A 72,089-nucleotide genomic window follows, 5' to 3' on the forward strand; every position below is an offset into this window, starting at 1 on the left:
ATTAGATGTATATATTGCATTTTCCCAGCAACAAGTAACAGAAAACTCAACCAAGGTGCCTTAAGTGATAAGGACATTTATTCTTTATATAACAATAAATTTGGTGGTAGACTTATTGTAATCAGTGAAAAAATATCTTGCCCGGAAGCTAGGTACCTAATTTCTCCTGGAAGCTCATTGGCCAGAAGTAGATCACGTGATCACCTCTAACCACAAATGTGACTTGGAAAGAGCATATCTGGCTTATTAAGTCTCTAGAGTTTGAGGCAGGCAAGGGAGCAGGAGTAGTAATGGTTGTTGGGTCTGCAAGACTGAGCTTAGATTAGTAGAGGAGACAGGAATGACTACTTAATCCACTTATATTAGTGGAAGTTCAAAAAATATGACCTGTATAGATTTGGTGTTTGTATTTAAACTGCTTTCTCTATGAAGAAAAGATGGAAATTTTCTCTTATCCCACCTTGAATATCTTCTCTCTTCATTACATAGTCAAATCTTACTTTCATATAAATACTTACTGTTCACTCATTCATGCATGTGTGTAGGTATTCATCTGTTTATTAATTCACTTAATAGTATCAATTGAATACTTACCATGTTCAAAGAATCATGCATAGTTCCTCTGTCTTAGATATCTAAAGGAAGCAGCTACCTGGTAGGAGCTGAATACAGACAACTCTAAGAACTCACCAAATTAGCATGTGTAGTTTCATAATCCTGAAGATTCGTCAGAGGTAAAACTTGCAATCCTGCTGAGATATGATTTCAAACCACCTGCTCTGTCCTGCTGGTGTTTGCAGTGAGTCACTTTCCTAGTAAGCAAATTTAGCTAAGCTCCCAGTATTTGCATCTCAGTGTGCCTTTGTTGAATATCATTTTATAGGGAAATTGAATGTTACAGTGAAATTCCATGATTTGGGATTGGAAAAATTTTCAGAAATGTCACTCAATAACATAAAAAGTCTAACCCATGTTTTCTAAAAGTCAGTCATAATTTTTGCAAAATTTAGATGCTACCTATAATATTTACTTAATATTTAAAAAGCTTTTAAAAATGAACTAAATCTAACCCTACCTTAAGAAAAAATATTCCTAAATCCATGGATTTAATGTTAAACAGTTGTAATTTTAATGCATATTAAAAGAAACATATAACTACTAAATTAAACTTGTTAACTTTTGTTTCCCTAAAATTCTGTTGTCCACACTAGCATTTACCAATTTGCCAGTCCTCAGAGAGCTGCTTAATGGAAGGTGTCAGAAATCCATTAAGCAGCTCTCTGAGGATTGGCAAATGGCTGTGATTGGTAAGTGGTGACTGGAATGAAGAAGAAAAAGGTGAATCTAAGGTAGACTTGGAACAGGATATCGCATACAGATCTGAGTGACCAATAGGAGGAGCAAGCCTGGAGGAAATGCTGTCCAGACACAAAGGTGCTGAAACGACGCTGTGCCGCAGGCAGCAAGTTGTAAGTAATTTTGTCCGAACACGTCTCTGCTTCCTAAGGATCATATCTCAGGCACACCTCCTCTTCTCCACCTTTCTCACAGTCTGTCACCTGAACCTTTCACCTACATCCACCTTTCTCATTCAAACCTCCACATGCCACTCCATGTTCTCTTCCAGCTATCTGATTGTTGACCTTCCTGTAAATAATGCTCACTACTGCCAGCACTTGCTTCATTCCTAGGTTGGTGCTGAGTGTGGGAAGTAGCTGAAATGAGCCTTTAAGGGTTGATGATTACAAAACACTTTCTCTCTCAGTCATAAATAGTCCCCAGTGTTAATGTGGCTGAATTATAGCCTCAAGAATTGAAGATACTGGGGATGACAGTTTTCAGAAACATGGTTATAGCTGCCTCTTATTCTGTGCTAAACTGTTCATCTTTATCTCCCATGTCTCTCAGCATGGACTGCCCCAGTGGCCCATCCAGTCTGACCTTTGCATGTAATGTCCTGCTCTAATTTCCATCTTCTTGTTGTTCTTCAAGCTTAAGATGTCTTTCTTTCTTCCCCAATCAAGATTTATCTTTCCCATACTTAAATGTCCAATTTAAACTTACCCTCTGCCAGACAACCCTAACTGAAAGTAATATTCTTTTCTTCTGAAATCCTACAGCATTTTCACCTTGGACATGCCACTTAGTCATTAGCTGTAAACTACCTTAAGTTCATTTTACCAATTACTAAACTTCTGGCAGTTTTGCCTCTAGAGCCAAACTATCGGCACTTTGGAGGGCAGGGACCAAAGTGTGTCATGTTCTGTATTCCATACAGCTCCATACAGGATACACAGTGGTACTCAATAAATATTTATTGTTTGAATAATAGAAGGAAATGACATTGAGGAAAAAGAAAGGAACAGAAAAGTCAACTGAAAATTGATCAATACCATCTCAGGAAGGGCACAGGACCAGAGAATCTCATAGGTTGTTGCTTTCCCCTCTGATTAGGCCAAAAAGGATGATTGGGGATTGGACGTGGGAGGAATTGAGGCAGAGCGGGCTACAATGGGATTTGCAAATGCAGACTCAGGTGTGTCTAAGCCTAAAATTTGAGGGTTTCAGGGAATTCAATTCAACCTAATCTGGTTAAATTGTCATAGAAATGTAGAATCACAGATTTGGAAGAGACATCAGGGGTCACTTCAAAAGGCATTGGCTGATTCTTGATTCATGTTTTCAACATCTTATCCAAGTGGGCTCCAAACCTCTGCTCAGACCCCTCTAGGACTGGGAACTTTATTTGATGGAATAGAATTCAATTCAGCTCAGCTCAACAGTTAAAATATCTGAGAACCTAACATATACCTAGCATTGTGGTATGTGCTCCTGTAAGGAAGGAACAGATGACCTATAGCTCTGCATTTCTGTGGATCCTACGGAGTTGTGGGGAGTTTTCTACAATCTTTTGCCAGGTTCATCACTATTTTTTTGCCTTTTCCTATCCTTTCCTCTATGGTTAATTCTTTCCCACAATTTCCTTTTCCTATACTCTCCTTTTTCTCCCAAGTATTCACCAGGATTTAGGCTTTCTAAGAGCATTCAAATCCTGGGGCAGATTCCTTGGAAATACTGATGGCAAAGGAAAGTATTACTCTCTGTGCTAAGAATATAAGTAGAAGATAGAAGAATCCTTAAAGATTATTTATCCAGCTAAGGGCCAGAGTGGAAAAATGTTTCACCCCTGATCATGTGATCAAACAGATAGTGAGGATGGGTGAAATTAGCAGTCAATAATTTCACATACTAGATGCCAGGAGAATATTTCCAGTGAATGAAACTCAAGTATATAAAATTAAAGGACTGTAAAAATTTGAGCTGAGATGAATGTCACATTTACATATAATTTTCATACACCCACATCAACCCCCTGCAATCTCTTCTCAGTTATTTCTCAAGTGAGAATGTATCATTGCTTCCCTTGTTTGTCATTTTTAGTTTTTCATTTCTCTATTCCTTTTCACCCACTCACAGTCTTTGGTCGACATCCTCTGCAGCATGCAAGGGGAAAAAGTATTCACAAAACATTAAAATTAAGCTTCAGACAACTGTATTTATCTGATCATCTGGTCTCTTCTAGAACAGCCGCTTCTCAAAGTCAGGGGTGCTTGGCCAGGGGCTTCTGGCCATTCAGTTCCCAGAAAACGGGGATGCTCAGTAAGTAAGGCCCAGGTTGGAGAGGCTGATGGTTACAGGCAGAACCAGCCAGAGATAGTTTGGATATGTAGTCTGACAATGATTTTAATACCAGACTGTATGTTCCTTGAGGGTAATGACTTATTCATCACACCATCTCTAGCACTTAGTACAGCATGGGATACTTAGTAGACCATACATATTTGTTGATGCATGAATGTATGAAGTTAGATGAACAGTTTTATACCCTTATATAAGGGTATAAAAGACAAATATCAGTTAGTTATCCACTGAATGTATCACCTCTAGAGAAAATAATAACATTTCATGCTTTTGAAATGTCACAGCCGTTCTCTTATTTGATCTCTATAGTTGGTTTCTGAAGTAATCTGCTACGAAAGTGCCTTGTAAAGTCCTAAGAGCTATATCAGCATAATGTGTTGTTATTTCTGACATAATTAATTGGTTAATCAACTTTGTGGACAAATATTTTCAGCCCTAGACCGGGTTCTGGGGAGGCAGAATGACAAAATTTATCCTCAAGAACTTACTAGAGAAGAATGACACATAAATAGACTCTTAATAAAGACATTTGAATGCAGAACCAAGGAATCCAATTTGAGTTAGCTTAAACAGAAGAGGGGAATTTACCATCTGATTACAGAGGGATCTCATAGACCTGGTGACGGTATTGAAACATCTCCACAAATTCTCTGATAACCCTCCTTTCAAAAGGCGGTGCTTAATTCCCTCCCCTGGAACATAGGCTGGACCTAGTGACTCCCCTCTAACAAATGGAATGTGGAAGAAGTGATGATGTGTCACTTCTGAGACTTGGCCATTGCATTAGATTTCTAGAGCTGCTGTAACAAAGTACCACAAACTGGGTTACTTAAACAACAGACATCTATTGTCTCATAGTTCTGGAGACTAGATGTGTGAGATTAAGATGTCAGAAGGGTTGTTTTTTCTGAGGCATGGGCCTCCCATGCCTCTTGATTAACTTCTGGTGGTTTGCTGGAAATCTTTAGGTGTTCACTCTGATCTCTGCCTTCATTGTTGCACAGCATTTTCCCTGTATACATGTCTGTCTTTGTGTCCAAAGTTCCCCTTTTAATACGGAAGTCAGTTTCATTGGATTAAGGCCCACCCTAATGACTTCATTTAGCTTGATTATCTCTGTAAAGACTTTATCTCCAAATAAGGTCACATTCTCAGGGACTAAGTGTCGGTGTCGCAATCCAATGTACACATCAGGATAGATGCAGAGAGGGCTGATGGCCACTCTGAGTTTATTATAACCAGCGTTTCAATATATACATAGCTTACAGCTGTTGAATATATACAGGTGTTCTGGATGAAGTAATTAGCGAATGCCAAGAATTCTTAGTGATTTCTCAAGGAGCCCTCCCTTGGCCTCTGTTTTGATATTATCATGTTATTGCTGTGCTCTTATATTTTATCTTGGAGCATGCAAGCCCTCCTAGGCAACAGCCCCTCCTGCTCCCGATATCGTGTCTCCATCTGTGCCCCCGGACGACCGATGCCTGTCTTAGGTTGCCTCCCCCTGGAGGTCTTACCTGTCATTGGCTAACCGGCCTTCTCACCTCTGGGTCACAGTTTGTTGGCAAGCTTTTCCAGTGATTATTAACCCTTCCTGCGTCAGGGGCAGCTACACCAAGGGTTAGGAGTTCAACATACGAACTTTGAGAAGGACGCAATTCAACCCATAGCAATCAGAAAAGACCTGTGTCTTCCTCCCTGCTCACTCTCTTGGATTATTGACTCTGTGGGAATCCACCTGCTGTGTGGGTTCCCTATGCAAAGTCCACTCGGCAGGGAACTGAGGCCTCCTGAGAACAAGCCCAAGAATGAGCCGCATTGAAAACAGCTCTTGTAGAACCCAGTCAAACCTTGAGATGACTGCAGCTCTCATTGACATTTTTGCCCCCCAAGCTTTATTGAAGTATAATTGACAACTAAAAATTGATAAGTTTAAGTTGTACAACTTGATGATTTGATATACACTGTCAAATAATCACCACAACCAAGCTAATTAACAAAATCATCACCACACATAGTTACCGTATATATATGGTATATGTATATATATATTCCTGGCTCTTCCTTCCCTCTCTAAATTCTGGGGAACTTGATTAATTTTCCATGATCTTTACATACTCTTTCTCACCCACTTCCCTCAAAGAAGCAGCAGTAAATGTGATTAGGGCCTGGGGGGTCATCTTTAGGAATTACTAGGAAGAGATAGGTGAAGGAGAGGAGATTAGGAATGTTGAGATCCCACTCTATGTTTTGCATGAAGCAGGGATGTAGAGCCAGCAAGCCCTCCAAGTCCTGTGGATTTGGAATCGCGTAGATTCCTCTCTACCCCCAGGGGACATTTGGCAATGTCTGGAGACATCTTTAGTTGTCTCAACCCAGAAAGAGGTAGATGCTACTGGCATTTTAGGTAGAGGTCGGGGATGCTGTTAAACATTCTATAATAAACAGGACAGTCCCATTCCTCCCCACAACAAAGAATTACCCAGCCCCAAATGTTAACAGTGTGAAGGTTGAGAGACCCTGACCTGAGCTTAGGAAGGGCCTTGGACACAGGTCAGGAGTGAGCCTGTGGCCTCTGACACAGCAGAGGCGTCTGCTCCACCCTCTCCCATTCCCTGGCTCTTTCCTGATCATCAGTGACTCATGGCCCTTCCCCTGCAGTCCTGAGCCTGCCTGAACTCATCCTGGTGGAGACAGAAGGAGCTCTCCTTTCCAGGTGTGACTTACAGGCCCCATGTCCAAGGTGGAGACCACTGCCTGCTGGAGATAAGCCCTCTAGGAGAGAGGTCTAGAGAGAGGATTGGTCCAGAGGGGTCATGCTAGTTGCCCACTCTCTTCCCCTTGCCTTATCCATTTTTTTCTCCTGTTCCCATTCCCTCTGCAGCTGCCCTAGAGCTCCAGAAGCTCCTTGTCAAACCTGACTCTACCAGAATTGTTTGGGAGGGGTCAGCCCATGAAGAGGAAGCTGGCAGAAGCTGATAGGGTTTATCAGAGGAAATAAAACTGTGAGCTTGCCTCTGAATTTCTTGCAGGAACCCAGGTCTCCAGGGTCTTCAGCTGGGGAGCAGAGCTGTTGGGATTTGGACAGGTCTATTTTGTAACTTTCCAATCAGATTTCATTGAGCCCTGATTCCAAACCCCCAGGTCTGTTAGGCACACTCCCCACCCTTAGGGAGTTCACGGTCTAGCTGGGAACACAAAGCCTGCACACAAAATTATTATAAACAGCCTTAAAGAGGACTTGTGGTAGCAGAGTCTTTAAAGGAGCAGAGAGACAGGTTTCAGAGTGATAACAAGGTTTCCCAGAGCTGAGGTAAGAGCCTGTGCTCTGGACCCCACAGGCTAACCCAAAGTTTCCCATCTGCATGGTGACCTTCTCTGCAAAATGAAGGCAAAAATAAAACCTAGGGCAAAATGAGACTCTGAACTACCCCCTGCTCCCACTCGTCCCACACAGTTGGGTAGATCCCATCTCAAGGATAACTGCTGGTTGTTTCCAGGTTGCTGTCTCCGTGGGAAAATGGCTCACATGTGCAGCTTGCTGATTTGGAGGAGAGGGGTAGCAACTCCTTATGGGAAAGATGCAGCCCTGTAACTCGGCAGGGGTTGTGTTGAGATTTAGCTAGAGGCATCCCTCCCTGTTCTTGGGAAAAATATTCCACCTATAATTTGGCCTCACATTTTCTTCTGACATGAACTATAATTTGCTGGGCATCTACTATGTGTCGGGTACTATGCTAGGCACTTTGCTGTATTATCTCATTTAAGTCAAAGAACAATCAATAGTTGAACATTCTCTCAGTATCCAACACTGGGCCAGGGGCTGGGTGACTGGGACATAAGATTAAAAAAAGACAATATATTCCAGGCACTCATGTCTAATGGAGAAGAAAAACAAATTGGCATTTACAGTGCAGTGTGTGAGTGCTGGTGTTGAGGTAAGCAATCAGCCTTGACTTGGTCTCTTAGTCTGCAAGTGAGTACCCTGCTACCTGGGTGACTCCTTCTGATTTGGGAACCTCATGCACGTTCAGAGGCAGCTTGACACCACAGCCAGACTTGGACCAGGTACCATGTGTTCACAGATGACCACCTCCAACCAAGCCAAATATTCTCCAATTAAAACTCAGGGGTTGGCAGCCAATCAGTAACACCCAGGGACTTTGCTTTCCTAATATGGGAAAGAACAGTTCATGGTCTTCTGACTTTAGAAAACTACCCCATTTCTCCTTCCACATCTTCAAATATGAAGTTTTCCCATACTGTGTAGGATTGGACTTCCTGCTTGAAAGTAAATTTTTCCTTTTTTTCACTCAGCACTCAATCTTTGGATTCTGATAGTTTTAAACTTTTTTCTGTAACAGAGGTAAACCAGAGCACAGAGAAGGAATGATGAATTCTATCTGTAGGAGTTGAGAAGTTCCCCAGAAGAAGTTACATTTTGGCTGGGACTAGGATGATAACGAATAGATTTGTCAGGCTGACAAAGGGATGAAGAAACACATTCAAGGCACTGGGGAGCAAAGTAAGAGCTATGTGCAAATACATGCCCTGTTCAGGCCAGGCCAGGTCATTGGGTGCATGCTAGGCTAGGTGTTTGGTGGGAACTCTAGGGTGCTCCCTGGAAAGTTAAGTTGGGACAGGCTTGTAAGATAATACTAAAGAGTCAAGAATTCTCCCTGTGGGCCAAGGGTTGCAAACTCAAATGCCTTAAAGGGCCATTCAGATATCTTCAATGAATGAAGAAGATAGGTCTTATTCTATCTACATGGATACACCATTTTTTTGCTTTTTTGGGGTGAGCTAATATTATACCTATAGGGATATTCTTCACATCCAAAAAATATGTATCATCTTCATTCATTCAAAGAGTACTGATTGAGCATCTTCTGTGTGTTAGGAATTGTTCCAGGCACTGGCTATTTGTCTTGAAACATGTAGACTTCTAGGTCCATGTTTCTCTTCTCACTTTTGCTAGAGATGGGAATACCTTACATTTTCTCTGCTATTGGGAAAAAACCAGGCATGATAGAAAGTCAGTAGACACTCTAAAAATAGTGGTGGGGAAATGTGAGGGTGGGGGAGAATTGGAGAATCTGTGTCCTGTTTAAAGCAGCATCTTTGGCTCAGCACTAGATGATTATGGCTGTGCTGGGAATAAGGCTGTTGGAGTGATCTATTTCAGTTTTTCTTCCCAGAAAAATTGAGTTTTAAAACATAATCTCATCAAATTTTTTATGTTGGCTAAAAAATTTAAATTTATTATGCTGTCCACACACCTACTGGCTGGGTGCAACAGGGCTGTGGGTGAGACTTCAGTTCTCTGCCATCCTCTGCTCTAGGCAGTAGGCAGTAAGGAAGGTGTGGCCAAGACTGCCAGATACCTATCCAGCATTCATTCTCCCCTTCATCCTTAAACACAGGATCCCAAGATATCCAGGTGGCAATGTGTCCAGCTAATAACTATATTTCCCAGCCTCCCTTGCAGACACATGACTCTCATGTGACTAAGTTCTGGCCAATGATAGGGAAATGGTTGTGATTGGCTGTTATTAGAAAGACCACCAAAAAAAAGGATAAACAGTTGGCAATTTTTCCTCATTCCTCCAGCTTTCTTTTTAAAAAATTGAATTGATGGCTAGAGCCTCAGCAGCCATGTTAGGCTAAGAGGCAGTCTTGAATATAGAAGCTTCTTGGGCTTTCAGTGTTAGTATGCTTGAACTGACATGACAAAATACCATACACTGGGTGACAAACAACAGAAATTAACTTTCTCATGATTCTGGAGGCTTAAAGTACAAGATCGCTGTGTCAGTAAGTTTGGTTTCTTCTGAGAGCTCTCTCCTTTGGAAATGACCACCTTCTTACTGTGTCCTCACATGGTCTTTCCTTGGTATGTGTGCATCCGTGGTTTCTCTTTGCGTGTCCAAATTCCTCTTCTTATAAAGACATCAGTCAGATTGTTTTAGGGCTCAGCCTAACAGCCTCATTTTAATTTAATCATCTCTTTAAAGGCCCTGTCTCCAAATACAGTCACATTCCAAGGCCCTGGGGGTTAAGTCTTCAACATATCAATTTTAGGGGGCACACAATTCAGCCCATGACAGAAGATATATGCTAAAGATGCTGGAGCAGAAAGACAGAAGACACCTGGATCTCCATTGCCTTCATGGAGTCTCCATACCAGTCTGAACTATTTCCAGCCTTTTGCTAAGCATGATTCCATCACAATTTAGAACACACGTGGACAACTTCTCCATGATTCCTTTGTCAGGTTGAAAATCTTTATTATCACTCTAAGTCCATCTTAAACGTAACCTCTTCTGGGAAACTTCTTTGACTCTTACAGGCAGAATTCATCAGAAGACCTTAGGAGTTCAGACTGTCATAGTCCACTCTCTGTTGTTGACAGTGGAAGACAATACCTAGCAGATTCAAGAGGCTTCCTGGAAGAGGAGGGATTCATCCCACTGCCTGTTTTCCAGGGGTTTGAGACAGAGGATGGGCATTTGGGTTCAAGGGAGACCCTATGAGAAGTTAAATGGGAAAACCCAGCAAGGAAAACTCCTGTAGCCAAAAAGATCCAGAACTTTCATGTTTTCTGAAATGAAAGTGAGAAATGTGTTCAGGGGTTTCCATCAAGATACAGGACACCTGGGTTCTCTACTCTTAGCTATTTTATTGCTGCCCAGTGAGACTTAGAGCTGGTCAGTTCAACTTCTCTGATTTATTATTATTATTATTTTGTTTTATCTGTAGTAATCCCTGGCTTACCTATATTACAGTGTTTGATGAAGATCAAATAAAAGAACAAATGTGCAAATGCTTTGAAATATATGAATTATCTATATCCATCTTTCTAAAGTAATTTGTTTACCTTCTTTGTGATTTTTTTCCTTCTGCATCACCTGTATTGTGATTTTTCAAGAAACTGTACTGTTTTAAATAATTGTTTATTAAGAAAACACTTTTTATCAGAACCATAATAAAAAGTGACATATTGATAAACAAAAATGAAAGCAAAATAACGTTATTAAATTGTAGCCAATTACTGTTAAGTGCTAAGGCTTGTTCTCTCTGTTAAAGAGCGAGATTGGATTAAGGAAGATTTAAAGTCAGACTAGTATCAAATGGAGACTTTAACCTTGACTTCAGAAGAGCTGAAAAAAGAGAACTGGGAAATGAAGAACTTTCCCATGATTTAATTAAATGTCATTTAATATCATAGCTACACAATATGATCTCACTCTTTTTTTTTTTTAAAGATTTTATTTTTTTTCCTTTTTCTCCCCAAGGCCCCCCGGTACATAGTTGCATATTCTTTGTTGTGGGTCCTTCTAGTTGTGGCATGTGGGACGCTGCCTCAGTGTGGCTTGATGAGCGGTGCCATGCCCGCACCCAGCATTCGAACCAACGAAACACTGGGCTGCCTGCAGTGGAGCGCGCGAACTTAACCACTTGGCCACGGGGCCAGCCCCTATGATCTCACTCTTAAGAGACATTGACGTATAAGAATATTTGGTTGTATGAAGAGGTTTCCCCATAGAATATAAAAAACCAACAGCTTGTGAATAATTGTTTGTGGCATACCCTGTGTGAGCCCCTTTACTCTCATGGGACCCTTACAATAACCAGTTGAGATGTATGTGAATGCCCATTTTCATTTGGGAAAACTGAATCAGGGGGCTGTGTACCTTGATTTAATCACATAGGTGCCAAGGAAAGGAGTCACTCAGAGGCAGTGTGAATTCAGATGTGCTGGCTCCAAAGCCCATGGTTCCTCTCATACCACTTTCTAATTCCATGGTCCAGTCCCTCCTTAAGATATATTGAATTTAAGGAAAACAGTGCCCATTGTCCACTTGTGAGATGCAGTCATCAGAAAGAGGGAATAAGTGTTTGTTGAGAATAAGATTTCTGGAGCCAGACTGCCTGGATTTAAATTCTGCAATGCCTTTTATTATTGGTGTGAACTTGGGCCAGTTACAGCCTCTCTGTGCCTCAGATTCCTGGGAGATAATAATAGTGTCAATTTCATATGGTTGTTCTGAAGAGAAAATGAGTTGATGTGTGTAAAGCCTTTAAAATGGTGCTGGCACATAGTTCACTCTATCTAAGTGCTAATACCATCCATGTTAATGTTGTGGCTAGCATGCTATGGTTTGGGATAGAATGCTCCACACTTGGTTACACAGACAGCTTGCCAACGCATCTCCTCTTTAAAGCAGTCTTCACATCTTTATTCCTCAGGCTGTAAATCAGAGGGTTCAGCATGGGGATGACCACAGTGTAGAAGACAGACACAACTTTGTTCCGCTCCATGGAAGTGCGAGAGCTTGGCTGAGCATACATGAAGGTGATGGTGCCATAGAAGAGGCAGATGATGGTGAGGTGGGAGGCACAGGTGGAGAGTGCTTTGCTCTGAGCCTCCAGGGAACGTATCCTGCTGATAGTCACAAAGATGTAGGCATAGGACATCAGGATAATGGTGATGGTAAAGAGGATAATCAGGGCACAAGTTGAGAAGATGATGTTTTCAACAGCAGAAGTGTCCACACAGGCAAGTTGAAGCATAGGGGGGATGTCACAGAAATAGTGGTTAATGACGTTGGGGCCACAGTAGGGCAGCTTGAAGATGTACCAAGTCAGTAAACCTGAAATGGCAACAGAAGCCACGTAGGTGACCACTACCAGCTGGACACAGAGATGTTGAGACATGATGGTGTGGTAGAGGAGAGGGTGGCAGATGGCAACAAATCGGTCATAGGCCATGATGGCCAGGAGCAGACACTCAGCAGTACCATGGAGAGTCATGAGGGCCATCTGCACCACACAGCCTTTGAAGGAGATGGACTGGACTGAGGTGAGGAAGCTCTCCAGCAACCTGGGGGTGTTTATCGTGGAGAAAGAGGAGTCTATGAAGGCAAGGACGCTCAGAAAGAAGTACATGGGTGTGTGGAGCTGTGGATCTGTGTGGATCAGGGTGATTATGCCCAGGTTGCCCATGAGGGTGACTGAATAGATGAATAAGAAGAACACAAAGAGGGTGCCCTTTGGCCCCTCCTGCTCTGTGAGCCCCAGCAGGAGGAACCAGGTGACTTGGGTGCAATTCTTCCCCATGGTGCAAACGTCACTGAAAAGACCCAATAAGACATATTTATACACTCGAGGAAGACCTAGGGTCAGTGTCTGAAGCCCTTTTAATGTCCCCAGAGCATGCAGTGTGAGGGTAACTGGGGAGAGGACACTGGCATGAATTGAACACCTACTATGAGTCATGTGTTAACTGATTTCCTAGACACAGCTATTGAAACTTCATAATACCTTCTCATTTAAATATTGTGTCCATTTATATTGACTGAGATTATCAACTTCCCCATGGTAGGAGTTAGTACATGAAGAAAGTGGGATTAGAACTCAGTCCATTCTAATTATTGTATTCTTATTATATAGTTATAATCACTTTTTGTTCCCAAGTTTCCTGTCTCATGGGGAACTGGCATCTTTAGTGGGGTCTGGAGGCCTGGTGTGTTGGCTCAGAGAAGAAATAAATGAAAGAAGCAATTTGGACTATATCTGGATCCAAAGGCTCTAACAGTGCTGGATCCAGGGCAAGGGACTCAGGAAATCAGGCCTAACATCATGAGAATGTAAAGTGACTCAGTACAGCAGTCATTTCTCCAAGTGTTGTGGGTTGAATTGTATCGCCCCAAAAGATACATTGAAGTCCTAACCCCTGCTACCTGTGCATGTGACCTTATTTAGAAACAGGGTCTTTGTAGAAGTAATCTAGTTAAGCTGCAGTTATACTGTATTAGGGTGGGCCCTTCATCCAATATGACTGATTTCCCTATAAGAAGATAGAATGAGGAGACAGGGAGAAGAATTCCATGAATATACAGACTCAGAAGGAAGGTGGCCATGTGAAGACAGAGGCAGAGATTAGAGTCATGCTGCCACAAGCCAAGGAATGCCTGGGGCTTCCAGAGCTAGAAGAAGCAAGGACTGATCTTCCACAAGAGGACTTATAGGGAGTGTGGCCCTGCCAACATCTTGGTTTTGAACTTCTAACCTCCATAACCATGAGGGAATAAATTTCTCTTATTTAAAGTCACATAGTTTGTTGAACTTTGTTACAGCATCCTGAGGACTCTTATACACCTAGTTTGGGTTACTCCTGGCTATTGAGGCTGCTGTGCTTTCACAGAAGTCTCCTGATTTGTCAGGAGATTGGACTTTCCTGATCTCTCTCTATTGACAAAGCTAATAATCTATGGAAAGAAAGTAAAAAAAGAAATAAGTTAAAACAAAGTCTATGTTATTCACTAGTAACTGTGAAAAATATTGTTTGGGAGAACAGGCAGCTATAGTAAATACGGATGCTTCAGCTTGATAAAACCATAACCAAGAGCCAAGGTCTTGTGTTTTAGCTAGAAACAACTTAAGGCAGTAGGAAGTGACAAATTTGTGGCATTGGGCTCCAGCATAGGGCACAAGTCTTAAGGCAGAATTGGAGGTGAGATCTCTAACCAGAAAGCACAGGGCAGAGAGTCCACAAACCTACTTTCTTAAGCTCCCTAGAGGGGACTGTCATATTTATACAAATTCTCTCTGCTGTTGTCATGCTCCCCCAAATTTTCCTCTCAGGATCCTCACTATCTAGGTTTTCAAACAACCAAGGCTGCTATTCTGAGCGGACATTCTTACATGAGATACCGGCCAGGGTCTGCTCTGATAGGTCGGACATCTCTTCTGATTGGTCGAGCATTGGTTCTGATTGTTTGGGTGTCTGTTCTGATTGGTCGGTGGCGGTGGCATACTCGTTATTAAATGTTTGGAATTCTGTATGATCTTAATGAGGCTGGGAACAAAGGAGGAATAAGGCAAGGCCTCTTTTAGAGCATCCCAGGATAGCTAGAAATAGGTGGCCTCTAATCAAATCCAGTAATATGGCTTTGTGCTTTCAGCATCTATTGACAATTCTGGGTCTCTTGAAACGTAAACACTATGTGTAGATTTTATCTGTGGAGAGGACTGGTGGGGATGTTTCTTTTCTACTCATGATGATTCCTTCCCTATGAAGGGATATCCATTGAGTAACACTCCTGTTCCCTCTTCTCCTGGAGGAGGGATGCCTTCTGTGATCAGTGAATTTTGGATAAGTCATGGCGTGTGTGTAGTTCTGCTCCGCCCTCTTCTTTGCCTATTGCACAGGTTCTGCTCTACTCCTCCCTAATGTAGATCTTAAAACTAAGTCATTAAGTCTGTCTAGTTCTTGGGTTCAGTTTGAAGAAGATCATTTACCTTCAAGCATGAATCATGCTCTGCCGTACCCAGTTCTATCAGTGATGTGGGTGGTATTTTGCTATATGCCTTGCTCCTACCTCTTCTCTCTTAATTGGTTCAGAATTTGCATGGAGAAGAGTGATGCTGTTCATTATGGTCCTTAAAAGCCTGAGCGATGCTATTCGTTATGGTCCTTAAAAGCTTCAGCAGAGAGAAAGCAAGAAGGAAGCTAGCAGGGGCAGTCTGCTTGGCCTTTCTCTTCAGTAATTCCTTCATATGGGCTCACAGGTCCATAGCAAACTAATATGGTTGAGTTGAGTGGGGGATTGGCTATAACACTGTGTGTTATGGAAATTGGGGGAACTTGAATTCACAGTAGTGATTCCTGGTTGAGAGAGCAGGAGGACAGCTTCCTCCAGTGCCCCTGCTGAGACTTTGGTAAGGGGATGCTGTGGATGAAAATGCATTTGGACAGAATGTTGAAGTGTCCTGACATGAAAAAAGAGAGGGGGCTTATGAAGGTGGAGGTCATCTCAAGATGGGAGAGTCCCTGAGAATTTCTGAAGATCTATTCCCATGGATATCTTACAGAGCTGTGGGTGGGTTCCTGTTCTCTCTCTGACAGCTCTGCTCTTTCCTTGGGCACAGCAAGAGAATTTGCCACTTTTGGCAATAACGTCTATTCCTTGATGTTTGGGTGTAAAATACAGTGATTAGTAGTTTGTAGTCTCAGCTGTTTTCATAAATTATTTTCCTTTTGATAGACAGAGTTTTAACAAATGTGTGAAAAAACTGGAGTTTCAGACCTGGGTAGTCCAGGCATTATTTCTTCCTTACTTTTATGAGATTAACATTTATTAGCCACTACTGCTCATTGTTAACCAGGAGGTATGCTGCCCAGCTTCTGGAGGATGGCTTTCAGAGCAGAGTCCTATAAGTGGGGAGCAGTTGAAGTATTTTAAGCAGGATGGTGACATGGTCAGACTAAGCTGGAAAAATGACTTTAAAGAAAGAGAGGAGGCAGGGAGCTACATTAGGTAACTGATCATAGTTGTCTTGGCTAAGGTACTGTTATTTTATTGACTCACAAATAGATAAGTTTTGTTATTAATACTGGAGACACACTGGTGATCAACATAGACGAGATCTTTGCCCTCAGAGAGTTTAAGAACTGGAAACATTAGATAAATATTTAGGAGATGGATTTATTAGTACTTACACATTAATTGGTTGTATAGGGTGAAGAAGGGTCAGGGATGACATCCAGGTTCCCAGTTTGGGTGACAGGGTGAATAGTTGTGTCATTCTCTCCAACGGTAACAGGTTTAAGGATGGACATGGTAGTTTGGGAGAGTCAAGTACACAGGTCCAGGAGGTAGGTAGGTATGCTGTTTTGAAGCTTAGGAGGGAGTTCTGTGTAGGAGATGGAGGTTTGAGAGTCATTGGATGTTTTCAGTTGTTCAGAATATGTTTATTGTATATCGACTGTGTGCCAGGCAGTGTTCCAAACACCTTTAATTGCATTTGATCCTCTCAACAGCCTTATGAGATGTACTTTTGAAATCTTCATTTTTCTTAAGAGATAACCAAGGCACAAAGAAGTTAAGGAACTTGCTGAAAGACTCAGCTAGTATGTAACAGAGCTGGGGCTTGAATTCAGATCATCAGGGTCTAGAGCTTACATGATTATCCAGTACTCTAGACCACGTTAAGGAATTTGTCTTCTGTGAGATGCAATTAAAGAGTTTTCACTAGGAGGATGAAGTAGTCATATTTGCTTTTTGACAATATCACTCTGAATGTAGTTGTGGAGAAATTATTGGAAGAGGGTCAACGGATGGGGAAGATTTGTTGGGAGGCTATTGAAATCATACAGGGGGGATTCACAGCTTAAACTAGAGTAGGGGTAGTAGAGACAGACAGTGGTAAATGGATTTGAGAGATGTTTGGATTAAATATGTCTGGAATTGACAATGGACTGAAGATGCCAGCGTGAAGAGGAGAGCAATTATCAGGGTGAACTCCAAGGTCTCTGGTATACAATGTAAAGCTAGTAGGACAAGAGGCCCCAGGGAAGAACCCTATGGAAATTAATTTCAAATTTACTGCACACTGCTTGAGAGTTCTCCTTTTTTTTCCTATTTACCTAAATTCTGGGGATGATGATCAGATTTGAACAGTTTGAGCATGGTTTATGGGGAAGGGAGCGTAAAGGAGTCTAAGCCCTTACTGGTAAGAGGATTCTGCCCCTCAGCCCACTTACCTATGGTTGAGCAGAGACCATCCATCCATGAGCCTTGTTGTTGGAGACCTCTTGGGATGTTTCTCTCCCTTTACATTGATTGTCTTTGATCAGCTTCTTAAGAGAATCTCTCAGTGTAACAAAGCTTTGAAATTCTTTGTTGCTGGGAAGGCTCCTGTCTTAAGATTCATCTGGCTTTTTTCATCCTGACCCCTAGAGTCAGTGAGAATTTGTGACTAGTTCTCCCAAGAGCAGACCTGGAACTGGAGTTTGTCTCTAAGGGATGCTAGAGAGATCTTGGTGAGGGTTGTCTGGGAACCCCTGAGGAGCAGGGAGTCTCCATCAAATGTTAGGACAGACCTTCTTTATTTATAGTGTTTGTGCCTTGCAGACCTCTCTTTTCAGGTTGTTGAGACTCAAAAGTCTCTCAAGGCCAAGTTGTACACTGGGGAACATGTCAACATAATCCTTAGGTCTCACAGGAAGTGACTGAAAGTGCTAATAATAGCAACATACGCTTGGCCTTGGAGGGTCTAGATGTGATTTCCCCAATTCTTATTTCCTTTTGTCATCAGAATATCCCTGGGAAGCATGCTTGATTGTATTTTTTTGAGATATATATACACACAGACACACAATACTAGAATTATATCATAATTGTTTTATTCATTTAACAATACTGAAAACACATCTCTCCACCTCAAAAAAACATAATTCTTTTCTTCTCCAAAATAGCTTTATTGTCTTTGAAAAAAATAACACATACTAAACATTGTAAAAAATTTAACCAACACAGAAAAGAACCAAGAAGAAAGTATAATCTGAAATCCCACCATCGCAGAAGATGCGAGTTGGTGAGTCTTCTATAATTTTCCATAAACAGAATCATACTATGTAAGCTATGCTGTTATTTACTTTCCCACTCAGCAAGATGCCGTGGACATTTTTCCGAATCAATCAATAAATAATAGCCTACATCCTTGTATTTAATGGCTGCATGTTATTTTGCTGTGTATGTGTACCATTATTTACTTAACTATTTCCCATTGGTTAACAATAAGGAATTTTCAACTCTTCACTCTTATAATTAACTCTCTAACAGACACCTCAAGGTAGAGGGTAGAGAACCAAGCCCAATGAGAACAGGGTGTAGAGAGACTTTTTCCAGGCTGGGAAGGAAGAAATTGGCTTTCTCCTTGGGGAGCCTGGCACTTTGGGTTTCATAATCTCGGGGGACATCACCATGCAAAGTTAAGGGCCTTGTGAGGCAAATGACTTGTTTGTGTGAAAGAAATTCAGTCCCTAGACTACTGATCAGGGAGAGAGCCTCAGCAGATGAGAGACTGGATTGCTCAGGTTTCCTGCAGGTGAGAGGGGGTTTATTCACTTGGGAGAGACCTGATGAATCTCACTGGTAGAAGTGAAACAAGGCTGTGTCCTCTGACCTTCCCCACTGAGTTCCAACCTGCACAAGTAGTCTGACACATCTTTCTCACAATTTCCCCCTTCATTGTGCCAATTCCCTACTTATGAACGTGCAATAGCCCCCTTCAGCCTCTTTGTGGTAGATTTTATTATGATGTCAATGCTCCTCCATGTGACTCTCAGATAAGAATTCTTATCCATTCTCTTTTCTCATATAAATGAAGCTTAGCCACATGACTGGGTTTGGCCCTGAGAGTATGAATGGAAGTGGTTTGTGCCATTCTAAGCATAGAAATCTAGAAGCCACCTCATGGTCCCCTACCTCCCCTGTTTCCCACCTGCTGGGTCACCAGTCATGTTCAAGATACAGGGCTTTCTCTTACATCAGCCTGTCTTGGACTGAAAAGGAGCAGACTCACCACTGAGTCACAATGGATGTAAACATGAGTGAGAAATAAACTGATTGCTCTTGCAAAACAATGAGATTTGCATGTTGTTTGTTAATACAGCAGTTTTAACTGCTTGACATATTCATCAAGGGCAAACTTCTTTTCTTGGATATGGCCCCCGTACTATTTCATCTATCCTAACTCAGTTCATCCATGCCTTGCAGATAGGGCTCCTTCCTGTCTCCTCTGAGGAATGGCTTCTTCTTACTTACTGAGCCTGTGTCTAACTTACTGACCTAAGGCCTTCATTTTATTTACTTTTAATATGAGAAGGTTCTAGTTGTTAGTGGCAGGTTCTGTAACCTTCTTCTTGCAAACCTGATTCACAGGTGATGTGTTGCAATGAAAGAAAGTCTTGGACCAAAAACTTCCAAACTTACAAGTTCTGCCAAACTAACTTACTTGTTAGTAAGCAAGCACAACCAGTAAGGAAACCTGCTGTTACCTGGGAGCAGTCTCTTTCTCTCTCCTTAGGTACACTGATCAGCAATTCTTTCATGAAAAGCTCACTCAGAAGTGAAATATTGATTTCTTTTTTTTTGAAGCAGAAGAAGATTAGCTCTGAGCTAACTGCTGCCAATCCTCCTCTTGTTGCTGAGGAAGACTGGCCCTGAGCTAACATCCATGCCTATCTTCCTCTACCTTATATGTGGGATGCCTACCACAGCATGGCGTGCCAAGCAGTGCCACACCTGCACCCAGGATCCCAACCAGCGAACCCTGGGACGCTAAAGCAGAACGTGTGAACTTAACTGCTGTGCCACTGGGCTGGCCCCCGAAATATTGATTTCTTATATACCAGTTGTGACAGCTGGCAGGATCCTCCAGGAAGTGGAGAGACACAGAACCAAAAATCTATGCTTTCTTGTTACTTGATGGTAAATGGGAAAGACAATAACCTGCTATGAGCCTTTATACTTGCTTGTATATGATATCATGGTAGTTCTGTTCTGAGTATTGTATGTCCGTGGTCTTAGATGATATGCTTTTGAAGAAAATCCCAACAGGGAAACCTGTGTAAGGGCTACACAAGCAGCCAAATGGATGCCCTTTATTGTCTTCACATCTTTTTTTTTTTTTTTAAGATTTTATTTTTCCTTTTTCTCCCCAAAGACCCCCTGGTACATAGTTGTATATTTCTAGTTGTGGGTCCTTCTAGTTGTGCATGTGGGATGCTGCCTCAGCATGGCTTGATGAGTGGTGCCATGTCCGTGCCCAGGATCCAAACTGGCGGAAGCCTCGGCCACTTAAGCGAAGTGTGGGAACTTAACCACTCAGCCATGGAGCTGGCCCCATTCACATATTTTTTTGATCAAAGGTAGATATACATAAGAAGGGCCAAGTGAAAAAATCTCAGAAAGCTGGAGTTGAAAGGATCCTCGGGGAACATCTATTTCAAGATGTTTGGGAGTGGGAAAAGTGGTCCAGAGAGGGAAAGTGCTTGCCAAGAGTTAGATACAGCCAGTGAAATCTGGGGCTGGAGACTTGGTCATTCTAAATAAAAAATATTTCTTTAAATTACCCAGTACTGCCATACTACTGTACTGCTGTTCTTTTGGATGAAAGTTGATGATTCATTAACCATCCAGGGCACAGATAGACTATCTACATGTGGCAATGAGCTCTTCTCCAGCTGAAACTATTTCCCTGCTAACTGCGTCTGCTCACTCTGTGGGGCAGGGCGGGAGAAATATGCAGCATCATAGCCCAAGTAGAATGTCATTGGAGGGAGGAAGTAAAGTAAAGTTCTGTTTCCATGGGAATAGAATAGTATCTCATACTGGTTTTTTAAAATAGTAAGTTGAACTTGAGAAGGGCAATCATCTATACCCACATGGCTTAACTATAGGGACTGAGAACGGAGACTACCCGTGGTAACATGACAACTAATTGTTCCAGGAAATTCAGGCCTAGGAAGATGTGACTGTAAACCAATAAATAACTTCACTCATTGCTTCATGAAATTCTTGCAAGTCAATTTCTTTGAACAAATAGCTTGCTCCTCTGGCCAAACAACTCCCCTATCAGGACAATAGATTATTCACCTGGGCAAACCATTTTCTCAACAAACAATAGTTTACTTATCAAAGTTTGTTTTCAGGTCCTTCCCTATCTACATCTGCCAATCCCAAACCAAAATGACCTAAATTTTGTCCCATCCTGATCTGCATCTTGGCTTGAAAGATCCACCTTAAACAGCTTGAGTCCAGACCCCCAAACTCGGTAAATATCTTCCATTGATTTCCTCTTTTTGAGACACTACTAAGATTCTGTATTCTTTCTTATTACAGTATTACGGTAGGTCTAGTAAAGTTAGCTTTGGTTGAGCAACAGGATTTCTGGTGGTCTTTTGAAGAGTTATTGGCTGACAATCTATTCTTTCCCCAGGGTTATTTGAGGACATTTTGCTTCCTGTTTTTTCTTTTTTTTTTTTTTTTGAAGACATTTTGATTTTTACTTTGGCCATTTTTATTTCTCTAATGATGATAATCAAGAAGAAAAGCACGCTAAGGGAGTTTCTCTCATCAGTATATCTTTTATCAGTATATAGGCTCACTCGTACTGCCAAGAGGGTTCAGAGTTCATGTGAACGTCAGGACTGGAAGATACCTTATATAGATCACCTTTTCTAAATATCTCCTTTTTCACCAGGAAAAATTGAGATTCTGGGACAATAGACCCTTTTTTATTTTGGTGAGAGGTGCTAAAGTTGGGCTACTTTAAGAAACATCACTTCTTCTCCAAGCCTCAAGTTTTTTATTCAACCAAACTGAATGACTGCTTGTCCTCTTGAAACCAGCCTGGACTTGCCTAAGAAGACAAAGTGGTTTCATTATTTGCTGTGACTCACAAAGAAAACTACATGCTAGCATTAAGATGGAACACAGGAAAGGATGGAGGAAAAGGTAACTGTTTTAGCTAGTTGGGGCCTTTCTTTTCTGGCAAGAGGGGAAGGGCCAAGGCAGAGGCACCAAGGGCCTTTCATTTCCTAATTCTCTCTGACCCTTCCATCCCATTTTATTTGTCCTTTTCCAAGCTTCTCTTCACATGCTCTGAAGAAACTGAAAACTCCTGGTAGAAATCAAGACTCTGAGGGGTTAATAGAAGCTGGGCCCTGGTAGAAATCATGGGAGCAGCTCTTTGTCATTCTTGGAAATAATAGAAATGTAAACTTGTTGCATCATTTTCTACAAAAACCCTAGGGGTTTTAAGCACTAGAGTAGAGCATAGGCTTTGGAATGAGCTGGACCTGGCTCTACCAATTATGACCTGTAGATGACCTTAGACTCTTAGTTTCCTCATATATGGCATATGAGGAAAAGGCATAACCTAATCATAGAGCTCTTATGAGGATTAAATGAAATAGTGTGTATGATGTGCCTGCCAAAATGCCTGGCACATAATGTATGTTCAATAAATATTAGCTATTCAGGGAGCAGTAGTGTTTCATTAAAGTCCTGAACCTTATAGTGTAACAACAACTGATATTCTTTTTATCATCTGCTGCCTAAAATCCAAAGAAGAAGAGGTGAAATATATATAAATAAATATGCCTTAACCTCTGATTAAGTACCAAGCACTGTGCTAGATTCAGTGGGGGGTGAAATGAAGAATGAGGTTTGGTTCCTGTTTCTGGCCTGCAGTTTATGTGAGGAGGCAAGATACACAGTCAGATAACAATGGTGAGCAGAGTCTGTAGGAATGTAACTCTGTATGAATAATTCAGCACTGCCCCAGTGACAAATGTTCTTGTGTCTGCATGCTGTTCCTGGGAGTGGAGAGCTCATGGAAAAACAAGGACTGGTGAGGAAACAGGTGTTGGAAAAGAGTATACTTCACTGCAGGCTATGAAGTTCTCTTTGGCCATTGTCTTTTATCCACGGCAATAGAGATGTAGAAGAGAGGTCCATGTCAGGCACCAGGATACAAGAGGAGGGGTCTTCAAAGATGTTTAACTCTAAACAAATTTGTGTATAATTAGGAGGCTGGAGGGATCTGGAAAGACCCCTTCACTCTTGAGTCTGGCTCTTCATGAACCAGTTTTGACTTCCAGGGGCCTCAAGGACAGGAATCCAATGTTTCTCTTGCCCCCAAGGGCATCACCTGTCATCTAACTTCATGTCTGACCCTGAATTCATTCATGATGATGCTTTCCTTATTTTTTAAAAATTATTTTATTGAGGTCACATTGGTTTATAACATTGTGTAAATTTCAAGTGTACATCATTATATGTATGGTGACAGATGGAAACTAGACTTTTGGTGTTAAACATGATGCAATAAATACAGAAGCCCAAATATAATGCCTTTCTTACCTAGACCAAGGTTTTGAAATCAAAGCTTTCTTCTTCTGGTCTTTGGCCCTCGGCTCGTCCTTTTTTAGAGTCACCACTCTACTCTCCAGGGTCTGATAACTCATCCTAGCTCTACCCTCCTACAGGACTGCAGAGTTTGGTCCATCACGTTGAGACTGTGAGAGCTTGGCTGAACATATATGAACACAATGGTAGACGAGGGAGATGATGGTCAGATGAAAGGCATAGATGGGAAGAGCTTTCCTTTGATCTTTCAGGGAATGCATCCTTCTAAAGGTGACCAAGCTGACAGTGATGGTGAAGAGGGTAATCAGACAGATTAGGCTATTTCAAAATGGTATGGCCATGGTGAAGAGGATAATCAGAACAAAGGAAAAGGATGGCCTTAACCTTGGCAATGTCAGCACAGGTAAGTTGGAGCTTGGGCAGAGGAGCAGAGGTCATAGAAATAGTGATTAATCATGCTGGGGCAACAGAAGGGAAAGATGATATCATTCTGCATGATTGCATCACCGATACCAGCAGCCAACGCCCTTTTAATGCCCAGAATGACTCAAGCTAGAAGAAGTGGAGAAACTAGTATCAAATGAGCATCTACTCTAAGCCATGTATATGCTAGGATTTTTTACCATATAAGTATTTAATCTTCACACTACTTTCTTGTTTACAAATTATGACAGATTGTATGTTGCAAAACCAGATTTAGAAGTTAGTCCTGTCTGATTCCATAACCCATGTAACTTCTGTTTCATCATATGTTCTTGTGTATTTAGATTTTTCTGTCCCAGCATTTCTAGTTCATGGGGAAAGAAAAATAATTAAATTTGAGAGCATGGTTGGGTAGGCCAGTAGGTAGCTTTATTACCTAATAGGTCTTGGCTGTATTTAGGAGCATGTGATTTCTCAGTGACTACTAGGCCTGGGGAAAAGGAAATGAGGGACTAGCATGGTAGAATGAGAGACTTAGAAAGGCCATACATCTCACCATTTTTCTCCAGGCCTTGGAGTTTCTCTTCATGGAGAACTATGGTTCTTTGATGGTAGATCCTGCCACCCTCATTGGTTTGTGATTTGTGGCTTCACTAAACTTTCTCCACTGGATAGAAATAATAAGGGAGATAAAAGAATAGACTAACACAGGTTAGAGAAACTATTCAGTATAAGGACGACTATTAACAACAGCTAATGTGTGCTGAATGCTAATTAGAACCTGGCACCATTCTGAGAATTTTGTAGGCATTAAATCTATTCTAATCTTCACAAACCACCTTACAAGGTAATTAATATTCACATGTCTGTTTTTCAGATAAAGAGACCAAGGTCACACAGCTTTATGTGACAGAGCTGGAATCCAGTCCTATGTCTGGGTGTCTCCAAAGCCCATGCTCTGAACCTCAAGGATGTGGTGCCTCCCTAAGGAAAAATGATAGTGAGACTGGACAAGACTGCACAGGCATGGAAACTAAGCCTGATGAAGCCACCACAGAGGACCCCACAAGTTTTGGGGATTAAATTCAAAATAATTCAAGGAGGATCCATTAGGGGTTATTTTGGTTATATCTTGCCACATAAGAAAACTCCCTAACTTGTAGTATCTTAAAACTACAACAATTTGTTATTTCTCACAATTCTATGGGTTAGGAGTTCAGGCATGGCTTGGGATAAATTGTTCTTCTCCTCTGTATGGTGTAGACTGACTCACTCAGCTTTATGCAATTGGTAACTGGGCAGTCCTGGAAGGCAAAGGAGGCCTTATTCAATGTCTGGCGCTTAGTGCTTTTCTTTGTGGCCTTTCCACATGGCAAGCTGGGCTTCTTCACAGCATAGTGGTCTCAGAGCAGGTTTCCAAGATGGAGGAAGTAGAAACCAACAGTCCTGTTTAAGGCTAGGCCTGGAACTAGAATGTTGTCACTTCTGTGTATTCTACTGGTGAAAGCATACATCTTCTCCTGCCCTCGGACACCAGTGCTTCTGGTTCTCAAGGCTTCAGACTCCTGCCAGGATTTACACAATTGATCCTCCAGTTTTCAAGCCATTGTATTCAGACTGAATTATATCACTGACTGTCCTGGTTCTTTAGCTTGCAGATGGCAGATTCTATAATTTCTCTCTCTGGCTCTCTCTCTCTGTCTCTCTCTCTCTCTCTGTATATATATGCATATGTATGTATTCACACACACTATCTATCTCTATATCTCTCTATATATCCTATTGGTTCTATTTCCCTGGAGAACACCGACTAATAGAGCATGTTAAGAAAAAAGACCTCAAACCTGTAAATAAAGCCAGGAGATGATTTTGATATCATCATTAAGCATTGATCAACAAGTTCACCATGGATTATTTAATTTTCTGAGAAAGTGTTATTTCACTTTGACATCTGTGGAGTAACAGGTGAACACAGAGCTTTTGTCTGGTAGTGATGCAATTGCTTCTCTTCTTCAGTAGGCTCAAGTCCAGCTGTGGTGTCTCAACCCAATCTGCCTAAACCTCCTCTTTTTCCCTCCCCACAGGACCTGCGATAGGTTTTGTTTTTCTCTCTTCCCCATTTTATACTGTCCACATTCCTAGCCCCATGCTTTTCCCCCTCCCCTGATGATTCATAAGCTAAAGAAATTCAGTGGATTTAGGAACCTGAAGCTAGAGGTAATCAGGTAAAATATAAGCCATTTACAGCCCACCCCTAATGCTTCACATTCCGCAGACAGGTTGGTAGGGATCTTGGTATTCTACCACACATGGAACAGGGTTCAAGCCAATTTTATTTGAATCTCAAAAATATATTGAACTTCACTGACATCTGTGTTTCATAATAAATTCCACTTCCCTTTTTCCTCTCTTAAATTAGTAAGATTGATTTCTATTACAATAAGGGAAGGTTTTGTCTAACGGCATAAAGGTAATTTGATTTTGACTGAAAAAAATAATAGGCCTTTCAGCATTTAATTTTGTTTAATTTGGCCATTTATATAGAAATGATAGCTCACTATTGCTGTAGAGAATATTCTGGTCCCCAGCTAATTGTAGTGGAGGTTTCTATACTCGAGGCTCCATTCTCTCCCACAAAGTCAAGTGACCACTATTTCTTTTCTACACTCAAACACCACATGGACCATTTCTCCAATATCATGTATTCAGAAGGACAACATTCCCCATAGAACCCTGTAGGGAAGGTTTCTCTGGTTGACATATGTCATTTTCACTGTTGGGCATGCAATGATCCTTTCTATATCTGGAAACTTTCAAGACAGGAGGAAGATAGAATCTAGCTCCTTCTTCTGAAGTGAGAGAAGATTGCATTTCCACATCCCAATGCTCTGAAAGATAGAAGTGTGGATGTAGGATATCAGTGCTTGTAAGATATCCATGCTGGATGTAGTATGTTAATGGATGTAGAATATTTGTGCTACCCAACAGGTGAATGCTCCTGCCTATGACTTTAACTTCAGGGAATGATGAAAAGGTTTAAGATCTGTTAGAAATGATATATGATTGGATGCTACAGAGGGTAGTGCAGTGGCTAGTGTAGGTGGTTTTGTCCAAAAGCTTAGCAGTGGTGAAAGTGCAGGGACAGCAGTGCCAGCTGTCACAACAGAGAATGCCCAGAGGTGGTACTCCCTATGGTGGCGCTCTGTACAGACCATTCTTATGGCGGGTTCTTAGCTGTGCTTCACCTTTCTTGGTTCCTGTCTTGGCTGGGTTCTCTAGTAGTCTATTTAATGAGCTGCCAGATAACTTCCTAACAAATTCCTTGTCTGCTGAAGTTAAGAACCCTAAGTTGAACAGCGGCCTTGACATCTTTATTCCTTAGGCTGTACACCAAGGGGTTCAGCATGGGTATCACAATGGTGTAGAACACAGAGAGGATCTTGTTAGAGGCTGAAGAACTTTCAGGGTTGGGTTGGAACACAGGAACATAGAAGAGGGAGAGGGCAGCGAGGTGGGAGGCACAGGTGGAGAAGGCCTTGTGCTGGGCCTCCAGGGACCTCATCTTATAGATTGTGACCAGGATGTAGGCATAAGAGACCAAGATCACTGAGATTGTGGGGACAGTGACCAAGGCAGAAAAGAAGAGCAGGATGATATTGGCCACCGTGGTGTCTGAGCAGGCCAGTTGGAGCACGGGGGGGATGTCACAGGAGTAGTGATCAATGACATTGGGACCACAGTAGGGCAAGATGAAGGCATTCCCTGTCTGCAGAGCTGCAATAAACACCCCCATAACATAGGTGACCATCACTAGCTGGACACACAAGCGCTTGGACATGATGATGTGGTAAAGGAGAGGGTGGCAGATGGCTACAAATCTGTCATATGCCATGATGGCCAGGAGCAGACACTCCCCTGTGCCATGGAGGGTCATGAGGGCCATCTGGGTCACACAACCTGCAAAGGAGATGGTCTGGTCAGTGGTGAGGAAGCTGATCAGCAACCTGGGAGTAAACACAGAGGAATTGCAGATGTCAAGGAAGGAGAGCACACTCAGGAAGAAGTACATGGGGGTGTGCAGTGTGGAGCTGGCACGGATCATGTCTATCATGCCGAGGTTGCCCACCAGAGTCATGGAGTAGATCAGCAGGAAGATGGCAAAGAGGAGTTGTTTTTCATCTGGGTAGTCTGTGAGGCCCAGCAGGATGAATCTCGTCACTGGGGTGTGATTCTGCCCCAATTCCATCTCACTGGTGTGTTTCCCACATGACAGTGAACAATAGGAGGAGAAACAAGAACGTTAACATTCTCATCAAAGAGCTAGCTTTTTCATCTTCTAAAGCTGAAAACCTGCATCTGTCTCTGAGTGGCAGACTGCTGTCCAAATCCCATACCAATCCCATCATGTCACACTCACGCTAATATGTTAAAGTTTCCCTGTAACCCTAGGATAATGTCTAAATTCTTTAGCCTGCCAGACATCCCTATGAAATACCTCCATGCTACCCTGCTCTGTTTATCCTCAGAAATTCTAAACAACTTACTTCTACAAACACACCACATTATTGCAAATGTCTTTGCCTTTCAATATTCTATATTTTCCTCTTGGAATGTCTTTTAGTCTCTCCAAGCCCAGCTTAGAGATCTGTCCCCTTCCTCTCTCCCCTGAATTTAATAGATATTCCTGTAGTTGAATTAATGGCACTATATTTTAACAATAAAAAATGCCCATGCATAATGCCTATCCTTCTCAAAATATTCCAGAAAATCGAGGAAGATGGAGCACTTCCTAACACATTCTAAGAAGTCAACGCACTCTGATCCCAAAACCAAACAAGGAAAACACAAAAAAGGAAAACTACATACCAATATCACAGATGAACATAGATGCAAAAATTCTCAGCAAAATTTGGCAAACCAAATACAGCAATACATTTAAAAGATCATACACCATGATCAAGTGGGATTTATACGAGGGACACAAATGATTCAACATCCACAAGTCAATCAACGTGATACACCACATTAACAAAATGAGAAACAAAAACCACATGATCCTCTCAATAGACGCAGAGAAAGCATTCAACAAGATCCAACATCCATTTGTGATAAAAACTCTCAATAAAATGGGTATAGAAGGAAAGTACCTAATATAATAAAGGCCATACAAACCCACAACCAATGTCATACTCAAAGGGGAAAAATTGAAAGCCATCCCTCTGAGAACAGGAACTAGACAAGGCTGTCCACTCTCACCACTCTTATTCAACATAGTACTGGAGGTTTTGGTCAGATCAATTTGGCAGGAAAAAGAAATAAAAGGAATCCAAATAGGCAAGGAAGAAGTGAAACTCTCACTGTTTGCAGATGACATGATCTTATATATAGAAAGCCCCAAAGAATCCATTGGAAAACTATTAGAAATAATCAACAACTACGGCAAAGTTGCAGGGTACAAAACCAATTTACATAAATCAGTAGCATTTCTATATTCTAATAAGGACGTGACAGAAAGAGAACTCAAGAACAGAATCCCATTCAAAATTGCAACAAAAAGAACAAAATATCTTGGAATAAATTTAACCAAGGAAGTGAAAGACCTATACAATGAAAACTACAAGACTTTCCTGAAAGAAATTTATGACGACATAAAGAGATGGAAACAGATTCCATGCACATGGATTGGAAGAATAAACATAGTTAAAATCTCCATACTACCTAAAGCAATCTACAGATTCAACACAATCCCAATCAGAATCCCAAGGACCTTCTTTACAGAAATAGAACAAAGAATCCTAAAATTCATATGAGGCAACAAAAGACCCCAAATTGTTAAAGCAAACCTGAGAAAAAAGAATAAAACTGAAGGCATCACAATCCCCGACTTCAAAATATAATAGAAGGCTACAGTAATCAAAACAGCATGGTACCGGTACAAAAACAGGCACAAAGATCAATGGAACAGAATTGAAAGCCTAGAAATAAAACCACACATCTATGGACAGCTAGTCTTCAACGAGGAGCTGAGAACATACAAGGGAGAAAAGAAAGACTCTTCAACAGATGGCACTGGGAAAACTGGACAGCCACATGTAAAAGAATGAAAATCAACCATTCTTTTACACTATTCACAAAAACAAACTCAAAATGGATCCAAGACTTAAAGGTAAGACTTCAAACCGTAAGACTTCTTGAAGAAAATATAAACAGTACACTCTTTGACATCAATCTTAAAAGGATACTTTCGGACACCATGTCTTCTCTTACAAGGGAAACAATAGAACGAATAAATAAATGGGACTTCATCAGACAAAAGAGCTTCTACAAGGCAAAGAAAAATAGAATTGAAACAAAAAAGCAATCCACCAACTGGGAAAAATATTTGCAAATCATATATCCAACAAAGCGGCAATCTCCATAATATATGAAAACTCATGCAGCTCAACAACAAAAAAATCAGACAACCTGATCAAAAAATGGGCAAGGGGCATGAACAGACACTTCTCCAAAGAAGATATATGGATGACCAATAGGCACATAAAAAGATGCGCAACATCACTGATCATCAGGAAAATGAAAATCAAAACTACTCTAAGATATCACCTTACACCCCTTAGAATGGCTAAAATAACGAAAACAAAATAATAAATGTTGGAGAGGTTGTGGAGAAAAAGGAACCCTCATACACTGCTGGTGAGAATGCAAACTGGTGCAGCCACTAGGGAGATGTCTCAAAAAAATTAAAACAAGCAATGCCATATGACCCAGCCATCCCACTACTGGGCACCTATCCAAAGAACTTGAAATCAGCAATTCAAAAAGACCCATGCACCCCTATGTTCATTGTGGCATTATTCACAATAGCCCAGATGTGGAAGCAAGCTAAGTGCCCATCAACTGATGACTGCATAAAGAAGATAAAGTAGATATATATGTACACACACACACACACACACACACACACACACAATGGAATACTACTCAGCTATAAAAAAGGATAAAATCGTTCTATTCACAACAACATGGATGGGCCTTGAGGGTATTGTGTTAAGTGAAATAAGCCAGATAGAGAAACACAATCTCTGTACAATTTCATTCATATGTGGAAGTTAAACACATGGGCAAAGAGAACTATTTAGTGATTACCAGGGGAAAGGTGGGGGGCACAAAAGGTGACGTGGTGCACCTACAATATGACTGACAAATAATAATGTACAACTGAAATTTCACAAGGTTGTAAACTATCCTAATCTCAATAAAAAGTAAAAAAAAAAAATTCTCATGCATCTTTCCTATTGGATTTTCTTACTCCTAGTAGGAGGAGAGTTAGTTAATATCTCAGGTAACTTATGCTCGGATATCTATCAGAGTTTGTCAATAACACTGTTGAGTTAATTCTGACTCTTAGTGACCCTGTGTACAGCAAAGCAGAACCCTGGCTGGTCTTTTTTCTCCATCTTCTCACCTTCTGGTGCTGTATCAGACAATGCTCTGCTGCTATTCGTAGGGTTTTCATGGCCACTTTTTTTAGAAGTGGGTGGCCAGGTCCTTTTTCCTAGTCTGTCTTAGTCTGGAAGCTCTGCTTTAACCTGTTCACCTGAGTGACCCTGCTGGTATTTGAAATACTGGTGGCATAGCTTTCAGCATCTGAGCAACATGCAGCTGCCACAGTATGATAACCGACAGAGGGGTGGTGTGGTTCCCTGACCAGGAAATGAACCCAGGCCACAGTGGTGAGAGAACCAAATTTTAACCACTAAACCTCCAGGGCTGGCTATCTATCATTGTGCCTGCTGTCAACGAATGAATATTAAGTATCAATTAGATAAGAAAGTCTTCCTCACTCAGGTAATGGCAACTCAATTCTTTCAGTTGTTTTGGCCAAAACCTGTTAGCCATTTTTTTGATCCTTTTATTTACCGCCTTTCACTGAATCCCTCAGCAAATCATATTGGCTCCACCTTCAGAATATATGCCAACTTCCTACCATTTCTTTGCAAGACGCCATCGTATCTTGCTTGGATTATTGCAATTCCTCTTAACTCGTATCCTGCTTTCCTCATATGAGCAGCCAGGGTGATTCTGTTAACACACAAGGGAAAGTCAGAACCCTCACCATGGCCCTCGAAATCTCACTCTGTGAGGTTGGCCACTCCTCTATAACTCCCTTTCTCTCTCCGTCCTCTTTTCCTCCTCCTTTCACCCTTTCCTACTCTGCTGTAGCTACGTGTGTCTACTTGACCTTCCAAGGACATGCCACGTGTGATTCAGGACCTCTGCATTAACTGTCCACTCTGCTAGGAACACTCCTGCTCCATCCACTCAGCCTCATGGTTCCTTCCCTCTTCTTTTTCAAGTTTAGGCTCAAATGTTACCTGCTTGTAAATTCCTCCCTATGTGTCGTATTTAAAGCTAAACCCTTTCCAACCCTGGCATTCACCACCTTCTTCACTAATTTTTTTCCTCATAGTACTTATTCTCTTCTAACATGCTATATACACAAGGCTTTTTAATTTTGTTTATGATCTCTGTCTTGATATTATTTGATGCAAGAACCATGAAGCTGGAATTTTATTCATTGCTGTATCTCCAGCGCCTGGCATATAATAAGCCCTCAATAAACAGTTGTTGAAAGGGTGAATGAACACTACAAAGACGATACAGACACTTCAAGGCAAATCAGGCTGAAAAAAGGACAGTGACTACCCAGATGAGTGAGTGCAGAATTCTGCTTACCCAAATCAGGTAGTAAAAGTAAGAGAATGATTATGATAAGAATTGAGTCAGACTAGGATTGAAAGCTGTTAGTCTAATGGTGAAGATTTGGTGGTCTCACTGCTGCGGCCCAAGTTCATTTCCTGGTCAGAGAACCACAACACCCATCTGTTGGTTGTCATACTGTGGCAGCCACATGTAGTTTTGATGCTGAAAGCTATGCTACCAGTATTTCAAATACCAGTAGGGTCCACCCATGGTGGACGGGTTTCAGTGGAGCTTTCAGACCACACAGACTAGGAAGGAGGTCTTGGCCACCCACTTCTGAAAGAAATTGGCCATGAATAGCAGTGGAGCATTGTATGATAGACAGCTGGAAAGTGGATACTGGCATAAAAAGACCAGGAAGAATTCTGCTCTGCTGTGCACAGAGTCACTAACAGAATCAACCTAGCGGCACTAACAACAAGGATTGAAACTGGGTTGTGAAACTCTATCCTGGCTGAAAGCTGGGGACTGTAGAGATTTATTGTCATAGCAGCAGAACCTGGAAAGGGTTTGACTGGTTAACGTGAAAGGTGAGCTGAATACTCTGGGGAGGAGCATCCATGTTCCCCTTTTCCAATCTTGCAGTTTTGACCCATACCCCTGAATCTACAATGCTCATCTTGAATCTCTGATAACCATACATTTGTAACTCCAGTAGTTTTGGAGGCCTTAGGATAATTCTTTTCAGATGAGTATACCCTTTATACCTTATATTGATAATTTTGTGTAAGATCTACTCATAAGATGATAAGTTTTTCAGATAATTATATTATTTAACATGAATTTGAATACGTACTTGAAATACATATATTGAATATGTCTACTATTTAAGGTGTTTGAAACATTTAAGAGTATCTGCTTAATTTGACTTGAAATGTGGAGAATTATTAGGTAAACTGAATTAACTAAATTTATGTTTGATTTGATTTTGCTAGAATGACAAAGAACATTGGATTTATTAAGTGTATACAGTTTTCTTTAGTAACTTTCAGGAATTGTTTAAATGCTGTGAAGGTCTTTGAAAGTCTTGGGAAATCAGATCCATTAAATTTGTGATTGTAGCTTGAAAAGTTTAAAAGTATTCAATTAGTCAAGTTTATAAAGAGTGTTTAAATGTTTAGGAGAATTTGATTCCATAGATGCTTTTGTGTGTAACTTTTCTTTGAATCCTTTAAGTGAAATTTATTGTAAACAGTGCTTAAATTTTGGGGGGTAATTTAATTCATTATGTTTTTGGGCTTAGAGGACATTAAACAAAGACCAAGTGCGATTGTTTTAAATTTTAACACAAACATTACTAGATATATAATTAAACTTATTATATTTGGAAATGACATTTAATGACCTAAGAAAAACTAAGTTCTAAATGTACCACTTAAACTATTATATTCAAATATCTTCTCCCAATTGTTAGGTTGTCTTTTTGTTTTCTTGATGGTTTCCTTTGCTGTGCAGATTTGTAGTTTGATGTAATCCCATTTGTTTATTTCTTCTATTGTTTCCCTTGTCTGGCCAGACATGGAGACAAGGTGCTTGGAAATATGCTGTTAAGACAGTTGTCAAAGAGCATACTGGCTATGTTTTTTTCTATAAGTTTCCTGGTTTCAGGTCTTACATTCAACTCTGTAATCCATTTTGAGTTAATTTTTGTGTATGGTGTAAGACAATGGTCTACTTTTATTCTTTTGCATGTGGCTGTTCAGTTTTTCCAATACTATTTATTGAAGAGAGACTACTAGAATTCTCCATTGCATGTTCTTGGCACCCTTGTTGAAAATCAGCTTTCCATAGACATGTGGGCTTATTTCTGTGCTCTTGATTCTGTTTCATTGATCTGTGTGTCTGTTTTTGTGCCAGTACCATGCTGTTTTGGTTACTATAGCTTTGTAGTATATTTTGAAATCAATGTGTGCAATGCCTCCAGCTTTGTTATCCTTTCTCAGGGTTCTTTTGGTATTCAGGGTCTTTTGTTGTTCCATATAAGCTTTAGGATTCTTTCTTCTATTTCTGTGAAAAATGTTGTGGGAGCTTTGATAGGGATTGCAATGAATATGTAGATTGCTTCAGGAAGGAAATTACCAACAAAACGAAGACAAACTAATAATTGGGAAAAGATATTTGCAAACCATATATTGGACAAGTATTTAATATTCAAAATATATAAAGAATTCATACATCTCAACACCAAAAAAACTAACAACCCGATTAAAACATGGGCCAAAGATATGAACAGAGGGGCCAGCCCCATGGTCAAGTTGTTAAGTTACCGTGCTACACTTCAGCAGAACAGGGTTTCAGCAGTTCAGATCCTGGGCACAAACATGGCACTGCTCATCAAGCCATGCTGAGGCAGCTTTCTACATAGCAGAACTAGAAGGACCTACAACTAGAATATATAGCTATGCAGTGGGGGGCTTTGGGGAGAAGAAGAAGAAGAAGAAAAAAAGAAAGATTGGCAACACATGTCAGCTCAGGGAGTCAATCTCAAAAAAAAGAAAAATAGATAAATAAAAGAAGATCTGAACAGAAATTTTTCAAAACAAGGTATACAGATGGCCAAAAGGCACATGAAAGGATTTCAACATTATTAACTATCAGGGAAATAAATGCAAATCAAAACTACAGTGAGATAGAACCTCACTCACATCCGAATGGCTATAATTAACAAGACAGGAAACAAGTGCTGGAGAGGATGTGGAGAGAAGGGAGCCCTCATATACTGCTGGTGGAGTGCAAACTGGTGAAGCCACTATGGAAAACTGTAAGCAGAATTCTCAAAAAATTATGAATAGAACTACTATATGATCCAGCTATTCCACTGTTGGGTATTTATCCAAAGAACTTGAAAACACAAATGCATAAAGATACCTGCACTCCTATGTTCATCGCGGCACTATTCACAATAGCCAAAGCTTGGAAGCAATCTAGGTGCCCATTTACGGACGAATGGATAAAGAAGATGTGGTATATACACACAATGGAATACTACTCAGCCATAGGAAACGATGAAATCCTGCCTTTTTTGACAACATGGGTGGACCTTGAGGGTATTATGCTAAGTGAAATAATTCAGAGCGAGAATGTCAAATACCGTATGATCTCACTCATAAATAGAAGATAAAAACAACAATCACATAGAACAGGGATTGGATTGGTGATTACCAGAGGGGACGTGGAGAGGGAGGAGGGCGAAAGGGGTGATTAGGCATACGTGTGTAGTGATGAATTGAATTAGTCTTTCAGTGGTGAACACGATGTAATCCACACAGGAATGGAAATATAATGATGTACACCTGAAATTTATATAATTTTATAAACCAAGGTTAGCACAACAATAAAAAAAAGAGAAAAAAACAAAAACCACCATAACTTTGAGAAGCTATTTTTTAGAGAAATTGAATTAGTTTTCAACATAATTTTTGGTGAACCATGCAATGTCATTTAGTCATAGCTTTCCTCAAAACTTAAATTTAAAAGGATATTATGCATTTATCAAAATAAACATTAAAAAGGGAAATTTATTCAAAGTAAGATAATGCATTGTCATGGCATGTGCAGGATTTTATAGAGTATGGTCGGGAGGACCTTTGCATTTTGGACAGGACCAGAACCAGGACTACAGCATGCCCACTGGCTTTGTCAAAAAGGAGATCAAAACTCAGAATCAAAGAATAACAGAAAACATGCCACACAGAAAACAGACATCACCATTTGGTCAACTAAATGTGATTTATGCCCAAGAAAAAAGATTATAATCAATTACCAATCGCTTTGGATAATCTTATCCATGCATAAAAGATCTAGACATTAAAAAATGTTCTTGTAACAAGACACGTTGTGGGAGCATGTTGTAGATTTGAATGTATAGAGGGGAGAAAGATGAAGGAGCCACAGGATTGAGAATTTTAATTCTCTGAGGAATTAGGTGGGGAGCACAGTGTGGTGCAGGGAACTCGCCCAAGAGCTGCCAGATCTGGATGCAGTTCCAGTTCTTCCAGGCTTTGTGATGTGACATTGGGCAAGTCATTGCAGAAAACTGAGTCTTAACGTGTTCATCTGCAAAGTGCAGAGGACAACTCTTGGCTGGCTTTTAGGATTCAGAAGAGGACTGAGATGGTAAAAACAGAGGTGCTTTGAAAAGGATGAAGTACTTACAATAATCCTGAGTGGTTGTGAAGTGAGGAAGAAATATGATGGTGGAAACAATTATTTGTTGAATCTCTGCTTGTGCTATTCCCTGGGTGAGGTGCTGCCCCCATCCTGACCTCATTTGAGAAGTGAGTAACCTGCTTGAGGTCACAAACAGATGAACTGATACTTATACCTAGATGACCATATGAAGAGCAATTGGCATAATCTCCTCTTCATTGGGTAGGGATCATAGCCTGAGAAAAGAAAATAAATAACACAATCCAGCGAAATTATTTAGTGCAAACCAAGAGATAAAATAGAGTAATCAGGAAAGACAGTAAAACTCAATAAGTCAGCCAGCCAAATTCAGATGTCTAAATCAGAAATAACTCAGGAGAATGGAACACGTCCTAAGGACAGCATGAGGTCCCTACAAGAAGAGTTTTTAAGAGAAGTAGTCGTTCTCCTGCCTGAAATTTCCAATCACAGATTCTGGTTCAGCTGTCCAATTGTAGAAGGATCCTAGACTCCCACCATTCACCCATCTTCTGAGAGTGACCCTGGTGTACAAACTTTCATCCACCTGCAGAGAACTCGGACTGGCAGCTCTTACCCCAAAGGCAGGTCTCTTGGATCCCACAAGGAAAATCTGGACCCCCAGAGCCTTCAAACTCTGAGCACATACCTTTTGCGGTTTCCCCAGCAAGGCAATGCTATTGTGATCCCTGCTCCAAGAACTAGCTCTGCTGGGGACTCACCAGGAGGGTACTCGAATATGTTTGTTGAATAAATCAATTTCATTGAATTTTGGGGTGGATGGAGGTATAGAAAGAAGAACAAGGGGATTATCTTTCAATTTTAGTTTTTGTTTTTTTCAATGGGAAATATGTTTCTGTGGTACAAAATTCAGAAGGGACTACAGTAAAAATAAGTGCTCTCCATCTTCCCTCTTCTGATATCCCAGCCACTCAGCTCTCTTCCTCAAAAGCTACCAGTTTCTTGTGTGTCTTTCCATGATTAGTTATTGGTTATGTAAGTAACATGCATACAGATATATTCCCTCTCTCTTAATAGATACAAATGGTAGCAAACTATACACATTGTTCTACACCTTTTCTTTTTTACTTAACAACATATCTTAGAGATCTTCCTATGTTAGTAATTAAGTGCTGCCCATTTCCCCTCGCCCCTCACACTCAAAGGCTGCACAATGTTACACTTTATAAATGTCCCATTTAATTGGTTTCCTAATGAGAGACATTTAATTTGTTGCCACTCTTTTGCAGTTACCAACAAAACAGCACCTAGCAATAAAAAAGCACCCTTCTTAAAGTAATTTTGGGTTAAAGCAATTTGGAATCTAGAGCCATGGAGACCCTCAATAAAAATATTAGCATGCAGTCTCTGACTTGGCTTTCTTGCTGGACTTTTCAATGTTTTCTCTTTTGGGGAGAAGAAAATTGGTGGTTCATGGAGGAACCCTGCCTAGCTTTCTCTCATTTCTCTTTCTTTTTCCCTCCAGGCCAGATGGGACAGATGCCACAAGCTGTGGTCACTAATTTTTAGCACTTGGTTACTAAAGTATGACCTGCATACCTGCAGCATGGACATCACTGGGCGCTCCTTAGAAATGTGGAATCTGGTTCCACCCTAGACCTCCTACAGAATCGGATTTGCATTTTAACAAGATCCACAGCCAATTCCTCTTCTTAGAGTTTGAGACAGGCTAACTAGCAGCCTGAGTGGATTTAGCTCCAGTGCCAGTTGGATACCTGTCGAGAGGGACACAGATGAGGAGGCTCCTGTCCCTATCCTAAAATTCCCTAACAGGGACCTCTGTGTCAGGGTTGATCCTGAAAGTGACTGCACATTTGGTGTGAATCTGGAAGTGACTTGGGAGGGTGGATGAGGGGAGTGTCATGAAGGCAGCAGATTTGCTGAAGGGGAAAGATCCTGAGAACTAGTCACTCTCCTTCTAGTCTGGATTCAAGGATGTCGGAGAGAACCCTGGTCAGGAGAGAACTCACTGTCTTCTTTATAGGATTCTTTAGTTGTATGTGTGCCCAAAGAACAGAAATTAGCAGTTGATCAAACTAGCTTTAAAAAAAAAAGCATTTTTATATAAGCGAATGGAAGACAAGTATTGCACTTAATAACCAAGCCTGGGGGCAGCCTCACTGATGGAATCTTGGGGGACAACTTATTGGTCCAGAGGCCCAGAGCCCAGGAGCACATGCAGACTTTAAATGGCTTGCATCGAGAGTCCAGCTTCATGGAGTAATGGCAACAGTCTAAGTGGCCTAGAATAGCTGAGGGGCAGAGATTCTGCACCACTCTTCCTGCACCCACCCCCAACAAGTACAAACGTGCCACCAAATAGGTGAACTTTCATCATCTTTTAGAAGGGTTTCTTGCATCTACTGCTGGCTCTTGGGGCTGGTAGCTTATTTCTGGGAAGCATTATTTCCTAGCAATTAAAAGCATAGGCCTTGCTATTGGCCAGATCTGGATTTGAATCCCAATGCCATCCCTTACTACTTTGTGACCTTCGGAAAGTTTCTTAATTTCACTCTGCTTTGTCCCCTGCAAAGTAAAAATAACAGTACCTACCTTTAGGGTTGCTGTGAGGTTTAAATGAGACAATGCATTTGAAGTACTTGTCAGAGAGTAAATATTGAATGCTTGTTATTACTTCTAAATGGAGGCTTGAGGGTACAGGGAAAGGAGAGAACAATGGAGAAGCAATGAGGATCATCTGTGACCACACTGACCTGTGGAGAAGTAGGGACCATCTCCCTCTGAGTCCAGCTCCTGGAGACCCCTGGGAGTGACTTCACCCCTCTGTGATGTTGGCTGCCTTGGATCATCTCCAGGGGGTGAGCGCTCTCAGATAGTCTTGGCAGATCTTCAGATCTCTCCTCCCTGGGAGGTCTTCCGGCTGAGCTCTTATCTTTCCATCTGGACCTGTGAGAATTGCGTCAGGTTAGATGGTCCCAGGGGCTGAGCAGGAAGCTAGTGATTGGTGGTCCAGGATACAGAGGGAATGATGCCTGGAGATGGAGCTCCTGTTGGTGTGTGAGGTCTGGAAATTACTGGGGCTGCTGGTCCAGGGCTGATGCTCTTCATTTACTGAGTCTCTCCCCTGAGGGCTTCTAACTTAAGTTTAATGCACGTGAGACTCCAGAGAGGGAGAATTACACAGAAACCCATCCTAGAGTGCTCACACAATGTCATCTTCCTAGGGGTTTAAGGCAATTTCCCCCTCATTAACAGCAGAGAGCTTCTTGGCCATCATTTTCCTCTTTTTCATGAGACAAACCTGAGACTCAATAAGGCTCACTAATTTTTTTCTGATTGCATAGCAAATCACTGCTAATAATAATAATAATAGTAACTAACATTTGTATAATTTAACAATAGCTTGCACATATGTTACCTCATTTATCTTCGTACAAACCCTCAGAGGTCTGCCCAGCAAACATTACTGTCTACACATTATTGAGGGGGAAACTGAGGCTCAGGGAAATGATATGACCAGTCCAAGGTCACAGCTGGTAAGCGGCAAAGTCAGGACCAAAGTCAGGATCTCTGGCTTTTGATCTTTGTTTCCTTCCACGTCTCCCAGGCTCTCAGAGTTCAGTCATCCTGGAGTTACTTGATATTACTAGTCTAGCCTAAAGAAATAATCCAAATTGTTGTTCAGGGGAGGCATAAACAGATTCAGTATCATGCTCTGTGCCACAGCATCACTGTCCTTGATGAGATTCCTGCCCTGCACTTTAGCAGCAGATTCTGATAACAGAATTCCTGTTATTTTCCCTCCAGATTCGTGTTCCCTGCAGGACTGGGGTCCTGTTTGTCACAGGATCTGGAGCTTATTTCTGAATCACAAATGGGTGGCTACAGCCTGTCTCCAAAACGTCATTTTTCTCCTGGGTACTCGGTGCTTGCATCCCTCTTCATTTTTTCATCCACCTCTGGCCCAGTGCCACATTTCACAACTTCAGGGGACCTCCCTTACACTGCTTTCTTTGTGAATGTCACCTCCTGGAGCACTCCAATGATACTGACTGCTCGTCTCAACTTAGACCTGACATCATCACAGGCTTTGGATGCTTTCCTGTGTGGCTAGCCTTTTTTCTCACAGCTGCTGCTCCTGATCTGTCTCCTGACATCTGAGATATCCCATTTCATTCTACTTGTGAATTTCTGTGGTTCCTGTTCCTGTTTCTTTCTATTTTGCCAGAGGTATCTGAATGATGACTGTGTGGACCTGAGATGTGCCAGCTTCTTTCTTTCTCTATGTTGAGAGTCAGGTTGAACATCCTCCTGACAGAGGGACCTATATTGTATTATTTAAGAATGATTCTACCATAGAAAATAAAAGAAACTAAGCATAGAGCCAAGGAGCTTGGGAGACAGGAAGTAAATAACATGTGTGACGGATATATAAATGGGAGGCATGAAAGGACCAAGAAGTAGCACATATTTATGAAGTACAAGAGGCAGTTTCATGAAGCACTCAATATTCACAAGGCCTTAAATTGTCACCCTTGAATGATGTCTTTTTGTTTTATATGTTGAGGAAGATTAGCCCTGAGCTAACACTTGCCAATACCCCTCTTTCTGCTTGAGGAAGACTGGCCCTGAACTAACATCTGTGCCAATCTTCATCTATTTTGTATGTGGATCCCCACCACAGCATGATGTGATGAGTGATGTAGGTCCACACCTGAGATCTGAACCCTGGGCCACTGAATAGAACATGCCAAACTCAATCACTATGCCACTGGGTAGGCCCCCCAATGTCCATTTTTGATTCTACTTGCTTTATGACAAAGACATACAGATAAAGGACATGGTTTCTTAGTAAGTCCCCAGTGAGCGACAGCTATTGGCGAGGCATACTTGCTCCTGCATCTTTCTGATGGAACATCTATTGCTCCAGGCACCTTCTGTCCTATGACACTCCTTGTTTATTCTCAACTCAATGTTCTCATGACCGTATGTCACTAGGGAAGCTGATTTGGCGGAGAAATAAATAAAGAGAATGACAGAGTGAGGGGTGGAGTCACGCACACATGAGCGAGTGCGTGCATGCACACACACACATGTTGTGTAACACAGGATTCAGACGATATGATTCTTTCACTCTGTTTGAACTGTTTGCTAAAATTTTCTCTTTCCCTTGCTTCTCCCTGCATTTTTGTTATTGATCTAATAAACCATTTAACTTGGGCATCTTAATTTGGTCCATGAGGCTCTCTGCTCATTAACCTCCCTGGTGATACCACTAGGAGGCTGCTGTTTCACCGAGATAATTTCCCACATGGCAAGTCCACTTTAAGTCCATCTAATGAGCCATAGAGGATTCTGTCTCATCAGGGGTTTTATGTGGGGACATGGAGATGAGGCAGCTTGGCTCATGAGGGAAACTTCAGGGAGGTGAGAGAGCGGTCAGAAATGAATCCTGGGCTTTCTGTATCAAGTTGTGTCATCGACGGCCAGGTGTCTCTCTGTGGGCACTCTGCTTGGATTCTTCAATTTTTCCATCCACCTCTAGCCCACGTGAGGTAGAGCCTGAGGACTGGAAGAGCCAATAAGAATGGACAACACCCAGGATACTGCTCCAAGATGGAGAGGTAATAGATTGGCCCCTCTCTTATGCAGTCGGGGACCCTTAGAGCTCCTGTTCCATTGGGAAATTATTATGCAAAGAGAGTTTCCTTAAGCAGATAGCTTGTTCCTGTGAAGAAAATCTAATCTCTAGACTCCTGAAGCTGGGATGGAGCCTTGGGGTAAAGAGATTTGTAGAGGGTTTGGAAAAGGCAGTGGATGCTGTCTGGAGAGATCCAGGGTTTGAGTCTGGTGTGTCCTATGGATCCTGACTAACCTACCTATCATCAGATATCACACCCATCTTCCTCAAAATCCCATTTATCATTTAACCTGAACAGGTTGAGAAAAATGAAATGGCTCCATTTTTCTTCTAATCATGGCCTTTGACCTACTCTGACAGTTATCTTCCTATCCTTTGATAATATCGTGGTCATGTATAATTACTTTCAAGTACAAAAACCAGGGCTCAAAGTGGATTAACTATAGCCCAATTTCCTCACCTCTTTCCATATCCATGTTTTTTTTTCTGTGAGGTATTTAGGCCAACTGCAAGAGCTTAGCCAACTATACAATTAGAGAGCACAGTCTTCACACAAGATGGTCCAAGACTTCTAACACAGCCTCAAGGGGTTAGGCTTCAACTACAAAGTTAGAGGGAAGAATCCATACAAGACCACCCTCACTTTTGACAGCAGCTCCAAATTCCCAAACCACCCTCAGATTAGATAATTCTCTATAAGGACTCACAGAACTCACTGAACAGTTATACTCAAGGTTATTGTATATTACAGTGAAAAGATACAAAGGGAGAGATGGACAAAGGAAGAGATGAGTAGGTCAGAGACTGGGATGGTTCCAAATACAAACCTTCTGTAGTCCTCAAGATGCATTACTCTCTCAGCATTGATTTGTGACAAGAGTATTGCCAACCAGGGAAGCTAACCTGGACTTTGAAGTCCAGAGTTTTTACTGGAGCATTTTTATGCAGGCATGATTGGTTTATTGCCCACATGGTTGAACTGTCTCTAGGTTGACTGATACTGCATGATCCAAAGCCCCCACCTGAAAACACATGATTTGTGTTTCTGGTGTGGCCAGCTCCCACCCTAAGACTGTCAGATGTGGCAGCTCCACCTGAAGCAAATGCACTGTTATCAGATATGATACAGATTATCTGCTTGTAGTAGAGGACAATGACCAGATATCTCTGGGCAATGCCAGTTTTCTTACTGCATACTCTTTATTTAATTTTCAGTTTCTACCACAAAAAGCTTGAACGTAGTTATCATTCATTTAGCTTTGGGCTTCACCAGGCGACTTCATGTGGCCAATTCAATGTTTACATTTGTCACGCAGGTGGGGAGAGTATTGAAATATGCCTGTGCTTTAGTTTGTTCTCTTTTGCATTTGCCATTGCTACAAGAAGATGTTGGCAAGTCCGGGGGTCCCAACAGGAGTAAAGCCAAGATATCCCAGCTGAGCAGCCCCAGTTAAGCTCGTCCTAGATTAGCAAATCCCAGCTGACCTGCAGATATGTGAGCAATAATAAATTATTGCCTTTTAAATCATTGAGTTTTGGGGTATTTTGTTACACAGCAAGAGCTAATTGATACAGTCTCAGCCTTATCATTAAGCCTCCTTTTCAGATGTTTTTTTCACTTATACCTTGCTGCATATCAAACCACCCTAACATTTAGTGACATAAAACAATAGCACTTAATTAATTTTTATGATTCTTCAATCTGGGCTAGGCTCCTTTGGGAGAGTCTTCTCCACATGGTGTCTGTTGGGCTGAAACATTCAAGATGGCTTCTTTACTCACACGTTTGATGCCTCAGGTGGGGTGGCTGTGGCAGCAGGGAGTGAAGTCTTTTTTTCATGTAACCTCTTCATGTGGCCAACTTGGGCTTCCTCACAGCATGGTGCTTTCAGGGTAGTCAGTCTTCTTATGTGACAGCTGGCTTTCAAGAGGAAGGGCACAGAAGCTTTCAGCTCTCATAAAGGCTAGACCAGGGACTACATTTGCACTGAAGTCTGTTGTTTAAAGAAGGAAGTCATAAGATCAACTCAGATTCAAGGATAAAGGAAATAGACTCCACCTCTTGATGTGAGGATCAGCATGTGCATATAGAAAAAGAAGAAGTTAATGGAAGTTAACTTTGGAGACTATCTGTCATAGATATTAAGGAGTCTAGTCTAAGTCAAAAATCTCAATCTCATACCAGACTTAAGGCTTTATAACTCTCCTAGACCTCCTTCTCCCTCCTCAGTCCTTTCTTTCTTTGGAGGGTCCAACCCCTTGGAGGGTTGGCCTATGGGAAGATGGATGTGGAAAATGGGCCAAATTTTGTCTAATTAGTTGTTTTAATCTGTCCACTAATACATCCACATGATACGCATTTGAGTATTGGTCCTCATATATAGTCAGGGGTGGGGTCTTCAGGAGGCCCTTTGAGTATCTCCCCTGCTACAGGATGAATGTTTGTGTCTCCATAAAATTCATGGTTTGAAAACTGGTCTCCAATATGATGGTATTTGGAGGTAGAGCCTTCAAGGAGTGATTAGGTCATGAGGGCAGAGCCTTCATGAATGCGATTTGTGCCCCTATAAAAAAGACCCCAAAGAACTCCCTTGTCCCTTCCACCATGTGAGGACACTGTGAGAAGACAGCCTTCTATGAACCAGGAAGCAGGCCCACCAGACACTGAATCTGCCAGCACCTTTACTTGGACTTCCAGCCTCTAGAACTATGAGAAATAAATTTGTATTGTTTATCCAGTCAATGGTATTTTTGTATAGCAGCCTGAATGGACTAGGACCTTCCTGCTGCACACTTCCTGATGGGAATTCTTCACTCTTGCTGACAGTTTATTTAATTATTTTTAAAATTTAACTAGCATTTTATTTTCCAATTGCTCCACTGGTTTTCAGAATCACTTCTATTTTCTTATCCAACTTTCACTTTGAAATATTAGTCATTGCTGAGGTACTTATGAATCACTGGAGGAAATCACCATCTATTCCAATATAATGGAGGAGAAATAGATACTGGAAGCCTTCATATGACAAAAGTTGATGATTTAGATTTGTTTTCATTATTCCTGAATTTTGTCAATCTTTTCTCCTATACTGGGAGAAATCATATGGGGAGCTTTTCTTGGTTTTTTTTCACTGGTGTACCCAGGTCAGAGAAGAAGAATGAGAAAATTAAAGAGTATGTATATGTTTGAGGAGTTGGCGATGAGGGGTGGAACTATAGAAGCTCATGGAGGAGGACCAAAAGTTATGGATATAGGTTAGATATTTTTTCTTATTCACTTTTTTTCTTTCCCTATTATAGCTTTAAGATCCTAAAGAGAAGAAGGGCCTTTATTGGATTATAGGGAACATTCTTGTTTCCCAACCCTCTTGATTCAGCATTCCAGTAAGTAGAATGTGTGGTTCTTTGTGATCACATATCCATTTATATGTTTTCAATCTTCAATAAGCCATTTCTTGGAGATTTAGAAAGTAAACTTACTATGCTCTTAAACCTTCCTTTTTTTCTATGCTCTCTATTGAAAGCCTGGAACTTCTGCTCAACTGCCCTGTGATTTAGGCTATCTTTGTTGCTCCCTTGCTGATCTTTTCTGATCTGCTCTTGCAGGGAAAGGCAAGTTTCCTCAGGCCAAGCCAAATTTGATCTACCTTGGATGCACCCTGCCCATTAGTGCTCTGCTGGGCAAGGGTACCTCATCAATAAGAAGCAACAGAGGCACAAAGGGGCAGGAGCAACAGCAAGTCAAAAAAACTCCAGAGATCCATGGCAAGTTCTCCCAGAATATCCTCACTATACTCTTCTCTGTAACCATGACAGCACCTAGGACTAGTAGAGCAAGAATCCAGCTGGAAAGGGGATGTCTGTCTCACCTTGTTGTAGGCACCCCCAATTCCATGAAATGAAGATTTATAGGGAAGTTTCTCTTTGAGCCTTCCTTATTGGCTTAAGTGAACAAGACTCACAAGAAGCATACTCTCTCCTTCCCCAGAACACTCTCTTCAAAGGAGTCACTACTCCAAAAGATTCTCCAACTCCAATGAAAGTCTCTCAAGTGTATACTCTATTCTTAGCAGTGGGTGGTGGGGAAAGGCTCATAGGACATCTTTGAAAAAGTCATGAAGGAATGTGTTTAGTAGCTCTTAGAATTTGGAGATACTTATTACTAATCATTCTTTGCTTGGAGTTTTACCAAAATTCAGAAATGCTATGAAAAGTCCTTATTACTTCAAACAGTCACTCCTTTGATTGGCTTTTTAAAAACAATTTTTAAAAAATGAAGTTTTGTAGAGTGATGTCAGCAACATGGTGGAGTGAGCAGTGTTCTTTGTCTCTCCCCCTTCAAACTACAACTAATTGGACATTCATCGTGCAACAAAGGATATCCTCACAGCACCTCAGGACTCCTGAGAGACCTGTGTTGCTATACATCATAAGGTGGACAGACTTTCCCCTGAGAGGAGGTGGAGATAGGTGAAAACTCTCCAACCCCCAGGCAGCCTAGTAACTGCAAGTGACTCTCTCCCAACTGACATGCTCATAGCATCGGCATGGCACTGAGGGTGGGCATGCACGCTTATTGGCAGCACAACTGTGGAAACAGGTGACTACAGCCCTAAGCCCCCTGTGATTGCCCCTTAGCCCAGTGGGAACATCCATGGTCCCATGGCAGGTGCAGGGCAAGCCTCTACTTGGCCTTAGTGGAGAGGCCTCACCCAGCAATCACAAGGCTTGGAGGCCCTGGGGCAAAAGGGGCTCAGCTGACTGAGCAACTGACTGGCCACATTTAGCACACACAGCCCTGCTATGACCCCAAGGGGGCAAGGGAGACCCAGTGGGACTGTGAGCCCCAGCATGACTGCTCCTTGGTCCAGGGGGAAAATCCACAGTTCCACAGCAGCCTCAGGGAAACCCTCTACTCTACTTGGCGATAGCAGAGAGGCCCTGCCCAGCAAAAAAAAAGGCTGGGAGGCCCTGGGGCAGAAGTGGCACAGCTGGGTGAACTAACCACAGGCTGCATTAGATACCCATAGCTCTGCTGAGGCCCATAGTGGACAAGTGAGGTCCTGTGGGACTTGATGGTGGCAGAGCTGCAAATCTATGTGAACCTGCTCCCAGCTGCTGTGAAAGCCCATCACATCACTGCAGACCCTAAGGAGGGAAGACCCTACGTGGTCTGCAAGAGTAGGTACCAGCAACCCAAGGCCCCCTTGCAATTATTCCCACAGCTGATGGGAGACCCCACAGGGCCACTGCAATATGAAGGAGGGGCCAAGGCTTGGTCATAAACAGTTGATGGGGATCCTGGTCAGAGCAGATTACACTGCTGCCGCCCCTCCCTACCAGTAGAAGCAAGTGGAAGCAGTAACCAACCTCTGTCTCTATGCGGAGGCACAAATCCACACCATAAGGCAGTATGAAAAAGTGTATTAAATCTCCAGAAGGAAAATGATAAGTAGCTATCATTAAAAAACTTAATGAGCTAAAAGAGAATACAGAGAGACAACTCAACGATTTCAGGATCTACATCACAAAAGAGCTTGACAGCATATAGCAGAACCAATCAGAAATGTTGGAGATGAAGAACACAATGGAGGAGATTAAGAAAAATCTGGACTCCCTGAATAGTAGGGTCAAGAATATAGAAGACAGAATTAGCAATTTGGAGGATAGGAATGTAGAAATGCTTCAGATAGAGGAGAGAGAAGTAAGACTAAAAAGAAAGGAAGAAACTCTCTGAGAAATCTTTGACTCAATTAGGAAATGCAACATAAGGATTATAGGCATCCCAGAAGGAGAAAAGATGGAGAAGAAGGCAGAAAGCCTGTTCAAAGAAATAATGGCTGAGAACTTCCCAAACGTGGGGAGAGAGATGGAACTCCATGTGACAGAAGATAATAGATCTCCAAACTTTATCAATTGTAAAAAGATCAACCCCAAGGCATATAGTAATGAAGCTTTCAAAAGTCAATGACAAAGAGAAAACATTAAGGGCAGCAAGGCAGAAGAAAATAACCTACAAAGGAACCCCCATCAGACTGACAGCAGATTTCTCAGCAGATACCTTACAGGCTAGGAGAGAGTGGAATGACATATTCAAAACTCTGAAGGACAAAAACTTGCAGCCAAGAATACTCTATCCAGTGAAAATATCATTCAAATATGATGGAGAAATAAAAACTTTCCCAGATAAACAAATGTTAAGGGGGTTCATCACCACAAGACCTCCCCTACAAGAAATGCTCAGGAAGACCCTCATACCTGAAAAAAAAAAAAAAAGGAAAGGGGGTTACAAAAACCAGAGCAAAGGAGATAAGTAGAAAGACAAAATCAGAAAATTGCCAATCTATCCATCAGAACAGGTTAGCAAATGCTAAGTAAAATATTAAAGATAAAAGGAAGGGAAACACCAGGAATAAATATAATCTTGTCATTTTAACCACAAACTCACAATACAAGAAGGAAGAAAAAAAGATCTGACAAAAATAACCTAGACGGGTAAGAGGAAAGGGATGGAATGGCTTAATCTAAGGAAATAAGAGGCTATAAGAAAATGGACTATCTCATCTATGAGATGTATTATAAAAACAACATGGTAACAATGAAACAAATAAGAAGAATACAGACACAAATTACAAACAAGAAGAACACCAATAGAGAAAACTACCTACCTGAATGGGTAGTCCAAAAATTGTGGGAAGAGAAACAAAGGAAAAGCAGGAGAACCAGAAAACAAGTGATAAAATGGCAACATTAGGCTCCCACATTTCAATAATCACTCTAAATGTAAATGGATTGAAATCTCCACTCAAAAGACACAAAGTGGCAGTATGGATTAAAGAACAAGACCCAACAATATGCTGCCTCCAGGAAACACACCTCAGCCCCAAAGACAAACACAGACTCAGAGTGAAGGGATGGAAGAAGATACTGCAAGCTAATAATGAACATAAGAAAGCAGGTGTCGCCATACTTATATCAGACAAAGCAGAATTCAAAGAAAAACAGGTAAAGAGAGACAAAGAGGGGCAGTTTATAATGATAAAAGGGACACTCCACCAAGAAGACATAACACTTGTAAATATATATGCACCCAACACAGGAGCACCAAAGTACGTAAAGCAACTACCAACAAAACTAAAAGGAGATATCAACAATAATACAATAATAGTAGGGGACCTCAACACCCCACTAACGCCAATGGATAGATCATCCAGACAGAAAGTCAACAATGAAATTGTAGAATTAAATGAAAAATTAGACCAGATGGACTTAATAGATATATATAGAACACTCCTTCCAAAAACAGCAGGTTACATATTCATCTCAAGTGTGCGTGGAACATACTCAAGGATAAACCATATATTGGGAAACAAAGCAAACCTGAGAAAACTCAAGAGGATTGAAATAATATCAAGCACCTTTTCCAACTATAATGCTATGAAATTAGAAATCAACTACAAGAATAAAGCTGGGAAAGGGGCAAAAATTTGGAGATTAAACAACATGCTACTGAACAACCAATGGATCATTGAAGAAATTAAAGGAGAAATAAAATATTATCTGGAGACAAATGAAAATTAGAACACACCATATCAACTCATTTGGGGTGCAGCAAAAGTAGTCCTAAGATGGAAATTCATTGCAATACGGGCTCACCTCAATAAACAAGAAAAACCTCAGATAATCAATCTCAAACTACACCTAACAGAATTAGAAAAAAAAGAACAAACAAATCCCAAAGTCAGTAGATCGAGGGAAATAATAAAAATTAGGGCAGAAATAAATGAAATTGAAACAAAAAAGAGAGAAAAAGGATCAATGAAACAAAGAGTTGGTTCTTTGAGAAAATAAAAAAAAATTAACAAACCCTTAGCCAAGCTCACTAAGAAAAAAAGAGAGAAGATTCAAATAAATAAAATTAGAAATAAAAGAGGAGAAATCATAACGGATAACACAGAAATACAAAAGATTATAATAGAATACTATGAAAAACTGTATGTCAAAAAAATCGGATAACCTAGAAGCAATGGATAAATTCTTAGACTCTTACAATCTCCCAAAACTGAATCAGGAAGAAATAGAGAATCTGAATAGACCAAACACAAGTGAAGAAATGGAAACAGCAATCAAAAACCTCCCCAAAAATAAAAGTCCAGGACCAGATGGCTTCTCTGGAGAATTCTACCAAACATTCAAAGAAGATTTAATACCTATCCTGCTAAACTATTACATAAAATTGAGGAAGATGGAGCACTTCCTAACACATTCTACGAAGCCAACATCACACTGATCCCAAAAACCAGACAAGGACAACACAAAGAAGGAAAACTACAGGCTAATAACAATGATGAACATAGATGCAAAAATCCTCAACAAAATTCTGGCAAACCAAATACAGCAATACATTAAAAAGATCATACACTGTGATCGAGTGGGATTTATACCAGGGACACAGGGATGGTTCAACATCCCCAAGTCAATCAACGTGATACACCACGTTAACAAAATGAGAAACAAAAACCACATGATCATCTCAATAGATGCAGAGAAAGCATTCAAGAAGATCCATCATCCATTTGTGATAAAAACTCTCAATAAAATGGGCATAGAAGGAAAGTACCTCAACATAATAAAGGCCATATATGACAAACCCACAGCCAACATCATACTCAATGGGCAAAAACTGAAAGCCATCCCTCTGAGAACAGGAACAAGACAAGGATGTCCACTCTCACCACTCTTATTCAACATAGTACTGGAGTTTTTGACCAGATCAATTTGGCAGGAAAAAGAAATAAAAGGAATTCAAATAGGCAAGGAAGAAGTGAAACTCTCGTTGTTTGCAGATGACATGATCTTATATAGAGAAAGCCCCAAAGAATCCATTGGAAAACTATTAGAAATAATCAACAACTACAGCAAAGTTGCAGAGTATAAAATCAACTTACATAAGTCAGTAGCATTTCTATACTCTAATAATGAACTAACAGAAAAAGAACTCAAGAACACAATACCATTCACAATTGCACCAAAAAGCATAAAATACCTTGGGGTAAATTTAACCAAGGTAGTGAAAGACCTATACAACAAAAAGTACAAGACTTTCCTGAAGGAAATTGATGATGACATAAAGAGATAGAAAGACATTCCATGCACATGGATTGGAAGAATAAACATAGTTAAAATGTCTGTTATACCTAAAGCAAACTACAGATTCAACACAATCCCAATCAGAATCCCAAGGACCTTCTTTATAGAAATAGAACAAAGTATCCTAAAATTCATATGGGGCAACAAAAGACCCCAAATTGTTAAAGAAATCCTGAGAAAGAAGAACAAAGCTGGAGGCATCACAATACCTGAAACATACTACAAAGCTACAGTAATCAAAACAGCATGGTACTGGTACAAAAACAGGTGCACAGATCAATGGAACAGAATTAAAAGGCCAGAAATAAAACCACACATCTATGGACAGCTAATCTTCAACAAAGGAGCTGAGAACATACAATGGAGAAAGGAAAGTCTCCTCAACAAATGGTGCTGGGAAAACTGGACAGCCACATGTAAAAGAATGAAAATTGGCCATTCTTTTTCACCATTCACAAAAATAAACTCAAAATGGATCAAAGACCTAAAAATTAGGCCTGAAACAATAAGTCTTCTAGAAGAGAATATAAGCAGTACACTCTTTGATATCAGTTTCAGAAGAATCTTTTTGGACATCATAACTCCTCAGACAAGGGAAACAATAGAAAGAATAAACAAATGGGACTTCATCAGACTAAAGAGCTACTTCAAGGCAAGGGAAAACAGGATTGAAACAAAAAAGCATCTCACCAATTGGGAAAAAGTGTTTGCAAGTCATATATCCAACAAAGGGTTAATCTCTATACTATATAGAGAACTCACACAGCTCCACAACAAAGCATCAAACAACCTGATTAAAAAAAATGGGCAGGGGACATGAACAAACATTTCTCCAAAGAAGATATATGGATGGCCAATGGGCACATGAAAAGTTGCTCATCATCATTGATCGTCAGGGAAATGCAAATCAAAACTACACTGAGATATCACCTTAGAATGGCTAAAATAACCAAAACAAATAGTAACAAACGTTGGAGAGGTTGTGGAGAAAAAGGAACCCTCATACACTGCCGGTGGGAATTCAAACGGGTGCAGCCACTACGGAAAACAGTAGGGAGACTTCTCAAAAAATTAAAAACAGAAATACCATATGACCCAGCCATCCCACTACTGGGTATCTATCCAAAGAAGTTGAAATCAGCAATTCCAAAAGTCCCATGCACCCCTATGTTCATTGCAGCATTGTTTACAATAGCCGAGATGTGGAAGCAACTTAAGTGCCCATCAACTGATTATTAAATAAAGAAGATATGGTATATATATACAAGGGAATACTACTCAGCCATAAAAAGGATAAAATCGTCCCATTCACAACATGGATGAAACTTGAGAGTATTATGTTAAGTGATATAAGCCGGATAGAGAAAGACAATCTCTGTATGACTCCACTCATAAGTGGAAGTTAAACATGTAGACAAAGAGATTAGATTATTGGTTACCAGGAGAAAGGGGGGTGGGCCTGGGCACAAACAGTGAAGTGGTGTACCTACAACATGACTGACAAACAATAATGTGCAACTGAAATTTCACAAGGTTGTAAACTATCATAATCTCAATAAAAAGTTTTAAAAACTGAAGTGGTGTAAATATAAAGTGCATAAATCTTAAACATATGCCTTAGTGAATTTTTACAGAGTGAATGCTCTGTTTAACTACCATTCCTTACAAGCACCCCAAAACCTCCCTGTAAACCTTTTAGTCATTGCTCCCCCAAAGGAAAACACTATTATGACTTCTATATTCAGCCTTCTATTGTCATGTATTAGTTTTTCTTGTTTTTAAACTTCAAGTAAATGGAGTCATACAGGATGTATACTTTGTGACTCACTTCTTCCATTCAACATTATGCTTGTTAAAGTCATCCTTCAGCTGTACATAGCAGTAATTTATTCTCCTTAATTGACTGTATTATATTCCACAGAATAAATTTTCCATAATTTATCCATTCTATTGTTGACGGACACTGGGGTTGCTTTCAGTTTTTGCCCATGTATGCATAATGCTGCTAGGAACTTTCTTGTATGTATCTTTTTGTGTATGTTTCTTCCTGTTAGGTATATTTCTTAGGAGAGGAATTTCTGGGTCATAGGGTATGCATTTGTTTAGTTTTAGTACATACAGCCAAATTGTTTTAAAAAGTAGTTTAACCTATTTACATTCTCATCAGCAGAATATGAGAGATCTAGTTACCCCACATCCTTCTCAACACTTGTTATTGTCAGGTTTTTAAAAAATTTCAGCCATTTTACCTGTGTCTAGTGGTGTCTTATTGTAGTTTGAATTTGCATTTCTCTGATTACTACTGATGTTGAGCACCATTTTCATATTCTACTTGGAATTTGGGTGTCTTCTTTTGTGAAGTCCATCTTCATGTGTTTTGTCCATTTCTGGGGGCGGGGATTGGGTTGTCTGTTTTCTTCTTACTTAGTGGAATTCTTTACAAATTTTGGATATAACTCTTTTGTCAGATATATGCATTATAGATATCTTCTACTCTGTGACTTGCTTTTTCACTCTCTTAATGGTGTCTTTTGGAAATTACATGCTTTGTTCCATTTTTAATGAAGTCTACATAAAATTAAAAATTAGCTTGTCTCTTTCCATAAAATTCTGCTTAGATTTTGATTGGAATTGTATTGACTGAATGGATCAATTTGGAAAAAATATATATTCTTCCAATATTGATTATATTGAACATAAGTATAATGTATCCACCAATTTATTTAGGTTTTCTTTAATTTATGTAAGTCATGTTTTATAGTTTTCTATTAGAGGTCTTACATGGTTTTCATTAGATTTATTTCCAGATATTTACAAATTTTAATGTAATTGTAAATGATTAAAATTTTCTTTTCTAATTGTTTATTGCTAATGTAGAAATTCAATTAAACTTTGAATATTGATCTTTTATCCAATGACCTTGCTCAATTCACAGTAGTTTATCTGCAGATTCCTTTGGGTTTTTGATGTGCACAAGCACATCATCTGCAAATAATGACTGCTTTGTTCCAATATTTATTACAATGGCTTGGACCTTTAATACAATGTTGAATATAACGGTATTAGCAGACATCCCTTGTCTCATTTCTCATCTCAGGATAAATGACTTCAATGTATTACCCTTAAGTATGATGTTTGCTGTAGCATGTTTGTTTTTGGTTTTGACAGATATTCTTTATCAGATTAAAGAAATGCCTTTTTGTTCCTAGCTTGCTAAAATTTAAGTTTAAAAAAATCACAAATGAGGGGCTAGCCCTGTGGTCGAGTGGTTGGGTTCACACACTCTGCTGCAGGAGGCCCAGTGTTTCAACGGTTCGAATCCTGGGCATGGACATGGCACTGCTCATCGAGCCATGCTGAGGTGGCATCCCATGTGCCACAACTGGAAGGACCCACAACTAAGAATATACAACTATGTACCGGGGGACTTTGGGGAGAAAAAGGAAAAAAATAAAATCTTTAAAAAAAATCACAAATGAGTATTAAATTTTATCAAGTACATTTTTCTACATTTACTGAAGTGATTATATAGTTTTGCTTTTTACATTCTGAAAATGTGGTCAATTACGTTGATTGATATCCAAATATTAAATGAATCTTGTTTGTATTCCTGGAACAAATACAAGAATTAATCCAGGAATGCAACATTGAGATATATAACCCTTTTTATTTATCATTAAGTTTAATTTGACAACAGTTTTCTTAGGATTTTTGAATCTATTACCATGAGAAAGATTGATCTATAATTTTCTTTTCTTATTTGTTTTTGTACCATTATTGATTTATGTATGCTGGCCTTATAAAAAAAAGTTGGGAAATGATCTCTTTTATTGTTTCCTTAAATATTGGAAATTTCACTTATGAAGCATTCTGTCAAGAATTTTCTTTGTGGGAGAGTTTTTCATATGAATTCAATTTCTTGATGAGTTGTAGAACTGCATATGTTCTTACTCTTCTTGTGTGAGCTTTGGTAAGCTGAGTAGATGTCAGAGATGCTGAAGCAAAGTTCACACGGGCTTCATTCCTGCATCTATGGGTGGAAGGAACCCTAGATGTGGATGAGGAATCTCAGATATGACTAATGGACCCAGGTCAGTGTCTTGATGGTATTTGGCAGGAAGTTACAATGGGTAAGAGAGGGGACAAGGACATATAACTGTGTTTTGGGGTGAAATTAAGATCTACCTCTATGTGGATCTGAAATTGCTCCAATAGTTCTAGGTCTCTGATAAGCTTAGTAAATAATAACCCTAAGCATTCAGCTTATTCTGCATTTTTGGGAGATGGGCAGCAATAACCTGGTGTTTTAAACAATGTTTTAACAATTCCTCTGTTTTATAGTGGTGGCATAAGCTCATATAAGTTCAACCATATGAAAAAATATTCTTTTGAATGTCATTAGATCTAGGTCTTTATTAAGTTATATATATAAAGATATATATATATTTATCTATTAAGATATATATTTATAAGATATACATAATATATATTAAGATAATATATATTAAGATATATTAAGATAATATATATATTAAGATATATATTAAGATATTAAGATAATATATATATATATAAGATATATATAAAGGTCCATAAGGATGGTCACCTCAGGGCAGGAGAAGAGGAGTGGACTTTCACTTTATATCCTTTTGTCCGAATTTTTTTCAGCTATCATGTGTGTACCCTGCCACCCTCCTACTCCATTCTCCTCAACTCGGACAACAGATGGAAAAGAAGGCATAAGGACCACCTCACTTAAGTGGGGGAGAAGGAGGTGACTGTTTGAAACTTGGAGCAAAGAATGGAAAAGTCTGGTCTGAATCCAATTAAGCCCCTGAAATAGAGGCTGCCAAATCCAAATAGAAACAAAGATTAGGGGATGCAGGCTCTCAAGGAAAAGGTAAATCTGTACATTTATTTTGTGAATTCCCTGAAGGTTCCAATCAGTAATTGAAATGGTATAAAATATCGCATTACTTGTGGGAAAAGTTATAGATGAGAGATATCGATTCTGCAGGAAAAAACAAGGACCTAGAGATGATAAAATCAGGAACTTATGAATTGGATTCCTTTAAGATTGTAAACTGTAAATTTGCTTGTATAACTTTTCCATTTTCTGATTGAAGGTGAAATTAATCAGATGAAACATATCTGCCTGAGAAGAAGCTGTTGTGAAAGAGTTAATAAAAAATCCCAGGATCCTGGTATTATAGATACAGGTCATTTTAGACAAACAATTAGATGGTTCAACTGAGAGAAAGGGGTATACTGTACAAAGTTTGGAGAAATTTTAAATGCATATGTGGGTCCACACTAGTCCTGGTATTCAAGTGTGGTTATTTGTACAAAGGATCAATTTACCTGTGAATGGATTGCTGTCTTCCTTTGGTATCCACTAGCCAACTGGGAGCTCATTTGTTTCTAACACAGTACAAGATTTTTTGGTTTCACCTAGGAGAGTGAATAGGTCTCTGTGTTTCAAGGTTGCACATTTTTTACGCATTTCATCTAGGCAGAGATAAGAACTCCAGGGCTTGGGAACATAATAGGCTATTCTTATTACTCAGATGTGACTGGGCACCATGAGTAGCCTGTGTTCTTGACCCTGCACCCACCTCGAAGGGGGAACTTTGTTATCATTCCCAAGAAAGCAAATCCAATGCAACAAAGGTTTAATGAATAATGACAATTTTACTGAAAATGTCTTAGGGATACTGAAAAGCTCTATGAATCCTGGGGAGATAGTTTTGATCTATGCCAAAACATAATAAAAATTCCCATTAGTCTTATATGTTTTCTTTCCAAAGGGGAAAGGTTTCACATTTCCTTCATTTCTTTTCTCTGTGTTCTTAAGCAAAACCATCTAATCCTTTTCAAAGTCTCAGTCTTTCATGCTCTCATCCAGCCCTCTGCCTGGCAAATGAAGGGCCCTCCTTAAAATCCACTCCCCTTAGAAAGGAGATAGGTGTGTAACTGGTGATCCACCTCCAGGCATCTGACCATCCACTTGGCTCTCAGAGTGATGAAGGGAGTAAAGGAAAAGGGAGCTCTTTACCGCCCCAGAAGTGGAAGCCCCATGGACACAGGCCCCTCTTGGACACTGTTTTGAAGTTCTTCTCCCTCAGTGTGCTGTGTGTGTCGAAAGGAGGAGGCTGAGCTTAGGGACTTCTTGGTTCCCACCTAAAAGATTTATGGTTCAAAAGGAGCAAGAGAAAGGATGGGATTTTCAGTTTGGACCCTCTACCCCTTCCTTCTTCTTCTGAGTCACTGACTGCTCCTAAACTCTAAGAAGGAGCTTCCTTGGGTGAGTTCCCCACATCCTCTCACCTCACTTTTCAGGTGAAGATCCCTGGGCCTTGCCTTGGACACATAAACCATAATAAACATCCCCATCCCATCCCTGGCACAGTTGCATTTCACTGTCTTTTCCCCCAGGCAGATATTCTTCTCCATGTTAGTTTTGAATTCAACTGAAAAATGGAAGAGTACTCTCCCCCACACACAATGACTAAGCATTATAGTTCACATCTTTAAAATATGTTCATGAACTATTTATAGATTAACTCTTCTTTTTCTTCACCTTTGGAAGCTGGTTCTTGTTACCACTGACTGTGTTCTTCTTTCTCTTCTCTCTGTTGTGAAAATTTTGCTGCTGCATTGAGATTCATTCATTCATTCATTCATTCATTCAATGTATATCGAGCCCTACGATGTTCCAGGCACTGGGGACACAGCGACTCGCAAGACTGAGAAGATTCCTGTTCTCATGGCTTTTACATTATGATGGGCGAGGCAAACATAAACCAAAAAGTGTCAGATGGTGGTATGTTCTTTGAAGAAAACAAACAAAGAATGACAGACAGGGCTGTGTTGGGAGTTACTGACATAGTGACTAGAAATGGCCTTTCTGATGAGGTGACACTTGCTGATTTAACCCTTGAAGTTCATGAAATGAACTTAAAATTGACCTTTTACCCCTTCCTCTCAGAGTTAGAATTTTTGGGTCAGTGTTCTAGTGGAGACCTTGCAACTCTGATTTCAGAGGGAAAGATGAATCTAGGCAAGGAATCGGCAAACTTCCTCTGTAAAGGGCCAGATAGTAAATATTTTTGGATTTTCAAGCCATACAATTTCTGTTGCAGCTACATAATTCTACTGTTTGTGGCACAAAAGCAGCCACAGGCCATACATAAATGAACGGAGCTTGCTGTGTGCTGATAAAACTTTATTTACAAACACAGGAAGCAGGCCACAGTTGACCCACTGACCGTGACTTGCTGACCCCTGATCTTGACTGCACTTTGCCTTTATTTACTTCAAAGTGGCAGCAGAAACCTTGTTCTTCAAGAGGAGAGCCCCCTGCCCATTAAATAGTTTTTTGCCTTATTTTTTCTTCTCTAGAAAAAAATGCAAATTAAGATAGGCTAATTCAGAAAATTTATACAATATACAAGAAAGAGTAGGAAAAAAGTGAAAGTCTTACCTTTCCCCTCAAACACAGTCTAACTATTGTTAATTTTATCTTTTCAGACTTTTCTATCTGTGTGTTTGTATATAACAAGTATATACATATAGACATCCAAATGGGAGTTTTCCTTTCTTTTTTTCTCTTCCCTTTCTTTCTCTTCACTTTCCTTTCCAATTTTTCTTTTCCTATCCCTCTCTTTCCCTCCCCTCCCCTCTCTCCTCTCCTCTTCTCCCTTGCCTCCCTCTCTCCCTTCCTCCATCCCTCCTTTCTTTCTAACACACTTGGGATCCTTCTGAAATACCATTCCGCGCTTGCTTCTTTCACCCTACATTACATCATTTTATGCCTCTTTGGGTTGAGACGCACACATTCCACAGTTGGTGTCCTGTTGTTGCCAACTGATATGATGTGAGTGTCGAGTTATTTTTGGTGAATGGTTCCATGAGCGGGTGTGGGGGGGTGCATTCCACATCTCTCACAGCACCTCGCTGCTGGCTGGAGAGCTGGTATGAGAGCAAGTTTCCCACCAAATGCCAGCAGCCCTACAGCCCTTTCTTGGTGAGCAGGCACTAACAACTGGTCTGGAGTTGGGAAGGAGGCTCTGTCTCAGCTGTCAGGCACACTGGCAGCATTGGCTTGAAAGGCTTGCTTCCAAGTGGGTACTTCTTACAACAGGATTGGTAAACTCCTCCACAAAGGGAAGAGAAATGGGTTCAAGGGGCCTCGTACCTCAAGCAGCCCCTTCCCACATGTACTGTTAGGCTTGCCTGAAAATGTTTTAATACTTAATTCATAGGAAGGCCATGAGCCCTCCTACATGATCCAAGCAAATCACAGATTCCCTTCCCCTTCTTATTTAGAAAAATTGAGAGAATATAACAAACACTTGGATGGTCTTCACTCTGATTCATGATAATATTTTCTCACATTTGCTTTGCCTATTTTTCTTTGGCTCTGAAAAAGAATATACACATATGTATACACACACACACTCACACATACATGTATAAATTATAAATATATATGCATATGTTTAAATTTTTAATTTTATTTTTAACTGTGGTTCCAAAATAAATTACATATCACATATGCAAAATAAATCACAACTCTAATTTCTCCAGTCAAAGCTATTTCTAATATTTCCTATGCCAATTAGCTAGCCCTAAGGAGCTGAATAAAATTAATTTTTCTCAAGTAAGTTCCTGCCTTTAGTTCAGCTGCTGAGGAATGTCCAGGCTGAAGCTCACGTGATTCTCTTTGCTTTCCTTTGCAGTGCAGGATGGTCACTGGAGCGCACGTGCCACAGGGGTAGGGCTATTTGTTTTGTCATCATTGCATCTCTGTGACTTGGAAGAGTGCTGAATGGGAACACTTTGGGAACTCAACAAACTTGGACTCACAAACTTGGAAGTTTGTGAAGTTTGGAAGTTTGTTGTGTGGCTTGTTGTTGTTCTAGCTATCACTTAAGAGCTACAGGTAACAGAAAAGAGAAGATGCAAAGGAAGGGATCACCCCTATGTTGAGAAAATAAAGCATTCCCAGGAAATCCATAGCCAATGAATTGAAATCCACAGCTCAATCCTCTTGACTGCAATGGCTGGAGCTCAGGGCTTCCCGTAAGAAAGGCTGGGACACAAAGTTTTCAGCTGGCCACATTACTGCCACACACACAAAAATATTAGTTTTCTGTCAGTAAAAAAAGAAGAGGAATGAATATTGAGCAGCAATAAGAAAATTTTTGCTGGACCTTCTGCATGTGCATGTAGACTTGTTCATGGAAGACCCTGAGTCTGGAGGGTGTGAGAGATCGCTAGAGAGATGGATAGATATCAAGTGGCTAGGCCACAGGAAAAATAACTGGAGCAATTGCTTCTGAGAAAATTGATCAGAATCAGAAAAGAAACAACTGATGGCAAACTTGTAACTGCTTTCTGTCTGACTCAGATGTCTTGTTTGTGCCCAATGAATAAGATTGTGCTAATGAATCTGATGGGTCAACATAATTCTTAAAAACCAGAAATTGACTTGGAGATTCAAGAATTGGCCTGAGCTGAGCTCCACTGCTGGTCAATCCTGAACTGACGAGATAATGAATTCTTTGAATCAGACAATCTTCTTTCCTTGTGAACTTCATGGCTTTTGACTTAATATATCCTTCCCTTCCCTTTGGTTGGTGGGACTGTCCACACAGGGTTCCTGTACCTCCTACATATCCAGGACTGGCTATATGTTTTGTGGGGCCCAGAAAAATGAAAATATGGGACCTTTGTTTAAAAATTATTAAGAATTTTAATATGGTGACCAAGGAACTTTAAACCAAGCATGGGTCCCTCTGAGCATGGGGTCCTGGGCAGTTGCTTGGTGTATACCAATACATGGCAAAACCCTCAAGGCATAGGCTAAGTCTCTGAGTTGTTCTGACAGTTAATCTGAAGACCCCATCCCATCAGGCCAAATCCCTCTGTGTTGGATCAGATTTTCCCTGCTTTGTCTAGCAGTGAACTCAGACTAACACTAACAATGATTCAGAGAAGATCCTATAAAACTTCCAGAGAGTAAAAAGAGACCACAAACAAAAGATGAGTATCAGAATGGCATTGGACTTCTCAACAGCAACACTTGAAAACCAGAAGACTGTAGCGTAACATATGCAAAGGACTGAGAGAGTGTGTTATCCAACCTTGAATTCTTTACTTAGACAAACTATTAAACTAATGTGGTGGTAAAATAAAGAACTGTTTAGATTTTCAGATAATAAAAATATGCCTCTCACATCCTGTCTAGGAAGTGGCACAGAGAAAGTGGAAAATTAGGAAATAAATCAAGAAAGAGGAACATCTAGGATCTAGCAAAACAGAGAATCCAAAGAGGACAGAGGGGAAAGGAATCTCTATCCTAAGGGTGGTGCTAGAATGGCAGCTGTGCATCAGGTCAAGAGAGCAAGCAGTCCAGAGAGGAGCAGGAGTGTGCAGGGCCCCAAGAAAGGCGTCTCTGAGGAATACACTGAACTAATGGATTACCTGATCTATTCGTGTGGAGATGGGTTTTTAGTTCTGTTTGGAAATAGCTCAGGGATAGTCTGAACATAAATTAATTACAGGTAAATAAAAAACTGAGCAAATGAAAAACTAGGGCTATTATTAATTCAGGAAAAACAAGTCATACAGGAAAGGGTATGTGATCATAACTTACCAAATGACTCAGTCATGAATTCATTTTTATAATCAATAATGTAAAAATTAAATGTAAATTAAAAATCTTAAATATCTTAAAAATCTTTATATAACTTTGTTGAGAAAATAATACAGAAAGGATATAGGGACATGAGTGTGGTATGTGGGTTAAAAGAAAAAACTCCTCGTTTTCCATCTTATGAAGTCAAAAGTTAAAATCTTGAAATGAAAAACAAAATAAAAAACTGTAAGCATGTGACCTAGAAATACGACAGTAAACACAAAAGACACAAATGAAGGAGTTAAAAGTAATTGCTTTGGGGTATGAAGACTGGGCTTGGGGAGGAGTGGAGCAGGGAAACTTTTTCTTGTTATAAACCTCATGGTACTTGCTCTTTAAACTGCATAATGAAGTCCTGTGATAATAAAAAAATAATAAAATAAAAAGCAGTATGCTAGAGAGGTGATGTTCTTATATACCACCTCATCTGTAATTGATTTGCCTCACAGTATGGGTTGACAGTGAGGGCTTGGAGACAGCTGCATCACTGGGACCGAGTCATGTGGCATGTGGTATCTTCTTTGAAGCCATCATGAATTTATCAGTCTTTTACTCTCTGTGGGAATCGAAGGTCTGGGAACCAAGGGATGGAAATGGACACGGAGTGTCTCGCTCTACATTTACGGACAGACAAATATGCAAATAGCACACAAACTTTTGGTTATTTCTCTCAGCTGAAAAAAAACCCTCAAACCTTCTTTTGACTCCACTTGTGCCTCTGGCTATTTCCCCATTTCTCTGCATCAATTTACAGCCACATTTCTCTAAATGGTTGTCCAGAATAATTGTCTTTAATTCTTCTCTCTTGAGCCCACTCCAATAAAATTTCACTCCCACTACTCTACTAAAAACAGCTCTTTTCAAGACTTTTATTTTTTATTTATTTATTTGTAATTTTTTTGCTGAAGATTATTCACCCTGTGCTAACATCTGCTGCCAGTCTTCCTCTTTTTGTATGTGAGCCACCACTACAGCGTGGCCACTGGCAGAGAAGTGATGTAGATCCACACCCAGGAACCAAACCCAGGCCACTGAGGCAGAACAAGCTGAACTTAACCAGTAGGCCACCAGAGCTGGCCCTTCAAGACTTTTAATGGCCTCCACGTCACTAAATCTGACAGTGAATTCAATTTTTATCTTACTTAAAATATATTGGCAGCATTTGAGACAGTTAACAATATCAGATTCCCCAAGACACTTTCTCCACTTGGCACACACATGGCACGCTCTCCTGGTTTTCTTCTTCCTGTTGGCTCCTCCTTATCTGTCTCTTTTAAAAAAAAAATTTTTTTTTTTTTATTTTTAAAATTTTTTCTTCTTCTCCCCAAAGACCCCCAGTACATAGTTGTGTATATTTTTAGTTGTGCTTCCCTCTAGTTGTGGCATGTGGGATGCTGCCTCAGCATGGCCTGATGAGCGGTGCCATGTCCATGCCCAGGATCCAAACCTCGAAACCCTGGGCTGCAGAAGTAGAGCGCACAAACTTAACCACTCGGCCACAGGGCCAGCCCCCTCCTCTCCAGCTTTATAATGTAGAAGTGTCCAGGGAGCTGTTCTTGGGTGGCTTCTCTTCCTTACCTACACTCACTCTCTATGGGCGCTCATGCAGTCTCATTCCTTTAAATACGAGCTATAAGATGAAGATTTCCAAATTTTATATCTCCAGCCCAGATCTGTCCTCTGAACTTCAGACTCACTGATCCAGTTTCCTGCTTCATCTCTCTACTTGGATATGTTGAAAAGGTCATTTTTATCAGGTCCGAAATCAAACTTCTAGTCTTCCCCCAGCAAGCCTGTTCTTCCCAGGGCTTTTATCACATGAGTTAGTGGATAATCCATCCTTCTAGTGCAACAGGTCAACCTTGGTATTGTCCTCTCGAACCTCACATCCCATCAGCCAAAAATTCCTGCTGTCTCTACTTTACAAATGTATCCAGCACCTGACCACTTCACATCACCTCTACTGCTACTTCTCTGGTTCAAGCCATCTGTGACTTTCCATCTGGATAATTGCAATAGCCTCCTAACTAGTCTTCCTGATTCTACCTTTGCCCCTTTGCAGTTTATTTTTTTATTTTTATTTTTGTTTTGTTTTTAATTGAAATTCATAGCAGTTTACATCATTGTGAAATTTCAGTTGTACACTATCATTATTTCTTGTCTGTCACCACATAATTACTCCCCTTCACCCCCTGTGCCCACACTCCACCCCTGTTCCCCTGGTAACTGCTGAACTATTTTCTTTGTCCATGTCCATGTGTTTGTTTATATTCTGCATATTAGTGAAATTATATGGTGTTTGCCTTTCTCAGTCTGGCTTGTTTTGCATAGCATAATACCCTCCGGGTCCATTCATGTTGCTGAAAATGGGGATGATTTTGTATTTTTTATGGCTGAGTGGTATTCCATTGTGTGTATATATGTACCATATCTTCTTATCCGATCATGAGTCAATGGGCACTTGGATTGCTTCCATGTCTTGGCTATTTGTCCTTTTTTATGGCTGAGTAGTATTCCATTGTATATATATACACCATATCTTCTTTATCCAATCATCAGTTGCTGGGCACTTAGGTTGGTTCCACATCTTGGCTATTGTAAATAATGCTGTGATGAACGTAGGGGTGCATGGGACTTTTGGAATTGCTGATTTCAGGTTCTTCGGATAGATACCCAGTAGTGGGATGGCTGGGTCATATGGTATTTCTATTTTTAATTTTTTGAGAAATCTTCATACTGTTTTCCATAGTGGCTGCACCAGTTTGCATTCCCACCAGCAGTGTATGAGGGTTCCTTTTCCTCCACAACCTCTCCAACGTTTGTCACTATTGGTTTTGGATATTTTTGCCATTCTAACAGGTGTAAGGTGATATCTTAGTGTAGTTTTGATTTGCATTTCCCTGATGATTAGTGATGATGAGCATCTTTTCATGTGTCTATTGGCCATCCTTATATCTTCTTTGGAGAAATGTCTGTTCATGTCCCCTGCCCATTTTTTGATTGGGTTGTTTGATTTTTTGTTGTTGAGCTGTGTGAGCTCTTCATATATTATGGAGATTAACCCTTTGTTGGATAAATAACTTGTAAATATTTTTTTCCCAATCAGTGGGCTGTTTTTTTGTTTCAATCCTGTTTTCCCTTGCCTTGAAGAAGCTCTTTAGTCTGATGAAGTCCCATTTGTTTATTCTTTCTATTGTTTCCCTTGTCTGAGGAGTTATGATGTCTGAAAAGATTCTTCTGAAACTGATGTCAAAGAGTGTACTGCCTATATTCTCTTCTAGAAGACTTATTGTTTCAGGCCTAATTTTTAGGTCTTTGATCCATTTTGAGTTTATTTTTGTGAATGGTGAAAAAGAATGGCCAATTTTCATTCTTTTACATGTGGCTGTCCAGTTTTCCCAGCACCATTTGTTGAAGAGACTTTCCTTTCTCCATTGTATGTTCTCAGCTCCTTTGTTGAAGATTAGCTGTCCATAGATTTTTGGTTTTAATTCTTGGTTTTCAATTCTGTTCCATTGATCTGTGCACCTGTTTTTGTACCAGTACCATGCTGTTTTGATTACTGTAGCTTTGTAGTATGTTTCAAAGTCAGGTATTGTGATGCCTCCAGCTTTGTTCTTCTTTCTCAGGATTGCTTTAGCAATTCAGGGTCTTTTGTTGCCCCATATGAATTTTAGGATTCTTTCTTCAGTTTCTGTAGGGAATGTCATTGGGATTCTGATTGGGATAGCATTGAATCTGTAGATTGCTTTAGGTAGTATGGACATTTTAACTATGTTTATTCTTCCAATCCATGTGCATGGAATATCTTTCCATCTCCTTATGTCGTCACCAATTTCTTTCAGGAAAGTCTTGTAGTTTTCGTTGTATAGATCTTTCGCTTCCTTCACTTTAAATTTATCCCAAGCTATTTTATTCTTTTTGTTGCGATTGTGAATGGGATTGAGTTCTTGAGTTCTTTTTCTGTTAGTTCATTGTTAGTGAATAGAAATGCTACTGATTTATGTATGTTGAGTTTATATCCCGTAACTTTGCTGTAGCTGTTGTTTGTTTCTAATAGTTTTCCTATGGATTCTTTGGGGTTTTCTATATATAAGATCATGTCGTGTGCAAACAGCGAGAGTTTTACTTCTTCGTTGCCTATTTGGATTCCTTTTATTTCTTGTTCCTGCCAAATTGCTCTAGACAACACCTCCAGTACTATGTTGAATAAGAGTGGTGAGAGTGGACACCCTTGTCTTGTTCCTGTTCTCAGAGGGATGGCTTTCAGTTTTTGTCCATTGAGTATGATGTTGGCTGTGGGTTTGTCATATATGGCCTTTATTATGTTGAGGTACTTTCCTTCTATACCCATTTTATTGAGAGTTCTTATCATAAATCAATGTTGGATCTTGATGAATGATTTCTCTGCATCCCTATTGAGATGATCATGTGGTTTTTGTTTTTCATTTTGTTAATGTAGTGTATCACATTGACTGACTTGCAGATGTTGAACCATTGCTGTGTCACTGGTATAAATCCCACTTGATCATGGTGTATAATCTATTTGATGTATTGCTGTATTCAGTTTGTCAAAATTTTGTTGCGGATTTTTGCATCTATGTTCCTCAGTGATATTGGCCTGTAGTTTTCCTTCTTTGTGTTGTCCTTGTCAGGTTTTGGGATCAGGGTGATGTTGACTTCATAGAATGTGTTAGGGAGTGCTCCATCTTCCTCAATTTTCTGGAATAGTTTGAAAAGGATAGATATTAAATCTGCTTTGAATGTTTGGTAGAATTCTCCAGAGAAGATATCGGTCCTGGACTTTTATTTTTGGGGAAGTTTTTGATTAATGTTTCTATTTCTTTACTTTTGATTGGTCTATTCAGATTTTCTATTTCTTCCTGATTCAGTTTGGGGAGGCTGTAAGAGTCTAGGAATTTATCCATTTCTTCTAGGTTGTTCAATTTGTTGGCATATAGTTTTTCATAGTATTCTCTTATGATCCCTTGTATTTATTTGGTATCCGTTGTGATTTCTCCTCTCTCATTTCTAATTTTATTTATTTGAGTCTTCTCTCTTTTTTCCTTAGTGAGTCTGGCTAAGGGTGTTTCGATTTTGTTAAGTTTTTCAAAGAACCAACTCTGTTTCATTGATCCTTTCTACTGTCTTTTTTGTTTCAGTATCATTTATTTCTGCTCTAATTTTTATTATTTTCCTCCTTCTAATGACTTTGGGCTTTGTTCTTCTTTTTCTAATTCTGATAGGTGTCGTTTGAGGTTGCTTATGTGATATTTTTCTTGTTTTTTGAGGTGAGCCTGTATTGCAATGAATTTCCCTCTTAGGACTGCTTTTGCTGCGTCCCAAATGAGTTGGTATGGCATGTTTTCATTTTCATTTGTCTCCAGATAATATTTGATTTCTTCTGTAATTTCTTCAATAATCCATTTTTTTCAGTAGCATGTTGTTTAGTCTCCACGTTTTTGCCCCTTTCCCAGCTCTATTCCTGTAGTTGATTTCTAGTTTCATAACATTATGATCACAAAAGATGCTCAATATTATTTCAACCCTCTTGAATTTGTTGATGCTTTCTCTGTTTCCCAAGATATGGTCTATCTTTGAGAATGTTCCATGTACATTTGAGAAGAATGTGTAACCTGCTGTTTTTGGATGAAGTGTTCTACATATATCTATTAAGTCCATCTGGTCTAATTTGTCATTTAATTCTATAATTTCCTTGTTGACTTTCTGTCTGGATGATCTATCTATTGGTGTTAATGGGGCGTTGAGGTCCCCTACTATTATTGTATTGTTGTTGATGTCTCCTTTTAGTTTTGTTAAGAGTTCCTTTACAAATTTTGGTGCTCCTGTGTTGGGTGCCTGTATATTTATAAGTGTTATGTCATCTTGGTGGAGTGTGCCTTTTGTCATTATAAACTGCCCCTCTTTGTCTTTCTTTATCTGTTTTGCTTTGAAGTCTTCTGTGTCTGATATAAGCATGGCGACACCTGCTTTCTTTTGTTCATTATTAGCTTGGAGTATTGTCTTCTGTCCCTTCACTCTGAGTCTGTGTTTGTCTTTGGGGCTGAGGTGTGTTTCCTGGAGGCAGCATATTGTTGGGTCTTGTTCTTTGATCCATCCTGCCACTCTGTGTCTTTTGATTGGAGAGTTCAATCCATTTACATTTAGAGTGATTATTGAAATGTGGGGGCCTACTGCTGCCATTTTATCACTTGTTTTCCGGTTCTCTTGCATTTCCTTTGTTTCTCATCCCATGATTTTTGGATTCCTAATTCAGGTAGGTAAATTTCTGTATTGGCTCTCTTCTTATTTGTAATTTGTGTCGTTATTCTTGTTATTTGTTTAGTGGTTACCAGGTGGTTTGTATAAAACATCTCATAGATGAGATAGTCTATTTTCTGATAGCCTCTTATTTCCTTAAATTAAAACATTCCCTCCCTTTTCTCTTCCCCTTCTATGTTGTTATTGTCAGATTTTTTTTCCCTCTTCCTTCTTGTGTTGTGAGTTTGTGGTTAAAATGACAGGATTATATTTATTCTTGGTGTTTCCCTTCCTTTCATCTTTAATGTTTTATTTAACTTTTGCTAATCTGTACTGATGGAGAGCTGCCACTTTCTCTTATTGTCCTTCTACTTATATCCTTTGCTATGGGTTTTGTAACCCCTTTCCTTTTTTTGATTTTTCAGGTATGAGGTTCTTCCTGAGCATTTCTTGAAGAGGAGGTCTTGTGGCAATAAACTCCCTTAACTTTTGTTTATCTGGGAAAGTTTTTATTTTTCCATCATATTTGAAAGATATTTTCGCTGGGTAGAGTATTCTTGCTGCAGATTTTTGTCCTTCAGAGTTTTGAATATATCATTCCACTCTCTTCTAGCCTGTAAAATTTCTGCTGAGAAATCTGCTGGTAGCCTTATGGGGGTTCCTTTGTAGGTTATTTTCTTCTGCCTGGCTGCTCTTAGTATTTTCTCTTTGTCGTTGACTTTTGCTAGGTTCACTTCTATATGCCTTGGGGTTGGTCTTCTTACATTGATAAAGTTTGGAGATCTATTGGCTTCTGTCACATGAAGTTCCATCTCTCTCCCCAGGTCTGGAAAGTTATCAGCCATTATTTCTTTGAACAGGCTTTCTGCCCCCTTCTCCTTCTCTTCTCCCTCTGGTATACCTACAATCCTTATTTTGCATCTCCTAATTAAGTCGGATAATTCTCAGAGAGTTTCTTCATTTCTTTTTAGCTTTAGTTCTCTCTCCTCCTCTGTCTGCAGCATTTCTATATTCCTTTCATCCAAATTGCTAATTCTGCCCTCCATATTATCTACCCTACTGTTCAGAGAGTCCAGATTTTTCTTAATCTCCTCCATTGTGTTCTTCGTCTCCAGTATTTCTGATTGGTTCTTCTTTATAGTATCAAGCTCTCTTGTGACATAGCTCCTGAACTGGTTGAGTTGTCTATCTGTATTCTCTTTTAACTCATTGAGTCATTTAGGTTATAGATTTGATTGTTTTCTGGGTACTTGTGATTTTCTTTCTGTTCTGGAGATATAATATCTTTTTTCATACTGCTCGATGGCATGGATTTGTGCCTCCGCATAGAGATAGAGTTTAGTTACTGCTTCCACTTGTTTCTACTGGTGTGTGGAGGGAGAAGCTGTTTATACTGCATTGACCAGGAACCCTGTCAGCTGTTGCTGACTGGACCTGGGCCCCTCCTCATAGTTACAGTTGTCCTGGGGGGGGGTCCCTTGTCAGCTGTGGGGGCAATCACAAGGAGGCCTCAGGCTGCTGGTGCCTACTGTTGCAGACCACCTAGATGCGCTCCCTCCTTAGGGTATGCAGCAGTGTTATGGGCTTTCCCAGGGGCTGGGAGCAGGATCACCTATATTCACAGCTCTGTCACTGTCAGAGCCCACAAGATCTCACTTGTCCACTATAGGTCACAGCAGAGCTATGGGTATCTTCTTCAGTCTATGGTTAGCTCACCTAGCTGTGCTACTTTTGCCCCAGGGCCTTCCAGCCTTGTGATTGCCAATTGGGGCCTCTCCACTAGTGCTGTGCAGAGGCTTTCACTGTGGCTGCTGTGGGACTGTCAATTTTCCCCCTGGGCCACTGAGCCAGGCTGCTGGAGCTCCACCTAGCCCCTGGCCGCTCCCATAGGATCACCAAGTGTCTCTTACCCCCTCTGGGACACAGCTGGTGTCCGTGAGTCAGAGGCGGCTGGTGGGCTGCTGCCCTGCCCGGGATCCTCCTCTCCCAGAGCCTCCCAGCATTCTGATTTCTGGGTGGGTCTTCTCCACTAATGCCAGTACAGGCTTTACCTGCAGCTGGTGTGGGACCATAGAGTTTCCCCCTGGCCTCAGAGCTGGGCCCTTGGAGCTCCACCTAGCCCCCAGCCATGCCCATGGGATCTCTGGGTGTCCCTTGCCCCATCTGGGACACAGCCAGAGTTCGTGAGTCTGGCAGCGGCTGGCGGGCTGCTGCCCTGCCTGGGATCCTCCTCTTCGGGAGCCCCCCAGCATTCTGAATGCTGGGTGGGGCCTCTCCGCTAATAGCGAGTAGAGGCTTTCCCTGCTGCTGGTGCGGGACTGTGGAGTTTCCCCCTGGGCTTAGGTGTAATCACGGGGGGCTTAGGTAGGGCTGTAGTCACCTCTTTCCACCATCGCTCAGCTGGTGCGTGCACACTCCCGCCCTTGGTGCATGGTGATGCTATGGGGAAGTCTGCTGGAAGAAAGCCACTTACAGGTACTAGGCTGTCTGGTGGTCGGGGGTCGGAGAGTTTTCACCTATCTCCACCTCCTCCCAGGGGTAAGTCTGTCCACCTTCCAATGTATAGCAACGTGCGTCTCTCAGGCATCCTGAGATGCTATATGGATATCCTTTGTTAACTGATGAATGTCCAGTTAGTTGTAGATTCGAAGGGGGAGAGACAAAGAAGACTACTCACTCTGCCATCTTGGTGACATATGCCAGGTTCGTTCTTTTTTCTCAAGATTGCTTTGCCTATTCGAGCTCTTTTGTTCTTCCATATAAATTTTTGTGTTCTTTGTTTTATTTCTGAGAAGAATGTCATTGGGATTCTGATTGGGATTGCATTGAATCTGTAGTTTGCTTTAGGTAGTATGGACATTTTGATTATATTTATTCTTCTGACACATGAACATGGAATATCTTTCCATTTCTTTATGTCTTCCTCATTTTTTTTCAGCATTGACTTATAGTTTTCAATGTACAGATCTTTCACCACTTTGGTTCAGTTTATTCCTAGGTATTTTATTCTTTTTGTTGCAATTATAAATGGGATTGTATTCTTGATTTCTTTTTCTGCCAGTTCATTGTTAATGTACAGGAATATGACTGATTTTTTTAAATTGATTTTGTACCTGCAACTTTACTGTAGTTGTTGATTATTTCTAGTAGGCTTCTGGTGGATTCTTTAGGGGTTTATATGTATTGAATCATATCATATGCAAATAGCAAAAGTTTCACTTTTTCCTTTGCAGTTTGGATTCCTTTTATTTCTCTTTCTTGCCTAATTGCTCTGGCCAATACCTCCAGTACTTGTTGAATAGGAGTGGTGAGAATGGGCACCCTTGTCTTGTTCCTGTTCTCAGAGGACTGGCTTTCAGTTTTCCATTATTAAGTATGATGTTGGCTTGGGTTTGTCATATGGTCCTTTATTATGTTGATGTAATTTCCTTCAATACACATTTTATTGAGAGTTCTTATCATAAATGGGTGTTGGATCTTGTCAAATGCTTTCTCTGCATCCATTGAGATGATCATGTGATTTTTATTCCTCATTTTGTTCATGTGGTGTATCACGTTGATTGATTTGCGGATG

At 40.5% G+C, this 72,089-nt stretch overlaps 2 protein-coding genes across 2 annotated transcripts; both read right to left on the reverse strand.

Moving 5' to 3' along the window:
- Positions 1-11,889: 11,889 nt before the first annotated feature.
- LOC124228352 (olfactory receptor 476-like) lies at positions 11,890-12,822 on the reverse strand. The gene has a single exon (XM_046642790.1). The coding sequence runs from the start codon at positions 12,820-12,822 to the stop codon at positions 11,890-11,892; it is 933 nt and encodes a 310-aa protein (XP_046498746.1).
- Positions 12,823-27,159: 14,337 nt separating this feature from the next.
- Positions 27,160-28,095, reverse strand: LOC124228390 (olfactory receptor 1020-like). Its single transcript, XM_046642841.1, has one exon. It carries the CDS (start codon positions 28,093-28,095, stop codon positions 27,160-27,162), a length of 936 nt encoding a protein of 311 aa, XP_046498797.1.
- Positions 28,096-72,089: the final 43,994 nt, after the last annotated feature.

The sequence above is a fragment of the Equus quagga genome, chromosome 17 (genome assembly GCF_021613505.1).
Source record: "Equus quagga isolate Etosha38 chromosome 17, UCLA_HA_Equagga_1.0, whole genome shotgun sequence".
In the NCBI taxonomy this organism is placed as follows: Eukaryota; Metazoa; Chordata; class Mammalia; order Perissodactyla; family Equidae; genus Equus; species Equus quagga.

What these genes read in the sequence shown, in the direction of transcription:
- LOC124228352 (XM_046642790.1), bottom strand. Translation starts at nt 12,822, where the DNA reads ATGGGGAAGAATTGCACCCAAGTCACCTGGTTCCTCCTGCTGGGGCTC.
- LOC124228390 (XM_046642841.1), bottom strand. Translation starts at nt 28,095, where the DNA reads ATGGAATTGGGGCAGAATCACACCCCAGTGACGAGATTCATCCTGCTG.